General features: G+C 41.2%; 1 protein-coding gene across 1 annotated transcript; it reads left to right on the forward strand.

Annotated features, from left to right (window-relative positions):
• The first annotated feature begins 37,445 nt into the window (after window positions 1-37,445).
• On the forward strand, window positions 37,446-38,526 carry LOC110126438 (RNA-binding protein with serine-rich domain 1-B-like). The gene is made up of 2 exons (XM_020876096.2): window positions 37,446-38,257; window positions 38,334-38,526. The coding sequence occupies exons 1-2, from the start codon at window positions 37,446-37,448 to the stop codon at window positions 38,524-38,526; spliced, it is 1,005 nt and encodes a 334-aa protein (XP_020731755.2).
• Window positions 38,527-69,293: the final 30,767 nt, after the last annotated feature.

Raw genomic sequence — 69,293 nt, forward strand, 5'->3', positions numbered from 1 at the left:
GTAATTTGGTCAGTCTCACAGATCACTGTGATTTTTCCTTCGTTTGTGAAGTCAGCATAGCGAGCCATCTTATCAATGAGTCCCCATGTGGGCCCTATCACTTATATGTGAAATCTAAAAATGGGTGTAAGTCAACTTATTTACAAAATAGAAGTAGAGTCTTGAATGCAGAAGACAAATTAATGGATACCAGTGGCTAAGAAGGGAAGAATAAATTGGGAGATCGGGATTGACATAAACCCACTATTATTTATAAAATTGATAACAAATAAGGGCTTACTGTATATCACAGGGATTTCATATCTATACTGCAAAAGAATCTAAAACAAAAAAAAAGAGTGCATATATGTATATGCATAACTGATTTACTTTGTTGTACACCTAAAACTAACACAGCATTGTAAATCAACTGTACTCCAAAAAAATTTTAAAACAATGAAAATTCGGGAAACCATGCCCCAGTGTCACAGAGGAAACAAAGAGACCGAGAAACAGGCCAGGCAGAAATTTGACTGAAACTCTAGACACTTTGTAAGGCTAACCAGCAGCATATTGCAGAACTGAGCTACAAGAACAATCTCCCAGCCTGACGACGAGTTCAGAGGCAACTAGAGGAAGAGGCCTTGGAGGAGCCCCAGCAAGTCTGCGGGAAAAACAGGGACTCCAGGCTGCAGCCCTGAAGGAGAAATTGCATGTCTTTTGAATGCCATAAATAAAAGCAATCCCACCAAGTAGTTCAGGCAAATTCCTCGGTCTGGGAGAGGGCAGGGGTGCGTATACCAGCCCTAACCCACCCTAGGCAATGTGCATACTGGGCAGAGATAAGCCCAGGAATGGGCCTGGCTCCCTCACAGTCCTCCTGCAGGAAACAGGTAACTTCTGGAGACAGCACCAGAGAGGAGCTGATTGTGAAGAAACCAGGGGAGGGGCTGCCTCTTCCGTGAGAACATGTGGAATGGCCAACAAGGCAGAGAGCATGAGGAACCAAGAAAGATCGCTGAAAACACAGTGACAAAGGCAACATTCATGCTGAGGAAAAGGAGGGGTGCAGACCTTGAGAAATTCATGTTGTGACCTGACATTCACTAGCACCCACTTAGGAGAAGGCGATGCACTCCACTCCAGTACTCTTGCCTGGAGAATCCCATGGATGGAGGAGCCTGGTAGGCTCCGGTCCATGGGGTCGCTAAGAGTTGGACACAATTGAGTGATTTCACTTTCACTTTTCACTTTCACGCATTGGAGAAGGAAATGGCAACCCACTCCAGTGTTCTTGCCTGGAGAATCCCAGGGATGGGGGAGCCTGGTGGGCTGATGTCTGTGGGGTCGCATAGAGTCAGACACAACTGAAATGACTTAGCAGCAGCACCTACTTGCAATATCCATCATAATCTTCACATTTGTTGTAAACCTCGGTTTATATTATCCATGATCAGTCTTCACTTTTATATTGAAATCAATAAGATAATTGAGGCTGCTGGTTAACTTGTTCATTTGAATTTACATTTCTTGCTCCAGTCAATCAGTTGGTCCAGTCAGTCAGTCAATTCAGTCACTCAGTCATGTCTGACTCTTTTCGACCCCATGGACTGCAGCACACCAGGCTTCCCCGTCTATCACCAACACCCACAGCTTGTTCAAACCCATGTCCTTTAAGTCGGTGATTCCATGCAACCATCTCACCCTCTGTCCTCCCCTTCTTCTCCTGCCTTCAGTCTTTCCCAGCATCAGGGTCTTTTCCAAGGAGTTAGTTCTTCACAAGAGGTGGCCGAAATATTGGAGATTCAGCTTCAGCATCAGTCCCTCCAATGAATATTCAGGACTGATTTCCTTTAAGATAAACTGGTTGGATCTCCTTGCAGTCCAAGGGACTCTCAAGAGTCTTCTCCAACACCACAGTTCAAAAGCATCAATTCTTCAGCGCTCAGCTTTCTTTATGGCCCAACTCTCACATCCATACATGACCACTGGAAAAACCATAGCTTTGATTAGATGGACTTTTGTTGGCAAAGCAATGTCTCTGATTTTTAACATGCAGTCTAGGTTGGTCATAACTTTTCTCCCAAGGAGCAAGTGTCTTTTAATTTCTTGGCTGCAGTCACCATCCACAGTGATTTTGGAGTCCCCCAAAATAAACTTTCTCACTGTTCCCCCATCTATTTGTCAGAAGTGATGGGACTGGATGCCATGATCTTAGTTTTCTGTATGTTGAGCTTTAAGCCAACTTTTTCACTCTCCTCTTTCACTTTCATCAAGAGGCTCTTTAGTTCTTCTTCACTTTCTGCCATAAGGGTGGTGTCATCTGCATATCTGAGGTTATTGATATTTCTCCCAGCAATCTTGACTCCAGCTTGTGCTTCAACCAGCCCAGCATTTCTCATGATGTAATCTGCATATAAGTTAAATAAGTAGGGTGACAATATACAGCCTTGACATACTCCTTTCCTGGTTTGGAACCAGACTGTTGTCCCATATCCAGTTCTAACTGTTGCTTCTTGACCTGCATACAGATTTCTCAAGAGGCAAGTCAGGTGGTCTGGTATTTCCATCTCTTTAAGAATTTTCCACAGTTTGTGGTGATCCACACGGTCAAGGGCTTTGGCATAATCAATAAAACAGAAATATATGCTTTTCTGGAACTCTCTTGCTTTTTTGATGATCCAGCAGATGTTGGCAATTTGATCTCTGGTTCCTCTGCCTTTTCTAAAACCAACTTGGACATCTGGAAGTTCATGCTTCATGTATTGTTTAAGCCTGGCTTGGAGAATTTTGAGCATCACTTTACTAGCATGTGAGATGAGTGCAATTGTGTGGTAGTTTGAGCATTCTTTGGCATTGCCCTTCTTTGAGATTGGAATGAAAACTGACCTTTTCCAGTCCTGTGGCCACTGCTGAGTTTTCCAAGTTTGCTGGCATATTGAGTGCAGTACTTTCACAGAATCATCTTTTAGGATTTGAAGTAGTTCAACTGGAATTCCATCACCTCCACTAGCTTTGTTCATAGCGATGCTTCCTAAGGCCCACTTGACTTTGCATTCCAGGATGTCTGGCTCTAGGTGAGTGATCACACCATCATGGTTATCTGGGTAATGAAGATCTTTTTTTGTATAGTTCTGTGTATTCTTGCCACCTCTTCTTAATATCTTCTGCTTCTGTTAGGTTCATGCCATTTTGTCATGACCAACCTAGATGGCATATTGAAAAGCAGAGACATTACTTTGTCAACAAAGGTCCGTCTAGTCAAGGCTATTGTTTTTCCAGTGGTCATGTATGGATGTGAGAATTGGACTATAAAGAAAGCTGAGTGCTGAAGAATTGATGTTTTTGAACTGTGGTGTTGGAGAAGACTCTTGAGAGTCCCTTGGACTGCAAGGAGATCCAACCAGTCCATCGTAAAGGAGATCAGTCCTGGGTGTTCATTGGTAGGCCTGATGTTGAAGCTGAAACTCCAGTACTTTGGCCACAGTCAGTGAAGAGCCCAGGTTGGATGCATGAGACAAGTGCTCGGGCCTGGTGCACTGGGAAGACCCAGAGGGATCTGGTGGAGAGGGAGGTGGGAGGGGGGAATCGGGATGGGGAACATATGTAAATCCATGGCTGATTTATGTCAATGTATGACAAAAACCATTACAATATTGTAAAGTAATTAGCCTCCAACTAATAAAAATAAATGGAAAAAAAAAAGACCCTGATGCTGGGAAAGGTTGAGGGCAGGAGGAGAAGGGGATGACAGAGGATGAGGTGGTTGGATGGCATCACCAACTCAATGGACATGGGTTTGGGTGGACTCCAGGAGTTGGTGATGGACAGAGAGACCTGGCGTGCTGCGGTTCATGGGGTTGCAGGGAGTCGGACACAACTGAGCGACTGAACTGAACTGTATTGATATGAGAATTGTATCATGAAGAAGGTTGAGCCTCTTGGACAGCTCCAACAGATGTCTAACCAGTCAGTCCTAAAGGAAATAAGCCCTGAATATTTATGTGCAGGACTGATGCTGAAGTTCCAATACTTTGGTCACCTGATGTGAAGAGATGAATCACTGGAAAAGACCATGAGTTTGGGAAAGATTGAAGGGAAAAGAGAAGGGAGCAGCAGAGGATGAGATGGTTGACTCAATGAACATGAATTTGAGCCATCTCTGGGAGATCGTGGACGACAGAGGAGCCTGGCACGCTGTAGTCCATGGGGTAGCAAAGAGGTGGACACAAATTGGTGACTGAATAAAAATAACAAATATTTATTGGATTTGCTTCTAATTTTCACATAAGATCCATCGATCTTTCCCTTGTCACATCTTAATTCATATATAGGAAATTTTTACATAAGAAATTGGCTTCTTTAGTATTTGACATGGTTTTCATGTCAAGTAAGTGGGAAAATTATAATTTAAAATAATGGGGAAAATATATTACAAGATTGAAAATTGGTTAAATCTTCATTGAGAAATACATCTTTTATTTTTTATTTAATTTTAAATTAGTATATTACATTAATTTAGAATTTTGAAACTCTAAAAGTGTTGCAATAGCACATGGGCAAATCATGTGTAAGTTGAATATTTTATCTAAATGTGACTCTTACCCTAACTGACCACTGAAGAACCAAAACAGAAAGGTACAGTAAAAGTATTCTGAATACCATTTAGTTATCTGAGAACAGTCACAGGATGGAGAGCAGTTGAAGGAATAAAGATGTGCTTACTGTACATAGAGGAAATGGCTAGATTAATACCAAAAGCTTTGGGAAAGTCATTAACCTGAGATAGAACATCTATCTGTGAGCATGAGGACTGAGGGAAGCTGTATAGACTCTTAAGAGATGGAGCAGAATCCTTGATACATAGGCTTGAAATAGTTTTTGATGGCTTCTAACATTTGAATGAATAAACAGAATATTATTTCTCTGAGTCGTTCTTTGCTCAAGGCCAAAATTGTGATTGAGACTTATCAGATAAAACATCAATGTCTATCTCCCTTAGAATCTCTTTTGTTACTCAAAACTTTCAAAGTGTTCTTCTCGGGTCGCAGGAAGATAATGTAGCACTCGGGGGCAAAGCTGCAGCCTGGGAGCCCGGCACTGGAGGCCAGCGTGGAGCGGATCTCTGCGGCCACCACGACCTTGCCCTTGATGCTGTGGCAGACAGGGAGGACAGTGACCCAGACGCTGCAGAACCCCAGCATGAAGGTCAAGAACTCGGCTTCACTGAAGGTGTCAGGCAGGTTCCCGGCCAGGAGAGCCAGGGAAAATGTTCCCAGGACTAAGGAGCCCAGGTATCCCAGGACAGAGTAGAAGGCAGTGACTTAGCCCTTGTTGTATGCGATAATAGCTCCTTGGGCTCAGAATGAGTGTCCATCTCAAGGAAAGGGGGCGAGGTTCCCAGCCAGACTCCACAGAGAGTCACTTGGATCAGGGAGCACAAGGGAGTGAATGACTTAGTTAGAAACTCCTGGCCTTGAATGCCAGGATCACAGTCAGGGTTTTGGTCAAAACAGGGGCAACAGCCACAGTGCACACAGCTCCAAGTGTGATTTGTCGGAGGATGCAGGTGGCTGTGCTGGGACGACCAATGAAGAGTGAGGAGCAGAGGAAACACAGGAGGAGGAGATGAGCAGGACATGGCTGAGAGCCCGGTTATTTGCCTTGACTATGGGGGTGTCTCAGTGCTTCACAAAGACCCGCAAAACCACGGCTGTTATGGCAGATAAACAGAGAGCCGTGCAAGCCAAAGACATTGCCAGAGAATCCTCAAATGCCAGGTAAGTCACAATTTGGGGATGGCAATGATTTCTCTCCCAGTTTGATACTCGGTCTGGGCACTGGACACACAGCTCTGCATCTGGGGAGAAATAAGACTCAGCATTTCTTTGTTTGTACCACATTTCAATATGTGGCAAACAGAGACATTTCCTGTCATTGTACATGCTAATCCCTTCTGATATACTATTTAGAAGTGTTGGACAGGATGTAAAGTTCGAAACCTTTGTATGTTCTTGATAAGAATGAAGAATGGTACAGCTGCTGCAGAAATTTCTCTAAAAATCAAACATAGAATTAGCCTCAGTGAGCAATTTTTATCTAGGTGTATTCTCTTCAAATCTGAAGCAATGATTTGATTAAATAATGTCTCTCCAGCGTTACAATAGGCAAAAAATGGAAACAACCCAAATGTCCGTTGACAGATAATTGGCTAAACAAAATGAGGTGCATATATACAATGCAAGAGTACTCTGCCTTAAAAAGAAAGGAATTTATCTGACACAGGCTACCATGTGCATGAATTTTGGAATCTTATCCTTTTGAAAAAAAATCACACTCCAAAGGACAAATATGGTTTTATTTATGGATGGTCGTAAGGGCTAAGTGATTTCGGTCACATCCGACTCTTTGAGACACTATGAACTATAGTCCTTCAGTTGCCTCAGTCCATAGGATTCTTCAGGTAAGAATACAGGAGTGGGTTACCATTTCCTACTCCAGGGGATCTTCCCATCTCAGGGATCAAACTTGCATGTCTTATATCTCCTACTTTGCCAGGAGGGTTCTTTTCCACTAGCACCACCTGCGAAGCCCTTATTTATAGATGTATTAATGCTTATAATAGGCAAATTCATAGACACAGAAAGTGGAATGAGGTTCACAGGGGAGTTGAGACTAAGAGACAGTAAGTTTCATGTTAAAAGAGATGAAGTTAGGGGTGATCGTTCTGCAGAGAGACAGTGGAGAAGATTGCACAGCAATAGAAATTTGTTAATGTCACTGAATTGTACTCATAAGGAGAAAATGGTAAATTTTATATGGTGTATACTTAACTACAATAAAAGTGGAAAGGTCAAAAAATAAATAAGTACATGAATTGAGCAACGAGTTCCCCACAACCCCTTTCGCATAGCCCTCTGTTTCCTTCTCATCATGAAAGAGGTAAGGGGCAGGATGACCATGCTGTGCTCAGTCAGCCAGCCGTGTCCGACTCCTTGCAGCCCCACGGACTGTGCGTGGCCTGCCAGGCTCCTCGGTCCATGGGATTCTCCAGGCAAGAATACTGGAGTGGGTTGCCATGCCCTCCTCCAGGGGATCTTCCCGACCCAGGGGTGGACCCAGGTGTCCCGCATCACAGGTGGATTCTTTGCCTTCTGAGCCACCAGGGAGACCCAGGAATACCAGAGAGGGTAGCCTACCCCTTCTCCAGAGGATCTTCCCAATCCAGGAATTGAACCATGGCCTCCTGCATTGCAGGTGGATTTTTTACCAGCTGAGCTACCAGGGAAGCCCGGGTAGGGTAACCATGGGTGATTATAGATTTTTATACCTGTGTGGTTGGAAATGTCTCTCTCTGGACACAGAGCACAATAAAGCAGCAAACAGGCCTTCCTTCTTGTGAATTTTCCTGAACCCTGAAATACGTCTCTGGCTACATGCAGATTTTAGTGTCTGAAAGGAAAAATAGACAATCTTTGGTCAAATTTGGTATATGATTAGCTGCTATCAGAGAATATCTATATTTCTCACAGAAGGAAAACATTTCATCTTCTGTTACATCACCAGGTCTCCTCCCCAATCCCAGCCTTGCCATATTCTCTAGAAATCTAAGTATGAGATACTAAATGACATTTTCACATTCTTTACACTGAAATATTTACAAAGACAAACTAAATTTTACAGAAGTATTTCATGGCTTCTATACCATATATTCCTGACAATGAACCTTGTGTTTCTCTTGTTTAACCACATAATCCAAAAATCTTGTCAGTACAAATATCCATAGGGTCGTGATACCGAAGTTTTATCTGCAAAAAATTATTTTACTATGCTCTCATATGTAAAATATGAGAGCATTTAATTTATGTAAAGTATGAGAGCATAGTAAAATGTTCTGTATATATTTTACTATAAGCATATGTCTCATATGCTCTGTATGCAGGCCAAGAAGCAACAGTTAGGAGTGGACATGGAACAACAGACTTGTTTCAAATCAGGAAAGGAGTATGTCAAGGCTGTATATTGCCACCCTGCTTATTTAACTTATATGCAGAATGCATCATGCAAAATGCTGGGCCGGTATACACCATGGAATATTACTCAGCCATTAAAAAGAATTCATTTGAATCAGTTCTAATGAGATGGATGAAACTGGAGCCCATTATACAGAGTGAAGTAAGCCAGAAAGATAAAGAACATTACAGTATACTAACACATATATATGGAATTTAGAAAGACGGTAATGATACCCTATATGCAAAACAGAAAAAGAGACTCAGATGTACAGAACAGACTTTGGGACTCTGTGGGAGAAGGCGAGGTGGGATGTTTCGAGAGAAGAGCATCGAAACATGTATATTATCTAGGGTGAAACAGATCACCAGCCCAGGTTGGATGCATGAGACAAGTGCTCAGGCCTGGTGCACTGGGAAGACCCAGAGGGATCGGGTGGAGAGGGAGGTGGGAGGGGGGATTGGGGAATACATGTAAATCCATGGCTGATTCATGTCAATGTATGACAAAACCCACTACAATATTGTAAAGTGATTAGCCTCCAACTAATAAAAATAAATGAAAAAAAAAAAATGCTGGGCCGGTTAAAGCACAAGCTGGAATCAAGATTGCCAGGAGAAATATCAGATACCCAAACAGGGCCACCCTTATGGCAGAAAGTGAAGAACTAAAGAGCCTCTTAATGAAGACAAAAGAGAGTGAAATGGCTGGCTTAAAATTCAACATTCAGAAAACTAAGATCATGGCATCTGGTCCCATCACTTCATGCAAATAGATGGGGAAACAAAGGAAACAGTGAAAGACTATTTTCCTGGGTTCCAAAATTACTGCAGATAGTGACTGCAGCCATGAAATCAAAAGATACTTGCTCCTTGGAGGAAAAGCTATGACCAACCTAGACAGCATATTAAAAAGCTAAGACATTACTTTGCTGACAAAGGTCTGTCTAGTCAAGGCTATGGTTTTTCCAGTAGTCATGTATGGATGTGAGAGTTGGACCATAAAGAAAGCTGAGCACTGAAGAATTGATGCTTTTGAATTGGTGTTGGAGAAGATTTTTGAGAGTCCCTTGGACTGCAAGGAGATCCAACCAGTCCATCCTTAAGGAAATCAGTCCTAAATATTCATTGGAAGGACTGATGCTGAAGCTGAAACTCCAATACTTTGGCCACCTGATGGGAAGAACTGACTCATTGGACAAGACCCTGATGCTGGGAAAGATTGAAGGCGGGAGGAGAAGGGGACGACAGAGGATGAGATGGTTGGATGGCATCACTGACCCAATGGACATGAGTTTGAGTAAGCTCCGGGAGTTGGTGATAGACAGGGAAGCCTGGTGTGCTGCAGTCCATGGGGTCGTAATGAATCGGACAGGACTGAGCTACTGAACTGACTGACTGACTGATGCTCTCATGTTGGCTGCATAGAGGATGGAGGTTTTAGGTAAAAGAACCTAACAATGTCAAAGCAGACACACTATGAAAAGTGGCTTCATAAACAATTAATGAAGACACAAACCATGATAAAGTGTTATGAAATGCAGATTTTGATTAATGCAATTAATGGCTCCTAAACAGGGTGGCACAGACTTGTAAAACAGTTCAAAATATTTTCATGTGCGAAATGTTAAACAGTTGCACAAAAAATCACCTTAAAATTACCCTGGAGTTTTCAAATTGGGAAATTTTTTGGAAATAGTGGTCAATGCTTTCAGATACTAATTAGAATGAAGTTTGATGATTCAGTAATGTGCATATAACCAAGGGAATGTGTAAATGGAATTTTCTAAGAAATAGTTGACATAATCTATTTGTGTTTATCTAAAGATAAGAAGGAATCTTATCCATATGTAAATAAGGTCAGAGTGTTCAATATATCCATTAACATTATTTTTTGCATTCACTCAACTGTAGCAAAAATAGATACACTCAAACTAAAAATATTCACCTATACAACTACTCCTTCTAGACACTGCCTCAGAAGGTATGTAAGATTCTACAATATGACTGAAGATGTTGAATTCAAAGAGTAAATTTAGTGCTCAGGGAAATGTGTATACTCTTCATTTCATATGAAGAATCAGCTCTAATATCTTTAGTCTATATATCTAATCTTGAAACAATGTCATATCTCTTTGAATCCAATAGGCCATTCTACCATCTCATCATTGATCACCAAGCCTTGATCATATAGACCACTGAAGCCAAACTCTCCCACTTTAACCTGGAGCCAAAGACCAGCTGGAAAACTCACAGCGTTCAGGATATCATACTGCATCACATGGCTTCCTTTCTCATCTAACGATATGTGCTCCCTGGCACTGTTCCTAAACTGGAGCTTTCTTAGGAATGGGTGAAGCTAGGAAAGAAGAAACTTTAAAATAAATAGTGTATTCAAATTAAAGGTGGAAGGCCCATTCTTACAAAGGAAACATCTCTTTCCACCTCCCCAGCTTCAAGTTCTTGTTGGTAGTTGTGTGTGTGTGTTTACCATCTCCAGGACTCTAGTGACTTGGAATTTACCTCTCATTCTGAAAACAAAGAGAGAAGGAATTTAACTCAATGACACATTCAATGAATGTGTCAACACATTCATGACACAATCAAAGGCTGCTTCAGTCATGGGTTTTGGTGCATCCCAATCCCAGACAAATTTTTCTTGGGGTTTCTAGAAAGAAGAGTCTGTACTGTAAATCAGTATAACATGGGATTTTTCCTCTTACCTTTTACCCCACAATATGATTGGTGAAAACAGAGGGGAAACTTTCCCTATGAAAGGAAACTAAAATTTACATCTTGTAGAGTGTTACTGAAACTGGATTTAGCCTTTAATCCTTGAAACCCAGAGCTTTTGACACTGTCTTGTAGGAGGTACTAAATCTATACTGTTTGCTTTAGATTTAGGTAAAATTTGCATAAGGTATAATTCACCATTTTAAGCAGTATAATTCAGTGAGTTTTAGTAAATTCACATATTGTGCAATCATCACCACTGTTTGATGTCAAAACAGTTTCCTCATCTGAAAGGAAATCCCACACGAATTAAGGAATCGCTCATTTCCCCTAAATCAGCATCTTAGAATACATAATTTACTTTTTGTTTATAGATAAACCTATTCTGCACATTTCATGCAAATGGAGTCCTTCACTGTCTGGCTTCTTTCACTTAGCATACTATTTTCTAAGTTTGTAAGTGTATCAGAAACTTATTTCTGTTAATGGGTGAATCTTACTCCACTGCATGCATTAGTCACATTTTGTCATTCATCAGTTGATTGACACTGAGGTTGTCTCCACTTTTGCTATTATGCACACTGATATGAATATTCATTATAAAATTTGAGTTAAATATTTGTGTCCCACTCGGGGGACTACATCTGTCAGAATGTAAGTGCAGTGTCATTAGAAAATACTATGCTAATAAACATAGTTGTTTAATTCGTGCTTTTAAGTTTGAAATAATCCACACAAAATTTATTTTCCTTCATAAATATAACAGCAAATGTCTATTTTATTCCTAGATAGACCTCAAAATACTTATTTCTATAAGTTCTCCAGGTATGCATTTAAATTTTGATGAGGTGGTAAATATAGTCATGTGGAAACACACAAGAAAATGTACAATTAAATTATAAATATTCATTACCACTGATTTTTCCTCAACCATTAAATAGATGTATTCAGTATGACTGCTCAAAAGCTTATGAAGATGTAGGCTCAACAAAGGAGCATCCATAGCAACTCCCAGATAGAATGTTTGAGCAATAATTCCTGAGGAGTGTCTCAGGCACCATTTCCATTAATTTATTTTTCCGATATGACACCTCTCTAATGGAAAAAAGTGAAGAGGAACTAAAGGACCTCTTGATGAAGGTGAAAGAGAGTGAAATAGCTGGCTTAAAACTCAACGTTCAAAAAACTAAGACCATGGCATCTGGTCCCATCACTTCATGTCAAATGGATGAAGAAAAAAATGGAAAAAATGACAGACTTCATTTTCTTGGACTCCAAAATCACTGCAGATGGTGACTACAGCCATAAAATTAAAAGATGTTTATCCTTGGGAGAAAAGTTATGACCAACCTAGACAACATATTAAAAAGCAGAGACATTACTTTGCCAACAAAGGTCCATCTGTTCAAAGCTATGGTTTTTCTAGTAATGTTCAGATGTGAGAGTTGGACCATAAAGAAGGTTGAGTGCCAAAGAATTGATGCTTTCTAATTGTGGTGTTGGAGAAGACTCTTGAGAGTCCCTTGGACAGCAAGGAGATCAAATCAGTCAATCCTAAAGGAAATCAACCCTGGATATTCATTGGAAGGACTGATGCTGAAGCTGAAGCACCAAGACTTTGGCCACCCAACACAAAGAGCTGGCTCTCTGGAAAAGACCCTGATGCTGGGAAAGATTGAAGGCGGGAGGAGAAGATGGTGACAGAGAATGAGATGGTTGGATGGCATCGTGGACTCAATGGACATGAGTTTGAGCAAACTCTGGGAGATAGTGAAGGAAAGGGAAGCCTGGCATGCTGCAATCCATGGGGTTGCAAAGAGTCGGACACAACTGAGTGACCGAACAACAGCAAGTATAAGCCATTCTTCCATGTTTCTTTGTATTTTTGATAAAAACTTGATATTCAGAGTATTTGTCCAAATTCTAATGGAAAAGCTACAGAAATCAGGTTCTCCCCACTACCCAGCAATTATAGTTACTGCTGATTGTGACACTTGTTGTTATTTTGCTTACGGTGTTGTCTGAGCCAATCTTGTATATTCCACATTCTTTTTCATATATAGTCACTGAAGTCTTTGTTCCAGTCGCCTAGTAGCCAGATGACGCATTGACTTATTTTTACATCAAAAACAAAGATAAAATAGAAAACCAAAGAACTATTTCTCTGTCTCTGTAGGTTATGGATCTCTTGTGATTTAGAGCAAACCATGAACATTCTATCTGGCAGTTTACAGCTCTACCTTAACCTTCACTTACACTTGATTGAGACCTGAACGTCAGTCAGAGTGGGGCTCGGGGTGTTCTCAAGAGTTTCTTTCTGATTATGAACCAAGTGTCAGTTATTCGGGAGCTTTTTATTTTTATTTATTTATTTTTTTGTTTTGTTTTGTTTTTCGGGAGCTTTTTAAAGTCTTTGTTATCCAAAGCATCTCTTTCCCCATCCTCCAATGCTATAGAGGTTTTATATAGTGTTTCCCAACCGTAATCTCTGACCCCAGGTAAAGCTAATTCATTTACCTCTATACGTTCAACAAACACACTTCAGGTTACCACCTCAGCCCTAGGAAGTTTCAAAGATACAGGAAATAAAGGAAGTTTTATATTAGGCCATCAGAGAACCACCAGGTAGGTCAAAACAAACAATTACACAATTTTTTTAAGAATAAGTTTCGTAGAACTCCTTCTGGTACCGGTAACCTATATGAAGAAAGTGGGATATTATTTAATAGACCACTTTTGAGCAGGAAACTAACAAATGATACCAGTGTAAATTAAAATATCATAAAGGTTTATACCAAAATTGAGCTGTGTCTTCTTACTCTTTATTAAGAATTCTGCCTGTTGGAAATTGTACTTTGGGTACCAAGATTGTGGCATGTTTCCTTTAAGTATATATTAAAAGCTATTAAAAAGATAGGTACTTTATTGGATCTGATTATTTCATTTTATCAACAACTTGAAAATGTGTATTTGTCTCTTGTGTATGAGGACAGAAATTTCTAAATACATTCTGAAATGGATTTGTAGATTCATAAAAGCCTGCCTTAAAATCCAGTGAATTCACTGCTAAACTATGTAACTTATGTTAAGTTTATACACATCAGTGTTCTCACATTTTAAATTGTTTGCAGCTTTCATAGAAACATCTAGTAATAATGCATTTTCCAGAGTCTGTAGAATATCAGGGAGCCTTCATTTCTCTTTGTCACAACAATCATTTCAAGGAATATTTGAGCCACAGCATATATACCACCATAGATGAAAGTGTTGGATTCTGTTATGATATTTGTGTCAATACTTTGTGAAATTAACTACACTTTAAGGAAATGTATAGAATTTACAAGTTTATGGTTTTCACATGTTTTGTTAAGTCTCCTTTGGATATTTTACTATATTACATCCTAAATAACGAATTTTTTCCAGCATGCATTCTAATACAAATAATTAGGAAGTAAAGACCCCTCCATGGTAGAATTCTTTAAACAGAACTAGTCGCTCAGTAGTGTCAGACTCTTTGTGACCCCATGGACTGTAGCCCACCAGGCTCCTCTGTCCATGGGATTCTCCAGGCAAGAATACTGGAGTGGGTTGCCATTTCCTTCTCCAGAAATTACAGATACACATATAACCAGTGTGAAAAAACTCTGTGTCCAATTTGCTGAATCCTGTGGACTTGAGACAGAAATATGGTCGTGATGTTTCATCTCAATAAAATACAACCAGATATCCTTTGCTTGTCCATTCATGACCTGCTTCTAAAGGACATTTACCTTCCAGGGAAGAAGCATGCATCTCCTGAAGATTCCATTTCTGCTTTCACCAAAAGAATTTCATGGAGGGTTTGGGCCACTACATACACAGCATTTTAGGTTAAATAAGTGTATTGAGACAACCTCGTCATATCAGTAATTTCATGCATAAACTCTAAAGAAGAATTGAGTGGGCAGACTCCAATTTTTTCACAGTAAGTGAACATCCAAAAATTTGATGCCACACACTCCTGAAGTAAAAGTTTTCTGGGTATTGGGAAGGATTAACTGTCTTGAGTAAGTGTTTAAAACCTGGGATTTCCCTCTTCCAGTGTGAAAAGGAGAGCCTTCCATAGAAAAAGTGTAGTACGTGGTAAGCCTCATTCAAAAGAAAATCTCCCCTTGCTACCATAATCCATACCTTGCCCAAGGTTAAATAGTACACTGCTATTCTGTCCACAGAAATGAAGCATCCACATCATCATGTATTATATACACATTTGAAAATGAAATTATGGGTATGATCACTGAATGTAACTTACTTAATACATACAATTCCCTAGTGCTAGGAAGTTTTTTAGTAAAGGCCACATATACACCATTCTTTACCATCTCTGCTTTCAGGTCCAAGACAAACTGCTCCTTTTCCCCATCTTCAGACAAAAATAGTGCCACCCATGTCCAGTCAAAATTCAGCAACAGCCTAATCATTCCATGAACAAGATAGCTGTCCTCCTTGGCAGCCTGATAAAGAGATGGAAGCTGGTCTTTATCACTCAGTGAAGAATCAAAAGGACCATATGCCTCCTGAATAAGGAAAGAAAAACATGATTCTGAGTTTTGTGGGCTTGGGGCTATGTTTCTTGGGCAGAGAGTGAGCTGATTCTCTCTGTGACAGGGAGAAAAGAAAGATCTCGGTGGACATTTCACAGTTTTCATTTCATTCTGGGCATACAGAAGATTATGTTTTCTAGACTCCTCACTTTTAGAAAGGACACATGGTTTCTTTGGACAATTCTTATCACTAGGTTACAAAAAATAAAAGACAATGTTAAGATCCTTATGCACTTTTAATCTCCTTTGATGGTATTTGAAGAAAGCATAATTTTCAGATCGTGTACCCAGAAGACTGCATGTCTCCATCAAACTCGCCCTGTGTGTGAAGAAGAAATTCCTTCTACCTAGCAATCAGTGTTTCATGTAAATGCTGAGAATAAATAAATCTTGTCTCATTAATGTCTTCATGATGGATTCAATGTATTACCACAGCATTACCTGTTATTCTGGTGACTACAATGTCCTATCCTCTCAGATTTTCTTGAAAAAAACATTCCAGAACAGAAATCTCCTATATTATGCTGTTGTGTTCATAAGTAATGTCTCTTGCTTGCCGCTGGTCAGATTGGTCCTTGGAAAGAGATTTGAGATGGAGAGACCCGTGTAGAAAATTTATGGCGGCATCCTCCATATATGCCAGTGGGATGTAGCAAGGCAGAAATGGGGAGAGAAAACTGACCTTCTGAACTGTGGTTCAGAGCAGCTGAACAACAAAACAGTTACAACTGACTGTCAATCCTCTGGAAGCGGGATGATTCTTCAGTATTGTCAAAATTGAGAGGAGGGAACCAGGCTTCATATCACCATGTCTCCAAGACACTGGCTTCTGGCTGTTACCTGTGAGCTTCCTGTCCTTGGGTGAAGGAGTTCCCTGTGTTTGAGGCATGTCCTAGGATGTAAAGAGCTGTGAGCCATCGTCACTCAATGTCCCCTTAACTGTGAGATTCATGCCTTGACCCTGAGCATGAACTTGGGTTTCAAAGTGCTGACTGCTCATGCCTGTCACTTTTTTCCTACTTCCCAACCAAAGGAATAACCTCACAATCTGAGGAAGTCTCTGGAATGTGCTTAAAACTCTGTGCCACGCATACACACAGCTTCCACCTTGTCTTTTGATGGGATGAGAGGGAAAGGCAAACTACCGCACAATTGCACTCATCTCACACACTAGCAAAGTAATGCTTAAAATTCTCCAAGCCAGGCTTCAGCAATACGTGAATCAAGAACTTCCAGATGTTCAAGCTGGTTTTAGAAAAGGCAGAGGAAATTGCCAACATCCACTGGATCATCGTAAAAGCAAGAGAGTTCCAGAAAAACATCTATTTCTGCTTTATTGACTATGCCAAAACCTTTGACTGTGTGGATCACAACAAACTGTGGAAAATTCTGAAAGAGATGGGAATACCAGACCACCTGACTTTCCTCTTGAGAAATCTGTATGCAGGTCAGGAAGCAACAGCTAGAACTGGACATGGGCCAACAGATTGGTTCCAAATAAGAAAAGGAGTATGTCAAGGCTATATATTGTCACCCTGCTTATTTAATTTATATGCAGAGTACACAATGAGAAACGCTGGGCTGGAGGAAGCACAAGCTGAACTCAAGATTGCTGGGAGAAATATCAATAACTTCAGATATGCAGATGACAACACCCTTATGGCAGAAAGTGAAGAAGAACTAAAGAGCCTTTGATGAAAGTGAAAGAGGAGAGTGGAAAAAGTTGGCTTAAAGCTCAACATTCAGAAAAGTAAGATCATGGCATCCGGTCCCATCACTTCATGGCAAATAGATGGGGAAACAGTGGAAACAGTGGCTGACTTTATTTTTCTGGGCTCCAAAATCACTGCAGATGGTGATTGCAGCCATGAAATTAAAAGACACTTACTCCTTGGAAGGAAAGTTATGACCAACCTAGATAGCATATTAAAAGCAGAGACATTACTTTGCTGATGAAGGTCCATCTAGTGAAGGCTATGGTTTTTCCAGTGATCATGTGTGGATGTGAGAGTTGGACTGTGAAAAAAGTTGAGTGCTGAAGGATTGATGCTTTTGAACTGTGATGTTGGAGAAGACTCTTGAGAGTCCCTTGGACTGCAAGGAGATCCAACCTGTCCATCCTAAAGGAGATCAGTCCTGGGTGTTCACTGGAAGGACTGATGTTGAAGCTGAAACTCCAATACTTTGGCCAACTGATGCGAAGAGCTGACTCATTGGAAGAGACCCTGATGCTGGGAAAGATTGAGGGCAGGAGGAGAAGGGGACGACAGAGGATGAGATGGTTGGATGGCATCACCAACTCAATGGACATGGGTTTGGATGGACTCCAGGAGTTGGTGATGGAGAGGGAGGCCTGGCATGCTGAGATTCATGGGGTTGCGAAGAGTCGGACACAACTGACCGACTGAACTGAACTGAGGGAAAGGCATAGGGGAAGAGCACAGTGTCTCTCACCAGAAATCAGACTCTCTCACCTGTGGGATTTTGTCCAGCTCCAGAAGTGGTTCAATCTCTGCTGAAAATGCTGACTTAGTTCCTGTAACTATGGTCAGAGATTTCCTCTGTCTCTGGTAGCTGTAGTTAGGGACAATCTGATTCCCTCCAGAGAGCCAAAGCAAGGCATTTTCCAGACTGCTGTGATCACTTTCAAAGGCATTGTAGAGATTATAGCCCAAGGTCAGGTTGGGGAGGAGGTGAGGGTCCTTGCTGATCTCCTCAATGGCAAAGATAAAAGCCAGAACATACTGATAATTCTTGAGGAAGCACCTAAACAGAGGGGACAGCATCGGAGAGAATGATCATATAATACAGGGCTATATCCTAAGCCATCCAAGGGAAGAGCAGGACTTTAAACTCAGGGTTTATATGCAGAGGCTTTCCTGTCTTGTCATACGGAGATGGTGTGAATAAGTTTCTGAGGGCTCTGAACATGCAAATAATATTATGAATAAATAAGCACAAGACCAGCACCCCAGTAGAAGTATCATTACAGGTAAAGAGTATGACAAGCACTGCTGCTGCCGCTAATCACTTCAGTCGTGTCCGACTCTGTGCGACCCCATAGACAGCAGCCCACCAGGCTCCCCCGTCCCTGGGGTTCTCCAGGCAAGAACAATGGAGTGGGTTGCTATTGAACAAGCACACTCTCTGACAAAACCATCAAAGGTATAAAAATACAGACAACGTTATTTAGACTCTAATTAGCCAAGAAATGCACATTAAAATGAGGGGCAGGTATTTCCTACCTTGAAGTGATGCAAAAAGTACCTCTAGTTCAACAAGAAAAAGGAAACCCTGCCCTCTGCTGGCTTCATTGGGAAATGCTAGTTTCCCAGCTGTGACTGCTGTCTGCACAGAGCAAAGGCTGTCTGAAAGCGCATGTCTTGATCCAACAGTATACAATTACCAAAATCAGAGAAATGTTCCAAGCTTGTTAAGAAAAAATAATTGTCACTTATTTAATGTTACATTAAATTAATGCCAAAGGCTAAATAATATCCCGTATCTATATGAAACGACATTTCTAGACAGCAAATCACAATGTAAATGTATATTTCCTTATGTTAAATTATGTCCATGATAAATTTCTATGTATGGGAAGTGGTTCACAAAAGAAGTTGATAGTATATATACCTACATGGCAACCCACAGAGTTTAAAATAACATTCCTGAATTTAGAAAGATGGTAACGATAACCCTATATGCAAGACAGAAAAAGAGACACAGATGTATAGAACAGACTTTTGGACTCTATGGGAGAAGGTGAGGGTGGGATGATCTGAGAGAACAGCATCGAAACATGTATATTATCAAGTGTGAAACAGATCACCAGTCCAAGTTGGATGCATGAGACAAGTGCTCAGGGCTGGTGCACTGGGAAGACCCAGAGGGATGGGATGGGGAGGGAGGCGGGAGAGGGGATCAGGATGGGGAATACATGTAAATCCATGGTTGATTCATGTCAATGTATGGCAAAACCCACTATAATATTGTAAAGTAATTAGCCTCCAACTAATAAAAATAATTGGGGGGAAAAAATAACATTCCTGAGCTCCTCAGTTAAGTGATGCCTGCTGCTCCTCTGCCTAGAATAGAGATGTCCATATATTTCTCTGGCTGAAGGACAGGAGGGAGGGTACAAAGTTTAGCCTCCAACCTTGGGACATCACTAAAGACTCGCCTCTCTCCTATGCTAGCCACCTAGACAAAACAGGTTCTGTCTTTCCCTACACAGTGCCTGAGACAGAGAGTTTCCTTCATTCCCAATAGTCACTTCCTGCCATCCTAACCCCAATAGAGGTCAAATAATTAGCAGCTTCCAGCAAACTAGAAAATGTACACACCTGAAATAATTTCCACCAAGCATGCCATTTAATATTTTGGTAAAATATGCAGAAGCAAACCATGGGGAGAAAAGACATGAAATGAGAAAGCAGAACAGGACAAAGATTGTCAAAAGTCCTCACACAGAAGAGTAAAAACAAAATTAAAGTTCTCCCCTCAAATTAGCAGCTCTCCAGTAGCATAGCAGCTGCCAACAGAACTAGTGTTTTAAAAAATTCTAAATACAACTAGTAAAAAGACAAGGTGCACACGTTCTAAACACGTCTTCTGCTCTGAGGACATGGGCATGTTGATAAATGTTGCAAAACCGTTAGAAATTCTATGAACCAACAAAGCATGAACAGAACACAGACTGCTTGATGCAAACCCCTAGTTAAGCACTGCTGTGCTAACTCAAAGACATGCATCCCACACAGTTAGGTAAAGTCCACATTTTGGGGCAAAATTCATCACCTTTCCCGGAGAAATTAATAATAAGGATAAAAATGAAGGGTTTCACTGTCTTCTGACATAGTATCTACTTTTCTATCTTTTGCTTCCAGAATATTAGGCTGAACACCCCACATTTGATGGGAGCAAATTAATAATATTAATATTTGGTGGGACTCCTTTTCTTAGGGTGGAGAATACATGTCCCTTAGAGTCTTTCCATGGGGGCGCATTCCAGCACTCTCTTTGTCAGCCATGAACATTCAGGCTGAGCCACTTCGTCCCAAGAGTGGCCTTTGGCCAGGGATCAGCGTCTCAAAGGGACTGTCTTTCTCAGTCAAGGACCTTGGCGGCAGGAGGGGCTGGGGCTCACAGGCTCATTAACTCTAGGATCCTCTGGAACAGAGTTTGTGTATCCTGCTGGTGGATACAACAGGAAAGATGCATGATTCTCTCCTCTGTCTTGGAGGGGGAAAGTAGATATTAGAGAGGCAAAGAAGAGATAGAATATTCAGAATCCATCCATCTAAATGAGATGGATGAAACTGGAGCCTATTATACAGGGGGACGTAAGTCAGAGAGAAAAACACCAATACAGGATATTATTAACGCTTATATTAATGCATATATACGGAGAGTGGATACTATGTCAGCATCTGACCCCTGCTCTGCTCTCAGAGAGGAGAATGTCCCCTCATGTACAGCACGGCATATGCCCACTACCACTCTGCCGCTCCGCCTGTGGAAGCCCTGCAGGGCTTGTTCCAGGCTGGCGTGCCAGACTAGGGCACAGTGAGAACCAGAAGGTTGGTGTGCACGCGAGAGTCACAGTGCTGAGACCTCACTCTCAGTGTCGCTGTGACAGGAGCAGTCTGGCTTCCCCTCCTTCTCACTGTTTCAGATCAGTCCCGTGGGGGACCTCTGGGGAGGCTCTTGTCCTGGGGCTTTGCACCTATTCCCTTCCATCCTGGTGAAAAACAATGAGGAAAAGCATGTTTTTCCCCTTGCCTCTTTGGTTTCACAGTAGTTAGTCAAACTTCAGCACTTGGGGGCAGAAAGCGAAGTGTGGGGGGGACAAGCCTATCATGGCATTGGGAAATCTGTCCCCCGTGTCTGTGACTGACATCCCTGCCCAGAGCTCATGTTGTGTCACCACTGCTCTGATAGACTTGGCAGGTTTCAAATCATCTTAGGACTCTTCAGCATGATGTCAAATGATGCTCTAGCACTTAGGCAAAAAATAAACATCAGTTATTGATAGTGGCATACGTAATCAAGATGTCAGTTTTTTAACTCAAAAAGTTATTTCAAATTTATCTTAGCAAGAACCTAACTTTACATCTTAAAGAATCAGGAAAAGTAGGAAAACTAGGCCTTCCATGTGGTGCTGTGTTAAAATATCTGCCAATGCAGGACACACAAGAATCGTGGGTCAGGAAGACCCCCTGGAGCAGGAAATGGCAACCCCCTCCAGTATTCTTGCTTGGAAAATGCCATGGACAGTGGAGCCTGGTGTGCTACAGTCCATGGGGTCCCCAAGAGTCAGACCCAACTGAGCAACCGAATGCTCACACGCACACAGGGAAAACTAAAATCTATCAAACAGAATGAAACACTAGAGATTAGAGATAAATAATCCAGGAGAGAAAAACAATATTCAAAGCCATAAAAGTTGGTTCTTGGAAAAGATCAACAACATTGACAAAGCTTTAATCACATTGACTGAGAAAGAACAGAGAAGACTCAAACTATTAAAATAATAAATGAGGAAATCCCTGATGGTTCACTGGCCAGGATTCAGTGCTCTCACTGTGGTGACCCAAGTTCAATCCTGGTTCAGAAAGTTAGATCCTGCAAGCTGTGTGGCCTGATCAAAAGATAAAATAAGAAATGAGTGTGTGGACATTACTCCTGAATAGACAGAAATCGAAATAATTGTATAAAAATACTAAGTCCAGCTACACAGGAACAGATTAGATAACCCAGATGGTATGAATAATTCATGGAGATGCTCCCACCAAACTGAATCATGAAGAAATAGAAAATCTGAATAGACTAGTAAGAAGATTGAATCAGCAACCCAAAAAGTCCAACAAAGATCAACCCTGGACCATATGAATTCAATGTTGAATTCTACCAAACATAAAATATTAGTTAAGGATAATCATTTACAAATGCTTCCCAAAAATGAAGAAAAGGTAACACTTTCTAACTCATTCCATGAGAACTGTAGTATATCTTTTTACCAAAGGGAGACAAAGACATTACAAAAAAGAAACCTCAGATGAATATCTTCATGAAGGCCAATAAAAATATCTTCAGCAAAATACTACCAAGTAGAAAGAGTAGGAATACAAGGAAACTTTAATATGATACAGGCCATGAAAAATCCACAGGTGACATCTCACTCAATGAAGTCTGAAAATATTTTCCGTAAGACTGTGAGCAAAAGACATCGGCCTTTGCTGTTTCTAATCAAATAGCACAGGAATTCCTAGCCAGAGCAATTAGGCAAGAAAAAGAAATACCGAGGCATCCATATAGGGAAGGAAGAAATAAAGTTATCTCTGTTCAAACATGACATGAACTTGTACATAGAAATTCCTAAAGATTACACACACAAATTAACATACCCACACAGAATACACAAACATACACACATTCACTTTCAGAGACAATAATCAGTGAATTTGGCAAAGTTGCAAGATACAAATCAGCATAAAAATCACTTGTGTTTCTGTACATCAACAACGAACAATACAAAGAGGAATAAAATTCTTGGGAATAAACATAGCCAATGAGGCAAAAGACTTGCACTCTGAAAATTACTAAAAAAAAATTAAAGGAGACATGATTAATGAAAAGACGTTCCATGTCATGGATTGGAAGACTGATTCTGCTAAATGACAATACTAACTGAAGTGACCTACAGGTTCCATTCAACCCTATCAAAATTCTGATGACCTTATTACAGAAAGCGAAACATTTATTTGACTCTCAAGAGTCAAGATCTCCATCTTGCACTTGATTTTACAAGGTGTTTCCAGAGGATAATGTTCAAACTGCTTGATGGAAATACGTTAGCTCCAATCTTTGGGTGGATTTCGGGGTGCCTGTTTACTGCTCATTTCAATATTTTAACTGGTCAGACTGTGTGCATGCATGTCCACCCACTATCGATCTGGTGGCATCTCCTTCTGCACCCTTCACACTGCTCATCTCGTGCCTCATCTTTCAAAGCTCCCAACAGGAAGCTTTGAAAATTTCACACACGCCCCATGACGACAACACTTCTCAAGTCAGTGGTAAGAACATAGCCACCCTAAGGACTACAAGCTCTGGGTTCAGGCCCATCTGCTCATTTAGGACACACTGGTAACATGAATGAGGGTGTAAACTGGTGATTGTCTGAGATGACAGGCCTCAGGCCTGCCATGTGGAAGACCTGGGTTCAGTCCCTGGGTTGGGACGATCTCCTGGAGCAGGGAATGGCTACCCATTCCAGTATTCTGGCCTGGAGAATTCCATGGACTGTATAGTCCACGGGGTTGCAAAGAGTCAGACATGATTGAGCAACTTTCACTTTCACGTTCATGGACCTCAGAACCACATGTGTCCAGAAGTCCAGAAGTCAACACTGGCAGGAAAAGACAATGTAAAATTCCTGGGAATAATCCTACCAAAGGAGGGGGGAAACCTGTAGTCAAAAAAGTATGACAATGATAAAAGAATTGAAGAAGACACAAAGAGATGGGAAGATATTTTGTGTTCATGGATTTGAAGAATTGATATAGTTAATTAAATTGTTAAGTATGTTAAAATGAACATCCTACTGAAGGCAATCTACAGATTCAAGGCAATCCCCATCAAAATACCATGGCTCTGTTTTCATAGAGTCACAGATGTAGACAATTAACTTATAAATACCAAGTGGATAAAGAGGAGAGGGACACACTGGGAGATGGATTGACACAAATTACTATCTATAAAACAGATAACTAATAAAAACACTACAGCATAGGGGACTCATTACTCTTTAATGACCTACACAGGAGATGCATCTAAAAAACAGTGTGCATATGTATATGAATAACCGATTTGCATACAGCTGAAACTAAAAGTACATTGTAAATTAATAATACTCTGTAAAAGAATGAGTTTTAAAAAGAACGTACGAAGACAAAATTATTCATTAAAAAACCAATGGCACTTCTCACAGAACTAGGACTAATAATTTTGAAATATTAAAAAAAAAAAGACACTAAATAGTCAAAACAGCCTTGAGATACAAGAAAAGAGCTGGGGCAATCACTGTCCGTGCATGACAGTTAATCTTACTTGTCAACTCGCCTGGGCCAACGCTTGCCAGATGGGTGGCTAAGCACTGTTTCTGGGTGTACTCTTGAGGGTGCTTCAGGCAGAGACTAGCATTTGGTTCCGGTAGATGGAGTAGAGAATGCCCCCTCACCCATGTAAGCATGTGTTTCCCATTCTCCTAAAGGCTGGAATCGAACCCAAAGTGAAGGAAGGTCAATCCACCCTCACTCTCTGAGCTGGGATATCCATCTCTTCCTACCCCTGGGACATCAGAACACCTGGTTCTCAGGACTTCAGACTTGGACTCAATTATGCCACCAGCTTTTCTGCTTCTCCTGCTTGGAGATGGCCATCTCTGGGACTCCTCTATCTTATAACCCTGCGAGTCAATTCCTATAATAAATTTTTAGATCTGTGTGAAAAGTTATGGTGAAATGATCGTGTTTATGTCTGAAGTGGATCCGTGTGACTAGAATCGCAAATGAATTTTATCAAGAAAGGACTTAGACCCCTAAGCTGCAGTTGCTGGTTTATTGCTGTGTATCACTCAGAAGATGACATCTTGCGTAAGTGTAGTTAGTGGGTGGATTTTAACTCTTTCAGGAGGTAAAGGTTTAGTATTTGAAAAATGTATTACATAAATTGGTCTGGATTTGGCACTGGATAATGACCTTCACCTTTCTGCCCTTGTAGACTACAATTTGAGAGACATTTTTCAAGGGACAGAGCAGGACAGAACATTCGAATTAGTTGAGACCTTCCCCATGTATGGTAGTCTTCTGCCTCTATTTTATTCAAATTTCACATTTTAATTTCACAAAGAAAGCTCAAAAGCGATGCCCAACTTCACAGAGGAAACAGTGAGAACATGAAACAGGCCAAGCAGAAAACCAGCATAAGCTCTAGACTCCCTGTGAGACAGACCAGCTGCCTCTTCCAGAGGCCAGTGACTTGAACAGACCTCGGGCCGAGAGCGAGTTCAGGGCAGCCAGTGGGAGGAGACCTTGGAGAACAGGAGCCTGCAGGGACTCCAGGTGAAGGAGAACTGGTGCGTCCTTTGGATTCTACGAACGCCTTAACAACAATTGCACCCGTGGCTCAGGTGGATCCCTGGAGCAGCCTAAGGGTGGGTGAGGGTCTGCATACCAGCCCTCATAAAGCCCAAGCAGTGTCCATACCCGTCATGGATGAGCACAGGAATGGGCCTCGGTCTCTCACAGCCCCTCTGCAGGAAACAGGTTACTTTTGGAGATATCAAGAATCAGACGCAGGTTGTGAAGAAAGCAGAGGAGAATCTGACTCTGGTCTTGATGGCAGGTGGGATTGTCATGGAGGCAGAGAGAAAGAGGAACCAAGAAAGACCAAAAGACCCTGAAAAAAGAGTGGACAGGCTACACTGGTGCTGAAGGAAAGGAGAGTAGGGTGGTCCTTGAGAAATGTGCATCTGACCGATTTCACCTTCACCAGCCTCTCCTTGCAATGTCCATCTGATCTTCAAGCCTCATGGGAAACCTGTTTGTATTTCCCATGATTGGTCTTCATTTTTATACTAAGATCTATAGGCTAATTGAAACTGAGGGTCTACTTAATATTTAAAGTTACATTTGTTTCTTCTTGTAGATACACTCAAGGAAGAGATGATACCTATTCAAATGAGAATATAAAATCTGATCCCATAAAGTATTATTTTATTAAGATTGGCTTTGTATCTGATTTTAACAAAATCCAGCAATACTTTTCTTCTCTGTCACTCAATTCAGACATAGATAATTCTTTATACTAAGTTAAGTCCTTTAGTAATTCACAAGTTGCCATTTCTAGTATGTTGGAAATTTATGATTTAAGAGGATGAGGAAAATACATAACAAATATTAAAAAGTTGGCTAAACCATCATTTAGAAGTAATTTACAACTTTTTCATCTAATTTGAATTAGTATTTTAAATGTGCATTGTAAAAGTTAAGGAGTTACAAAGACAAGTGGGAAAACCATGTATAACTTTGATATTTTGTCCAAATATAAACCTTTACACTAAGTGTCAGTTGGTCAGACCAAACAGACAAGGTACAATAAAGTGTGGCGAGAAGCCTGAGTTCTAAACTGACCTTTGTGGACTAGAGGAGTGGCCGAATAATAAAGATGTGCTTTGCTTTGTGGTTGTTTAGTCGCTAAATCATGTCCAACTCTTTAAGACCTCAAGGACTGTAGTCTGCCATGCTCTTCTGTTATTGGGATTTCCCAGACAAGAATATTGGAGGGAGTTGCCACTCCCTTCTCCAGAGAATCTTTCTGACCGAGGGATCAAACTTGGGTTTGATCTTCTGCTTGACAGGCAGATTCTTTATCCCTGAGCCACCTGGGAAGCCTCAAGGATGTGCGTACTGTGTACTTAATTGTGGAGGAAATGGCTAGATTTTTATCAACCATTTGTCCTCTGTAGTGCATTTCAAACAGATGCAGTAGCTGTTTTTCCAGAGCAGCGCATTTATGGGTTTGCTGATCTAAAATAAAGTCAACAGTATTATTAATGGAAATCAAATGAATGCTCCCCTTCTGTCAAGGATGTGCAAACACATTACATGTATCTCATCTAATCCTAACACCTTCTAAACATTAAGCTCACTTTCTAGAAGCAAACAATGAAACTCCAAAAAGTTAAGTCTTTACATAAGGTCACACAACTACCCTTTGGTAGAGGCGGACACAGAGTTTTATTACCATTATCATTTTTGTCAGTGAATGACTCATTTTTAAAGGTGTGGTTTATTTGTCAGCTTGTGGATGTTCTACCAGGAGAGGAAAGCAGAGAATAACCACCTGAAATGACACTGTATGAGGTCCTTGAGCTTTTCCTTCCAGAATATTTCCTGGGCACAGACATCCTATATCCTATGAGAAGTTACCGTATGAGACTAGAGGTCTCTTCAAAAACACTAGAGATACCAAGGGAATATGTCATGCAAAGATGGGCACAATAAAGGACAGAAATGATATGGACCTAACAGAAGCAGAAGATATTAAGAAGAGGTGGTAATAATACACAGAACTATACAAAAAAGATCTTAATGACCCAGATAACCACAATGATGTGGTCACTCACCTAGACCCAGACATCCTGGAATGTGAAGTCAAGTGGGCCTTAGGAAGCATCACTACAAACAAAGCTAGTGGAGGTGATGGAATTCCAGTTGAGCTATTTCAAATCCTAAAAGATGATGTTGTGGAAATGCTGCACTCAGTATGCCAGCAAATCTGGAAAACTCAGCAGTGGCCACAGGACTTGAAAAGGTCAGTTTTCATTCCAATCCCAAAGAAAGGAAATGCCAAAGATTGCTCAAACTACTGCACAATTGCACTCATCTCAAACGCTAGCAAAGTAATGCTCAAAATTCTCCAAGCTAGTTTTCAACAGTACATGAACCGAGAACTTCCAGATGTTCAAGCTGAATTTAGAAAAGGCAGAGGAACCAGAGATCAAATTGCCAACATCCACTGGATCATAGAAAAAGCAAGAGAATTCCAGAAAACCATCTACTTCTGCTTTATTGTCTATGCCAAAGCCTTTGACTGTGTGGATCATGATAAACTGTGGAAAGTTCTTCAAGAAATGGGAATACCAGACCACCTTACCTGCCTCCTGTGAAACCTGTATGCAGGTCAAGAAGCAACAGTTAGAAACGGATATCGAACAACAGACTGGTTCAAAATTGGGTAAGGAGTACGTCAAGGCTGTATATTGTCACCCTGCTTATTTAACTTCTATGCAGAGTACATCATGTAAAATGCCTGGCTGGATGAAGCACAAGCTGGCATCAAGATTGATAGGAGAAATATCAATAATCTCAGATATGCGGATGACGCCAATCTAATGGCAGAAAGGGAAGAGGAACTAAAGAACCTCTTGATGAAGGTGAAAGAGGAGATTGAAAAAGCTGGTTTAAAACTCAACAAGGTATCTAGGGTGAAACAGATCACCAGCCCAGGTTGGGTGCATGAGACAAGTGCTCGGGCCTGGTGCACTGGGAAGACCCAGAGGGATCGGGTGGAGAGGGAGGTGGGAGGGGGGACTGGGATGGGGAATACATGTAAATCCATGGCTAATTCATTTCAATGTATGACAAAAACTACTGTAATGATGTAAAGTAATTAGCCTCCAACTAATAAAAATAAATGGAAAAAAAAATAAAACTCAACAAGGAAGCTGTGGTACATATATACCATGGAATATTACTCAGCCATCAAAAAGAATTCATTTGAACCAGTTCTAATGAGATGGATGAAACTGGAGCCCATTATACAGAGTGAAGTAAGCCAGAAAGATAAAGACCATTACAGTATACTAATACATATATATGGGATTTAGAAAGATGTTAATGATAACCCTATAGGCAAAACAGAAAAAGAGACACAGATGTACAGAACAGACTTTTGGACTCTGTGGGAGAAGGCGAGGGTGGGATGTTCCGAGAGAACAGCATCAAAACATGTATATTATCTAGGGTGAAACAGATCAGTAGCCCAGGTTGGATGCATGAGACAAGTGCTCGGGCCCGGTGCACTGGGAAGCCCCAGAGGGTAGAGAGGGAGGTGGGAGCGGGGATCGGGATGGGGAATGCATGTAAATCCATGGCAGATTCATGTCAATGTATGACAAAAGCCACTACAATACTGTAAAGTAATTAGCCTCCAACTAATAAAAATAAATGAAAAAAAAAACCCTCAACATTCGGAAAAACTAAGTTCGTGGCATCTGGTCCCATCACTTCATGGCAAATAGATGGGGAAACAGTGGAAACAGTGAGAGACTTTTTTGAGGCTCCAAAATCACTGCAGATGGTGACTGCCTCCGTGAAATTAAAAGAGGCTTATTCCTTGGCAGAAAAGCTATGACCAACCTAGACAGCATATTAAAAAGCAGAGACATTACTTTGCCAACAATGGTCTGTCTAGTGAAAACTATGGTTTTTCCAGTAGTCATGTATGGATGTAAGAGTTGGACCATAAAAAAGCGTGAGCATTGAAAAACTGATGCTTTTGAACTGTGTTGGAGAATACTCTTGAGAGTCTCTTGGTCTTCAAGGAGATCAAATCAGTCAGTCCTAAAGGAAATCAGTTCTGTATATTCACTGGAAGGGCTGATGCTGAAGGTGAAACTCCAATCCTTTGGCCATCTGATGCAAAGAGCTGACTCATTAGAAAAGACACTAATGCTGGGAAAGATTGAAGACAGGAGGAGAAGGGGATGACAGAGGACAAGATGGTTAGATGGCATCACTGACTCAGTGGATGTGAGTTTGAGCAAGCTCCAGGTGATAGTGAAGAACAGGGAATCCTGGTTTGCCTCAGTCCATGGTGTTGCAAAGAGTCAGACACAAGTAGTGACTGAGCAACGACAAGTAGTGAGCCTAATTATCACAGCATCAGCGTCTTCCATCTAGAAACTATTCTTTTCTTTCTAACCAAGTATGAAAGGATGATAGAAATGTCATCAGACATACAAGTTCTCAAAGTCATAACTACATAGAAATGCATGTGAAAGATTTTGGATAAAGTACATAATAAAGTAGAGAGATTTTCATTGATTTATGAAATGAAACTGATTAGATATCTTGGTGATATTTGGTGAGCATTTTAAAAAGAGGAAAGTTAACCATCTCTCTCTCTCTTTAGTTGCTAAGTCATGTCCGACTCTTGCAACCCCATGGACTGTATGTAGCCTGCCAGGCTCATCTGTCCATGGGATTCTTCAGGCAAAAATACTGGAGTGGGTTGCCATTTCCTTCTCCAGGGGATCTTCCCAACCCAGGATCAAACCCAGGTCTCCTGCCCTGCAGGCAGTTTCTTTACCGACTGAGCTACAAGGGAAGCCCAAGTTAACCATCAGTTCAGTTCAGTTCAGTCGCTCAGTCGTGTCTGACTCTTTGTGACCCCATGAATCGCAGCATGCCAGGCCTCCCTGTCCATCACCAACTCCGGGAGTTTACTAAAAACTCATGCCCATCGAGTCAGTGGTGCCATCCAGCCATCTCATCCTCTGTCATCCCCTTCTCCTCCTGCCCCCAGTCCCTCCCAGCATCAGGGTCTTTTCCAATGAGTCAACTCTTCACATGAGACATGATTAATTATATGTCTACATTGTATCAAGAGTGGAGGGTGGGGGTACACAGTGATGACCTTCTATCAAAATTCTCACTTACAAGGCCAGAAATACAGACATCCTCTTAAAGCTGCTCGTTTTCTGCAAAATTATAACCATAATTCTCTCTTCCCTTCAGATCCCTTAATCAGTGTGCAGCCAGACCTGTGTTCCAGGATTCGGGAAAATTCCAGAAGAAGGAAAGCCCATCTGCTGCTTTATTTGTGTTTCATGCACAGGGAGAGAAATTTCCAATCAGACAGGTAGAAAATAAGCTTGCACTTTATGGCAACTTCCCCCCCCACCCCCCTGCCCGCGTGAATACTCTCAATAATAAGAAAAGCAAGGGGCTTGGCATCAGGGCCAATATGCACCATTGCTCTCAATATGCTTCCACTCATTCGTTCAACATCTTCATATTTTAATCACTATTGTTTCCCAATTATGTGTAATCTCAGGTCGGCCTGTGGTCTTCCTATTAGGCTTCACTGCAACACTGTTTCCAGGGGGAAATCTCATTCTGAAGTCTCATCAGGGACCATGCTAAAGCCTGCCATAAAATATAACATATATGATCATCAAGGCAGCCTGTGGGTGCCTTGAAAGCTTGAGACTTAATACTTTTCACACCCAGATGATAAGCACAGAGCAGGTACATATAAATTAATACAGAAATATTTTATTACCTTATGTACCAAGACCTGAATACTGCACAACTTATCAAGTGTGCATAACTAACACCAGGGCTCTACCATTTGGAATATTATAATATAGAAAAGAATCACATAAAAAAGAAACAGACATCAGTCTAATTTAAATCACAACCTACAGACCCTAAATGTAGCTGTTGCTTGAAATAGAGATTTATTTTTTTTTCCATTTATTTTTATTAGTTGGAGGCTAATTACTTTACATCATTACAGTAGTTTTTGTCATACATTGAAATGAATTAGCCATGGATTTACATGTATTCCCCATCCCAGTCCCCCCTCCAAACTTAAATACTGAAAGAAAACACATTACTATAAAATATTAAATGGAGAAGGGTTACAGTGCTTCAATTTTCTAAAATATTAAGTCTATTGTAATGATCTGAGTTCTTTCATCAATACTGGGTAATTCCACTCACCTTAAGAGTAGAATTCATTGCATTTTGATCACTTGTCAAATAAATATTCTCAGGTATGAACAAGATATATATAAAAATAACTCTCTTGTTCATGGACTTACTGAAGGAATTGTAACATCAAATAAGTGTTTAAAACAAGAGACATATAGAGGAACACAGGACTAGAGGTCTAGAATAAACAGACACGATTTAGTGGGTGCCACACATGTCTCCAAAAGGACAGAGAGAGAGGCCAGGAGAGGTGTCAGCTCTGTGAAGCGAGACTGGGTAGCTGGGGAAAAGAGATGTGAATGAGAATTACCTTGCTTGTGTTAGGACTTTGTACTGTTGCATGAGAGTCAGCCATAAAAAACAATAGGAACTTTTGGGGAGGAGTAGGCAGACTATTGCCTATTTGAATAAATACAATTGAAACAGAGCCAAGTTCATTAATTTACATATTTATGACTGATCTTGTTTCACAACAGCAGAGGGGAATAAATGCCACAAAGACCACATAGCCTGCAACACTGAAGTTACTTACTACCTGCTATTTTACAAAGAAAAAAAAATTAAGCCTGATTTAGGGAGGTGTAAATTTTTTTTAAATTCATCAATAATTAAGATATCACCTTCACAAATATATAAGACAATAGAAATCCACTCAGACACCAAGTTACTTCTACTCAATCAAATTATTTTCAAATTTTATATAAAAGAATTGTACAAGACTGGTCATAGAAAAATGAAAAAGTAGAATGTGGAGACATTTGTTCTACCAGATATCAAGTTATATACAAAAAGCAGCCCATAGGAATCAGGGTAAACAAAAGAGGATGACCTGGGAGGGCTGGGTACACTTTCCTTCTTAGTATATGTATGAATAAGGAATCTTTGACTTTGACTTCACCAGGAAAATTGCAGAAACCGTGGCAGGACACATCTTAGGATGAAGAAGACACTGGGACAGTAGAGACAAAATTGGGGGGAAATCCATATCCTTGTCGGGATCGCTGAGCCAGCATTGACCCACAGTGTGCTGAAGATCCAGACTGCCTTACCTTACCAGATCTGTCTTACCTGTAACTGAAAGTATTCTTCCCAGGTTATGAATGGAGACTCTTAATCTTGTACCTGAGTGTGACATCAGGGGCAGTTTGTATGCACAATGAGAGGAAAGGTGACCACGTTTTAAAAAATTAAAAAACAGGCCAAATATGGAGAATTTCTGAAAATGAAATGCTGAGTCTTTGCTTTTTCCCCAGATGCAGAGAACTGTATCCAGTGCCCAGCTCAAGAGCATCCAAATAGTGAGAGAAATTGCTGCCTCCCTAGGGACTTGACCTTTCTGGGCTTTGATGACCCTCTGAGGGTGTCTCTGGCCTGCACGGCTCTCTGTTTATCTGCCATCACAGCCGTGGTTTTGTGGGTCTTTGTGAAGCACTGAGACACCCCCATAGTCAAGGCAAATAACCAGGCTCTCAGCCATGTCCTGTTCATCTCCTCCTCCTGTGTTTCCTCTGCTCCTTACTCTTCACTGGTCGTCCCAGCACAGCCACCTGCATCCTCCGACAAATCACACTTGGAGCTGTGTTCACTGTGGCTGTTGCCCCCGTTTTGGCCAAAACCCTGACTGTGATCCTGGCATTCAAGGCCAGGAAACCGGGAAGAACTGTGCAGCAATTGCTGGTAACAGGAGTTTCTAACTAAGTCATTCACTCCCTTGTGCTCCCTGATCCAAGTGACTCTCTGTGGAGTCTGGCTGGGAACCTCGCCCCCTTTCCTTGAGATGGACACTCATTCTGAGCCCAAGGAGCTATTATTGCGTACAACAAGGGCTCAGTCACTGCCTTCTACTCTGTCCTGGGATACCTGGGCTCCTTAGCCCTGGGAACACTTTCCCTGGCTCTCCTGGCTGGGAACCTGCCTGACACCTTCAGTGAAGCCGAGTTCCTGACCTTCATGCTGGGGTTCTGCAGCGTCTGGGTCACCGTCCTCCCTGTCTGCCACAGCATCAAGGGCAAGGTCGTGGTGGCCGCAGAGATCCGCTCCACGCTGGCCTCCAGTGCCGGGCTCCTAGGCTGCAGCTTTGCCCCCGAGTGCTACATTATCCTCCTGCGACCCGAGAACTCTCTGAAAGTTGTAAAGAATTTAAGTTCCCAGGGAAATAGACATTAGGTTTTACCTCATGAGTCTCTATCTCATTTTTAGGATTTTGAAAAATAGAATATTTAAATACTATATATGATTTGTAACATCTGAGTGCATTATGTCAAATTTACTATTACATCATATGTTCATTCAGATATTTAAAAACAACCAAAATTGCTTTACCTCTGTTTACGGGTAACCTACCCTCTCTTTTTAAAAGTATCAGTATATAACTACACTCAGTCCTCAAGACTCACTCATAGGCTTTCTGTTTTAGGCTAATGACACACCTCAAAGCTTTTGCTATTGAATCCAACCATTTCTTCCATCATTAAATATGCAGTAAGCACAGAGTCTATGTTTTCAGCCTCTCCTCCATCTTAGTAACCATATTTTATACCTAAGAACTTCTCAAAGCACTCTTAGTTGTATCTCCCCTGGGTATTTTGCTTGTTTGTTTGTTTGAGTCAACTGACAGTGTAAAAATTCATACTGAGTTAAATATATAGGTCATACGTAGCGTCTTTGTGCTTTCTTCTGACTCTTTTAGTGCTTTAAATTTTCAATTTTATTTTTAGAATAAATTTTGAATTAATGTAGATTAAATCTATAGTGTATTTTCCTTAAGTCATTGATTTTTCTAACTTATTTAAATGCTAATTGCATCACATAGTAAGCTCCCTTGTATACAAGGAAGTGTTTCTGCACCCTCTGTATCAGTCATTCTGTTGGTTTGTTTTTTAAAATTCTCTTTCCTTCAATAACAAAATTTACATAATGTCGCTGCATATCACCTTTTTCATATTTCCTACCATGGTTCTTTTTTTTTTAAAAAGTTCTTATTTCTCCCTTAAAAATGTCTATTTCATGTGAATTTGACAATCAACCTTCCCATTTTTTAAAAAATATATTATAGTTCTAACTTTACTGAACTGAATCAAATAGTTTGGGTAAAAGTTACAATATGGTGATCACTGATAAATTTGACATTTCCCTATCTAATCAAAGATCTTATTTCATATTGCTTTATCATTTTTATTTTTTCTATGTATTTGTTTAAACTCCATGATTTTTCTTTTGTTTTTCCTTCCCTCTGCTTACTTTGAGTTTATTTTGCTCTTCTAATTTCTTTAAAGTGAGCTCTCATATAAAGAATAAACTTAGATCACAGTCTTTTAGTGACTTCACCAAGTTCTATTTTTTAATTGGTAATTTATTTATATTTGTTTAATGTTTAGTTTTATAGAGACATAATTTTTTTAATTGCACACTTTTAGTATATGCAGCTTGATTAGATTAGACATATAATACACCCATGATATTACCTATACAACCAAGGTGCTACATATAACCATCACCATCAAAATTTTCTCTATGTTCTGTGTGTGTATGTTTTTGGTAATAACACTTAACATGAGATCTATCCTCTTAATGTATTTGAAGTGCACAGTACAGTATTGTTAACTACACAAGAGACCTCTAAAAGATATTCATCCATTCTAGGTAGATACCACATTCTCTTTACCTATTCATCTCTTTTCCTTATCCTTGACCAAAACACTTTAGTTTACATCTTTTGTAATATGATGTCCATAATTTCTTGAGATTCTCACCTGACTCCCAGTTGCAAACAGTCAGATCTACATTCTCAGTCTTTATCATCAGGAAAGCTACCTAATTCTTCACCCAACCACTGGGAAGGATCTCGCTATATGTGGAAAGTGACCCAGCATAGGAGCTGAGTCATGCCAAAAGTGTCAGGGAATCCAGAGCCACATGGTTGCACTGAGAAACTCAGCCTAGATCACCTAGGATCTGGTCAGGTGGGAAAAGTGCCTGTAGTGGGTAGTGGGGGCTCATATACATGAAGCACTCCATCCTCCAGCTGCCTCCAACACGGGTAAAAGCGTCAGCTTCATCTAGGCCAACAGGCAAGACCCCAGGGCTCACCTCTGTCTCACCTTACTTCCCCTGGCACCCTACTCAGTGAGGTGAGTGGCACCACCCACACACCTACCCCAGGGTAGCAAACAGAGGAGGCCAGTTGTCTTCTGATGGACATTGGTGTTGTCTGCACATGTTGGCTGCTGTGAATATAGCCTGTTTGAAAGACCAGTTTTCCCAGCTTCAGTGAAACCTTAGAAGCAGTTGTGGTGAAAGTCAGTAATACAACTCACTGCTATTTCCTTTCAAGGAAAGAACACAGTGCCCCAAATTCTTTTCCTGTAGCTTTTATGAAATATATGTGTGTGTTAGTAACTCAGTCATGTCTGACTCTGACTCTTTGCGACCCCACAGACTCTAGTCAACCAGGCTCCTCTGTCCATGGGATTCTCCAGGCAAGAATACTGGAGTGGGTTCCCATTTCCTTCTCCAGGGGATCTTCCCAACCCTGGGATCAAACCCGGGTCTCCTGCATTGCAGGTGGGTTCTTTATCACTGAGCCACCAGGGAAGCTCTCATGAAATATATATATATATATATATATATAGCTCTCATAAATAAATATATATATAGTGGAACAAATCCTTCCATAAAAACCAAAAGGGAAAGGAAGATACATTGTTTCCTTCTTTGAAAGTTAGACTGTTTGCAACTTCAAAGTAGCTTTAGAAGGACCAAGGCTACAGGTGTGTTTTACAAGTCACTAGATGCCTTAGCAACTTCATATATCTTTCTTTTCCTGAAAGAATGTAACCAGAAAGCAAGTTTGGGTGCCTCACACACTGTGAAATATCACAGCATCAGAGTTTGGAACAGAGAGAGTTTATTGCAGGGCCATGCGAGGAGGTGGGTGGCTCATGAGTTTAAAACTCCTATGTCTGTGTTTGTGGATACAGATTCAGGAACCTCTCCAATGCCTTTGATCTGACAGAGGGTGTGTCCTCTGGATTGGGTTGTCCCCTGATTGGATTGTCCAGTCTCTTCCCCTATAAAAGGAGAATCAGAGGCAGAAGTCAGTAGACTTTTCAGCAAGTCACAAGCTGCCTGCATCTCAGGAGTGGTCAGAGGACAGCTCTTGGAACTGGGGGAACCTGCATAGACCAAATTTCCAAGCCAGACTCTTCTGGTGAGTGTGGAAACCACATGGATGGCAAGAGAGTGTTCATTTATATGCTTTTTACTTCTGTGCAGTCTCTTAAATATAGCAAGTAGTGGCCCTTATAATAAGAAATTTCCTTATTAAAAATTATTTCTTTGATGTTAGTATTAAGAAATATTCCACATTTTGTACAGTTCTGTGTATGAACCTTTCTTGGGATAATAAGCCAGTTTGTTTTTTTTTTTTTTTTTTTTTAATAAAATCACTCCAAGGTAGAAGCAGTATTTGCTCAGGCTGTTTGAATAGTTCTCTCTGGAAAATGTTTTACTCACAAAGTGCTTGGTTTATTTGTTTGCTTTTCTTTCTTTTTAAAAATTCAGTTCTCTGCTCCATATGTCATCAGTTTGGCCTTCCCCAATGTCTTCATCAGTTGTTATTAACGTTTTTCTTTCCCCTTTCTTCTCTTCCTTCATATCTCCCTCTTTCTCTCTTCTGTCTCTGTGATGGCCTTATTGATTATTATAGTGCTTTATTGTACCAAACACTAGAAAGCATTTTTCACTCCATCAACTCTTTCTCTCTAGATACTAAGGAGCACGACAGAGAGAAGATGGCACCTTCTCCCAGCGGACGCAAAGAGAGCTCTGATGAGCTGTCCAAGGATGGCTCTAGAGATAAAGCCGGCCCCAAAGAGTCACGAGAGAAGGACCGTGGCAGAGCTAGAACTCGAAAGTGGAGCAGCGCTTCCAGTGGTAGGAGCAGCTCCAGATCTCGGTCCAGCTGTAGCACCGGCTCGGGCGCCAGCAGCGGCTCCAGCTCGTCTTCAGCATCCAGCCGCTCCGGACGTTCCAGCTCCAGCTCCAGCTCCAGCTCCAGCTCCAGCAGCTCCCCTGGCTCTTTGAGGCCTTCTCGGCATAGAAGAGGCAAGAGACAGCGTTCTCACTCCAAACAACCCGAAAGAGACGGAAAGGAAAGGAGAAGGCACAGCCTTTCCCCTAAACCCACCAAGGTGCACATCGCAAGACTCACCAGGAACGTGACCAAGGACCACATCAGGGAGATATTCTCCACCTTCGGGAAAGTCAGAGTGATTGACATGCCTACAGAGAGGATGCACCCCGGTCTGTCTGATGCTTACGTGGAGTTCGAGACTCCAGACGAGGCTGAGATGGCGATGAGGCACATGGACGGAGGACAAATCGACGGCCAGGAGATCCGGGCCACCGCCGTGGCGCCGCCCCGGCACCTCGGCCCTCGCAGGAGAATGCGGTCACCGGCCGCCAGGTGGCGCAGGCCACCCTCATGGAGGAGGCGAGGGTCGCCTTCCGCTCGGCTCAGGCTCCGGTCCCGGGAGCGCCGGCCACCCCGCTTCCCCCGCCGCCCCCTCCCCCGGAGCCGCTCCAGCTCCAGCTCCTCCGGAAGGTGAGGGCAGCAACTGAGGCCTGTCCCAGGGCAGCGGAGTCCCCGCCGCGGTGGTGTGGGGTCGTGCCCTCCACAGTTCTGGCTGGAAAACTCTGGTTCTAGTTCCTGAGAATCTGTTTAACGACAAAGCCAGCAGCGAGGAGCAGAGCGGCAAGGCGGTGCAACAGCCCCAGCCCGGGAAGACGTTTTCCCGTTTCACAGATGACCTGAGGCCCAGGCCTGTCGCCTGGTCCTGCCCCAACCTGTCCGCCTGCAGAGTCCAGCAGTGATGCCACTCCTGTTAGCCTGGCCCTGCTCTCCTGCTAGGGGTCCTTCTCTGACCTCTAGAGTCAAATACCTCCTGTGATCGGCCCAAAATGGTTCTTTCCACATGTGTACATACATACACACACACACACACAGCTCCCTTTCTCTCTGAAACTGGTAAGTTGAAAGCCAGCTCCACAAGGTCCCTATAGAACCACCCCTACCCTGTGGATTATGCGGATACTCATGGTGGGCCTGCAGGTTACCTTGGCAACATGGCCTTGCTTTTTCGGCTTTTTTTGTATAATCTGTACTATAAAATTTCTGTTTTGTAGCTTTGTAGTATTTTAGATACTGTTGTGTCTATACTTTGTTGTGTACAGTAAAAATAACTGTGTTGAAGAAATCTAGGATTAAAGTGGAAAAAAACACCTTTTCTCTCATCAACATTCAAATAAACTGGGGCAATGAGTTTGTTCAATGAATTTCTGAATCATAGATTTTAGTCCACACCTTGGCATGTAATAAGTGCTCTGTAAATGGGAGGATCAATTGATTTTCCTTCAAAACCAGGAAATAATGAGTGTTGAAAGGGGTAGTGTTAATAACTACGGCAGGACAACAGGAATAAAATGATAGTTTTAGTTTTTCACTCAAAAACATCTCTGAAGACAGCAATGATTGATTTAAAACAAAGAGCGTACTGATTAGGTTTACATTTGAAGTAGATTATTGTGATTAGAGTGTTAAATGAATTAAGAGAGAAAGTATGTGAAATCATAGTGACTGACAATTGATTGCAGTCTACTGCCAAACAGGTGGTATCATTGTGTAATTCGAGTGACTTTCTGAGAAAACTTTAGAAAATATTTTTGGAGTTTGAATGTTTTCTTTTTTTTTTTCCATTTATTTTTATTAGTTGGAGGCTAATTACTTTACATCATTGCAGTGGTTTTTGTCATACATTGAAATGAATTAGCCATGGATTTACATGCATTCCTCATCCCAGTCCCCCCTCCCACCTCCCTCTCCACCCGATCCCTCTGGGTCTTCCCAGTGCACCAGGCCCGAGCACTTGTCTCATGCACCCAACCTGGGCTGGTGAGCTGTTTCACCCTAGATAATATACATGTTTCAATGCTGTTCTCTTGAAACATCCCACCCTCGCCTTCTCCCAGAGTCCACAAGTCTGTTCTATACATCTGAGTCTCTTTTTCTGTTTTGCATATGGGGTTATCATTACCATCTTTCTAAATTCCATATATATGTGTTAGTATACTGTAATGTTCTTTATCTTTCTGGCTTACTTCGCTCTGTATAATGGGCTCCAGTTTCATCCATCTCATTAGAACTGATTCAAATGAATTCTTTTTAATGGCTGAGTAATATTCCATGGTGTATATGTACCACAGCTTCCTCATCCATTCGTCTGCTGATGGGCATCTAGGTTGCTTCCATGTCCTGGCTATTATAAACAGTGCTGCGATGAACATTGGGGTGCACGTGTCTCTTTCAGATCTGGTTTCCTCGGTGTGTATGCCCAGAAGTGGGATTGCTGGGTCATATGGCAGTTCTATTTCCAGCTTTTTAAGAAATCTCCACACTGTTTTCCATAGCGGCTGTACTAATTTGCATTCTCACCAACAGTGTAAGAGGGTTCCCTTTTCTCCACACCCTCTCCAGCATTTATTGCTTGTAGACTTTTGGATAGCAGCTGAATGTTTTCTTTCAACAAAATATCTGAGCTCTTTAGAAGGGCAAAGTGAGTAAGTGAGTCTGTCAATGTAAACCATTAAAACTCACATTACCCTTCTCTTCATAGGGTATTCAACTTAGTGAGAAAATCAATAAAAAATGAAGAGATGTTAATACACATACAATTCAAAATTAGAAAACTAATAGAGAAAATGCAATATTTATTTTGATGACTGGGTCTGGAATGGTCATCCTGTTCAAACGATGTTTTGCAGGAAGACAGAAAGGTGCCCAGGACTGGTTCAATGGTGGCAGGCGCTCCGAGGCCATAGCAGCAATGCTGGGTCCCCCTGGAGGTGTTCCTAGAAGTGTTTTCAGGAGCAGCACATGCTCTCACCACAGAGCCAGGACAGGTTCAGTCTGCATCCATCCCTGAAATCTCTCTCATCTCCCTCAGCTCCGGGGAATCGGGCTGAAGTAACCAAGTCCATGATGGAGAAAACTTGAGAACCCAAACGAGTTTATAAACTCTTTATTGTGGCTTGACCTTCGAAATCACAGGAGAAAACCTGAGGAACTACTCCCTCAGTGGGGAGAACTTACCAGACTTAGCACAGAGTTAAATCCAGAGGCTGCTGACAGAAGGAACAGCTGCCCACCCACTCACCCTCTGTCCTGTTTCTCGGTCACTCTTTGTCCCTCTGGAGTCAGCCTTCTCTCTCCACTACTGATAAAACCATTTCATCAAAACTGTACAAAGAGTTCCAGAAAATGTCATTCTTTTCCTTCCTGATACTGTCCCCTGGGGACTTCTGTAGCATGACACCTTTATTCCATGCTCTGTGTGTTCAGTGAAAACAATTATGATGTTTACTAAATGGAGTGTTTATAAGTAAAATGAATTGTTTATTTAATAAGCAATGATGTGTTTCTTGAATAATGACTGTGATGGGCCCAACACTGAGGTAGACAAGTTTCAGTGACTCAGACCTATTTTTGGTCAGGGCAACAAGCTTGCTGGCAAGTCATTTTCAGCAGAAATTGTTTCCAAAAAACAGGTTCCTTCTTAAGAATCAAAATTCAAATCTAATTTTTAAGAATATCCATGTAGGGCTTCCCTGGTGGTTCAGTGGTTAAAAGTATGCCTGTCAATGCAGGGCACGAGGGTTTGATCCCTGATTTCACATGCCCTGGAGTAACTAAGTCCATGTGATAGAAACCGTGAAACCAAGCACCTAGAGCCCGCGCTCTGCAACAAGGGAGGGCACCACAGGAGACGCCTGGGCACGACCGCCAGAGACTAGCCCGGCCCTCCACAGCTAGAGAAAGCCGCTGGCAGCAACGGAAGACTCGGTGCAGCCAAAACTGAAATAAACAAACAACAGTTTACAAAATGACATTCTTCAGAAACAATACCCACTTAATTTTTAGGTACCAGATAAAGACACAACATATAGCGTAAGTGTTAATTGACTCACAGTAAAATGTCTTCTGTCTGATTTAGTGTTTGGCACAAGAATGATAAAAAAAAAGAAAAAGGAGGCAACTTGTGTTAAAAATGCAAGCTTAACAAAAATAAGCTTAAAAGCAAGCTTAACAAAATAAGATTTTATAGCATTCACTAAATATTAAAATAATCTCTGTAGAATAGATTGTTTCTTGTTTAAGTGTAAGTAATGTAAGAAAATATTATAACTAAGAACCTAAACAATTCCCCAGGCTAGATTACCTTTGTAGAATTCAATATAGAAATTCTGGCAAGCAGAAAATGAGGTGTACAAAGATATACAAAAATCTTTTCTCTTGTCATATGAAGTCCAATCTCTTATCCACAAAAAACATTTATGCCTTTGTTTTTGCCTACTAAGCATTTAATAGAGTACAAAGTTAATACAACAAAGAATCTTAGTTCAGAAACAGGGTTGACAGTGAAAGAGGCCAGTGGAACAGAGGACTGTCCCCACCCCCACTCCCTGTGAACCACTTCCCAGGGACCACTTGGTTTCTACAGGACAGTCTCCTATTTTTCCTCTAGGTCTCAAGAACGTTCTTTCTGGCTCCTGACTCTCTCTGCGTCCTTGGCAAGCCTGTCTGCCCTCAAGGTCATAGCCAATCCCTCCCTTGCTGTCTTCACTATCTGAGACCATCAGCAAACATCTGCATCTGTTTCTGGCCATCTGCAGAGGGCCTAGGAGGAAAAGCCCCAGTCCTGGTCCATCTCCGCTTCATCTGAAAACTAAGAGTGAGGGGCTCAGGGCTGGTGTGCAGAGATCTGGAACCAGCACGACCCAGGAACTCACCTGCAGCAAGCACCAGGGCAATAACCCCTGAAACATTTGTGCTTTGCAAGGTCCTGAAAGGCTCTCCTTCAGGGCTGTAGGCCTGGAGCTCCTGCAGCCTCCTGAATGCACAGACTTGCTGCAGCTTCTCCCAGGATCCCCTCCTATCAGCAGTGCCTGACCACATCGCCAGGATGGGAGGTTATCTTTGTGACTGGCTTCTGGAAAGTGCATCTGGTCAGCCTCAGAGGAAGTACAGATCTGTCATGATGTCTCTGCTTGGCCTTGGCGAAAAGCTCTTGTCTTCTCCAGTTTTTTGGGCATTATATTTCTTTTGAGCCTCCCCTTTGAAAACAAAATGAAATGTAAAATGTGAACAAAATGGGGGATGAAACCACTGCCAGTCATGGAGAATGTTCTCAGCACATTTGGATAACCACACTCCACTCTCCCTAGTGAGATGAATCTCAAATTGCTCTGTGCATCACATTTATTCAAAGGATTGACAGAACTCAGACTTCGGGCTCTCAATGCCAGTAGTCTTAGAGACAAGAGATTGCATTTCCAAGCATTCCCACTGGATGGTGACACCGCTAACACAGGCACCACACATTGAGAACTGAATCCTGGGGCATCAAGCAGATGTTAGTCAAAAAAGAAAGCTCCAGGTCATTGCCCAGAAGCAATTCCAGGCTTTCCCCTACATCATTCTACCTTGAGGATATCTTCCCATCCCTGTCACTGTCAACAATACACATGCTGGTCCCCTGCATCCAACATCACCTGGACAAAGAAGTCACACAATTCTTTGAATACCAAGACATTAATATCTTTTTGATATCTCCTTTTTTACTTTCCTTTAAAACATACAATCACCTAGTTTTCACCATCCTGTAGTACCTCATCTCCAGTGTGATCATGTACCTCTCAACCCTCAGATACTTTGCTTTCAAACCCAAGTCCCATCTTCCCTCAAATATTCTCCTGCTTATGCCATAACTTGGAAAAGCCATGTTCCCTTCATAAAGTTCCTTTTTTCCACTGTAAACAGCTATTTTTCTCCCTTCTTCCCCTCCTCCTATCCCTCTCTCTCTTATCTCACTTAAAGATTGATGCTTCTTATTTCAGTCATGCTTTCACATTTATTCAACACATTCTTCCAGGCAATGCCATCTGTTTCCCTGGCTTCAGATATTCTTAATGAGTAGATGTGGGACAACAGACTGGTTCCAAATTGGGAAAGGAATACATCAAGGTTGTATATTGTCAACTTGTTTATATGAAGAGTACATCATGCAAAATTCTGGGGTGGATGAAGCACAAGCTGGAATCAAGATTGCTGAAAGAAATATCAATAACCTCAGATACACAGATGACACCACACTTAAGCAGAAGCGAAGAAGAACTAAAGAGCCTCTTGATGAAAGTGAAAGAGGAGAGAGAAAAAGTTGGCTTAAACCTAAGCATTCAAAAAACTAAGATCATGGCATCCAGTCCCATCAGTTCATGGCAAATAGATGGAAACAGCGGAAATAATGGAAACAGTGACAGACTTTATTTTCTTGGGCTCCAAAGTCACTGTGGATGGTGATTGCAACCATGAAACTAAAAGATGCTTGCTCCTTGAAAGAAAAGATATGACCAACCTAGACAGCTTATTAAAAAGCAGAGACATTACTGTGCCAACACAGGTCCATCAGTCAAAGCTATGGTTTTCCAGTAGTCATGTATGGATGTGAGAGTTGGACTATAAAGAAAGCTGAGCACTGAAGAACTGAGGCTTTTGAACTGTGGTGTTGGAGAAGACTCTCAAGAGTCCCTTGGAGATCAAATCAGTCAATTCTAAAGGAAATCAGTCCTGAATATTCACTGGAAGGACTGATGTTGAAGCTGAAACTCCAATCCTTTGGCCACTTGATGCAAAGAACTGACTCATTGGAACAGACCCTGATGCTAGGAAAGACTGAAGGCAGGAGAAGGGGACAACAGAGGATGAGATTGTCGGATGGCATCACCAACTCAGTGGACATGAGTTTGAGTAAACTCCAGGAGTTGGTGATGGACAAGGGTGCATGGCGTGCTGAAGTCTATGAGGTCGCAGAATCGGACATGACTGACCAACTCAACAGAACTGAATATACTGTATTGGTGTTTCTCTTTCTGACTTACTTCACTCTGTATAATAGGCTCCAGTTTCATCTGCCACATTAGAACTGACTCAAATGCATTCTTTTTTACAGTTGAGTAATAGTCCATTGTGTATATGTGTACCACAACTTCCTTATCCACTCCTTTTTACTGCTTCAGATCAGTCCCGTGGAGGACTTTTCCTGAGGCTCTGCACCTCCCTCCCTCCATCCTGGTGAAAAACAATGAGGAAAAACATGCTTTTTCCCTTGCCTCTGTGATTTCATCATAGTCTGTCCTCAGGGCTTGGGGCAGAGAGTGAGATGTGGGACATCTCCCATCCTGACACTAAGAGCTCTGCCATCCTGTGTCCATCACTGATGTCCCTGCCAGGAGCTCATGGTTGTTGTGCCACCACCACTCTGAGCGACATGGCAGGGTTAGGATAAGCTTCTTTCAAATCAACTTAGGGCTTCTTAGAGTAATTTCAACTTATGCTTCAGCACGTAGGTTAACGTAAACATCATTTATTGACAATGGCGTATGTTACCAAGAAGCCAGTTTACTTAACTCAAAGAAAAAAATTGTTTCAAATCTACCTTATAAAAAACTGAACTTTACATCTTGAAGAACTGGGAAAACTAAACTGAAATCTATCAAACACATTGAAACACTGGAGATTAGAATAAACAATTAAAGAGACAAAAATCTATATACATATCAACAATTGTTGGCTCTAGGAAAACATCAACAACACTGACAAAGGTTTAATTATGTTGACTAAGAAAAAAGGAGAAGACTCAACTATTAAAATAAGAAATGAGACTGTTCATGGTGTTAAAGTGGATAGAACTCAGTGCTTCCACTGTGGTGACCTAGGTTCAATCCCTGATCCAGGAAATAAGATGCTGAAAGCTGCATGACCTGGAAAAAATAGCATGTGAAATCAGCACAATTGTACTATAGTATGAACTTTATTTGGGATTGGAATGAAAACTGACCTTTTCCAGTCCTGTGGCCACTGCTGAGTTTTCCGAATTTGGTAACATGCTGAGTGCAGCACTTTAACAGCATCATCTTTGGGGAATAGGAACAGTTCAGCTGGAATTCCGTCACTTCCTCTAGCTTTGTTGATAGTAATACTTCCTAAGGCCCACTTGACTTCACACTTCAGGATGTCTGACTCATGTGAGTGACCACACCATCATGGTTATCCGGGTCATCAAGACCTTTTTTGTATGGATTTTCTGTGCATTCTTGCCATGTCTTCTTAATCTCTTCTGCTTCTGTTAGGTCCTTACATTTCTGTGCTTCATCATGAACATCCTTGCATGAAATGTTCCCTTGATATCTCCAATTTCCTTGATGAGATCTCTAGTCTTTCCCATTCTACTGTTTTCTCTATTTCTTTGCATTGTTCATTGAAGAAGGCCTTCTTATCTCTCCTTGCTGTTCTCTGGAACTCTGCATTCAGTTGGGTCTATCTTTCCCTTTCTCAATTGCCTCTGTGATTAGCTTCCCTTTTTTTCTCAGCTACTTGTAGGCCTCCTCAGACAACCACCTTGCATTCTTACATTGCTTTCTCTTTGGGATGGTTTTGGTCACTGCCTCCTACACAGTGTTATGAACCTCCATCCATAGTTCTTCAGGCACTCTTTCAGTCAGATCTAATCCATGGAACCTACTCATCACCTCCACTGTATAACAATAAGGAATTTGATTTAGACCACACCTCAGTGGCCCAGGGGCTTTCCCTACTCTGCTCAATTTAAGCCTGAATTTTGCAATAAAAAGCTCACGATCTGAGCTACAGTCAGCTCCAGGTCTTGTGTTTGCTGACTGCATAGGGTTTCTCCATCTTCAGCTGCAAAAAATGTAATCAATCTGATTTTGGTACTGACTATCTCATGATGTCCATGTGTAGTCCTTTGCTGTATTGTTGGAACAGGGTGTTTGCTATGACCAGTGCATTCTCTTGGCAAAACTCTGTTAGCATTTGCCCTACTCCATTCTGTACTCCAAGGCCCAACTTGCCTGTTACTCCAGGTATCACTTGACTTCCTACTTTTGCATTCCAGTCCCATATGATGAAAAGGAGTTCATTCTAGAAGGTCTTGTAGGTCTTCATAGAACCATTCAACTTCAGCTTCTTCGGCATTAGTGCTTAGAAAATCATTTCAGTTCAGTTCAGTCACTCAGTAGTGTTCGACTCTTTGCAGCCTCATGGACTGCAGCACGCCAGGCTTCCCTGTCCAGCACCGACTCCCAGAGCTTGCTCAAACTCATGTCCATTGAGTCGGTGATGCCATCCAACCATCTCATCCTCTGTCATCCCTTTCTCCTCCCGCCTTCAGTCTTTCCCAGCATCAGGGCATGTTTAAGTCTTAAACCACAAAACTCCAAGAAGAAAACATAGGGGAAACATTCTCTGATATAAATCATACCAATGTTTTCTTAGGTCAGTCTCCTAAGGCAATAGAAACAAAAACAAAAATAAACCAATGGGACATAATCAAGCTCACAAACTTTTGTTTAGCAATGGATACCATTTTTAATAAAAGAAGACAGCCTACTGAATGGGTGAAAATATTTGCAAATGATACAACTGACAAGGGCTTCAAACTCCCAACAAAGAAAGGCCCCGGACCAGACAGCTTCACTGGTAAATTCTATCAAACATTTAGTTTCCTTCAGAAGCTATTAAAAAAATTGCACAGGAATAAGAAATACTACCAAGCTCGTTGTATGAGGCCACCATCCTTCTGATACCAAAATGAAAGATATCACAAAAAAGAAAATTACAAGCTAATATCACTGATGAACATAGATGCAAAAAAAATTAAAAAACCTCAACAAAATATTAGCAAGCCAAATCCAAAAATACATTAAAGGGTCACACACCATGATCAAGTGGGATTTATCCCAGGGATATGAGAAATTTTTTCAATATCCACGTATGTGATACACCACATTAAAAACTGAAGAATAAAAAACATATGATACAATAAAAAACATTGAGCTCATGCAGCTCAATAACTAAACAACCCCAATCCAAAAATGAGTAGAAGACCTAAACAAAATTTCTCCAAAGAAAACATTCACATGGCCAGTAGACACATGAAAAGATGCTCAGCATCACTAATTTTTAGAAAGATGCAAATCAAATCTACAGTGAGGTACCACCTCACACCAGTCAGAAGGGCCATCATTAAAATGTTACAAGGACTTCCCTGGTGGCCAAAGGTCCAGACTCCCAATGCAGGGGGACCAGGTTTGATCCCTGATCAGGGAACTAGATCCCACATGCCACAATTAAGAGCTCACATGCCACAACTAAGACCCAGCACAGTCAAATAAATAACTATTTAAATCTACAAACAACAAATGCTGGAGAGGATGTGGAGAAAAAGGAACACGCCTACACTGTTGGTGGGAATGTAAGTTGGTATAGCCACTATGGAAAAAAATATGGAGGGTCCTCAGAAAACTAAAAATAGAAATACTGTATAACCCAGTGATCACACTCCTAGGCATATACCTGGGCAAAACTATAATGCAAAAAAATGCATACACCCCTATATTTATAGCAGCACTACTCACAATAGGCAAAACGTGGAAACAATCTAAATGTTTATCAACAGATAAATGGATAAGAGGTAGTATTCCATACTACTCAGTCATAAAAAAAAAAAGACTGAAATAGTGCCATTTGAAGTAACATGGATAGACCTAGAGATGATCATACTAAGAGAAGTAAGTCAGAAAGAGAAAGACAAATACCATGTGATGTCACTTATATGTGGAATTGAAAATATGACAAATGAACCTATCTACAAAACAGACACAGGCTCACAGACATAGAGAACAGATTTATGGTTGCCAAGGGGTGGCGGCGAGGAATGGACTGGGAGCTGGGGGTTAGCAGAAGCAAACTATTACATTTAGAATGGATAAACAAGATGCTACATACAGCACAGGAAACTATATCCAGTCTCCTGGGATAAACCATAATGGAAAAGACTATTTTAAAAAAAGAAATAGAAAGGTACATTCACATACATTTAACATGCATTTATAATTTTTAAAAACCCTTATTATCCTATAACTGTGGGTTTCAGTTCAGCTCAGTTCAGTGGCTCAGTCATGTCTGACTCTTTGCGACACCATGAACTGCAGCACACCAGGCTTCCCTGTCCATCACCAGCTCCCAGAACTTGCTCTAACTCATGTCCATCGAGTCAGTGATGCCATCCAACAACCTCATCTTGGCATCCCCTTCTCCTCCTGCCTTCAATCTTTCCCAGAAAGAGGGTCTTTTCAAATGAGTCAGCTCTTTGTATTAAGTGGCCAACGTATTGGAGTTTCAGCTTCAGCATCACTCCTTCCAATGAACATTCAGGACTGATTTCCTTTAGGATTGACTGGTTTGATCTCCTTGCAGTCCAAAGGACTCTCAAGAGTCTTCTCCAACACCACAGTTCAAAGGCATCAATTCTTCAGTGCTCAGCCTTCTTTATGGTCCAACTCTCACATCCATACATAACTACTGGGAAAACCATAGCCTTAACTAGAAGGACCTTTGTTGGCAAAGTAATGTCTCTGCTTTTTAATATGCTGCCTAGATTTGTCATAGGTTTTCTTCCAAGGAGCAAGCGTCTTTTAATTTCATGGCTGCAGTCACAATCTGCAGTGATTTTGGAGCCCCCCCAAAATAAAGGTTCTCATTGTTTCCATTGTTTCCCCATCTACTTGCCATGATCTGTCATCTGCATATCTAAGGTTATTGATATTTCTCCCAGCAATCTTGATTTCAGCTTGCACTTCATCCAGCCTGGCACTTCAAATGATGTACTCTGCATATAAGTTAAATAAGCAGGGTGGCAATATACAGCCTTGACGTACTCCTTTACCTATCTGGAACTAGTCTGTTGTTCCATGTCCAGCTCTAACTGTTTCTTCTTGACCTGCATACAGATTTCTCAGGAAGCAGGTAAGATGGTCTTATATTTCCATCTCTTGAAGAATTTTCCACAGTTTGTTGTGATCCACACAGTCAAAGACTTTGGTGTAGTCAATAAAGCAGAAGTAGATATCTTTCTACTAGATGATGCTTTTGAACTATGGTGTTGGAGAAGACTCTTGAGAGTCCCTCGGACTGCAAGGAGATCAAACCTGTCAAACCTAAAAGAAATCAGTCCTGAATATACATTGGAAGGACTGATGCTTGGCCACCTGATGCGAAGAACTGACTCATTGGAAAAGACTGGGGAAGATTGAAAGTGGGAGGTGAAGGGGATGACAGAGGATGAGATGGTTGGATAGCATCACTGACTCTATGGAGTTGAGTTTGAGTAAGATTCAGGAGTTGGTGATGGACAGGGAAGCCTGGTGTGCTGCAGTCCATGGGGTCACAAAGAGTCGGGCATGACTGAGTGACTAAACTGAACTGAACTGTCTTTCTGGAACTCTCTTGCTTTTTTGATGATCCAATGGATGTTGACAATTTCATCTCTTGTTCCTCTGCCTTTTGTAAATCCAGCTTGAACATCTGAAAGTTCATGGTTCATGTACTGCTGAAGCCTGCCTCAGAGAGTTTTGAGCATTACTTTGCTAGTGTGTGAGATGAGATGAGTCAATTGTGCAGTAGTTTGAACTTTCTTTGGCATTGCCTTTCTTTGGGATTGGAATGAAAACTGATCTTTTCCAGTCCTGTGGTCACTGCGTTTTCCCAATTTGCTGGCATATTGAGTGCAGCACTTTCACAGCATCATCTTTTAAGATTTGAAATAGCTCAACTGGAGTTCCATCACCTCCACCAGCTTTGTTCGTAGTGATGCTCCCTAAGGCCACTTGACTTCTCATTCCAGGATGTCTGGCTCTAGGTGACTGATCCCACCATCAAGGTTACCTGGGTCATGAAGATCTTTTTTGTATAGTTCTGTGTATTCTTGCCACCTCTTCTTAATATCTTCTGCTTCTGTTAGGTCCATACCATTTCTATCCTTTATTGACCCCATCTTTGCATGAAATGTTCCCTTGGTATCTCTAATTATCTTGAAGAGATCTCTAGTCTTTCCCATTCTATTGTTTTTCTCTATTTCTTTGCATTGATCACTGAGGAAAGCTTTCTTAGCTCTCCTTGCTCTTTCATCCAAGGCAGCAAATATAAATATAGAATTTAAAATAAATTATGAAATGCAATATAATTCTCTTACAAATCAGACATTTAAGAAGTGTGCTGGAGTTTCCCAGGTGGCACTAGTGGTTAAAAAAAAAAAATACACTTTCCAATGGAAGAGATGCAAAAGATGTGGGTTCAGTCCCTGGGTTGGAAAGATCCTCAGGAGAAGGAAGTGGCAACGCACTCCAGTGTTCTTGCCTCAAAAGTTCCATGGACAAAGGAGCCTGGTGGGCTACAGCCCGTGGTACCACAAAGAGTCAGACACAACTGAGCACAAGAAGTCCGTCAACCATCATGATACCTTTTAATGTATTTTAGTTCCCAATATACGTGGTAAAGAGTAAAAACAACGGAAAGAATAAACATTCCAAAAAAATGAAAACATGATTGTCATTATTCACCAATAATAGATGTTCTATACTGAAAATAACTTTAAAACTCTATAGGAAAGTATTATAACAGGTAACAGTTCACTATTTTTAAGTTATTTCCTTTGACAATGTAATTTTAGAAAACATAGGATGTACAATAACACATACTATGAGATAATCTTAAATTTTTGCAAGAATATTTTGGATAAAATATTACAGAACAAGTGAAATTGAAAGGTGTTAAGGAAGACATAAATAGGTAGAGCCAGAATGTTCAATATCATAAAGGGCCAATTCTCATCAATATTTATGTAATTTACACAAAATCTAAACCCCTTTGTTACATTGAAAATGACAAGTTTTTTCCAAATTTTTATTTGTTAGATAAGGGGAGTGAGAAAGATCAGGAAATAGGAAATCAAGGCAGCATATGGAGAAAATATTTTAAATAAATGAGAAAATAAGTCAAAGAGGCAAAAGAAAAATAAATGAGAAAGGGAATTAAAATCAGGAGATGACATTGAATCAAAGTAGAAAGTAAAGAGAATGACAACAAATAAGAAGGCACAAGTGAAACTGGAAATGGAACAGGAGGATGAACGCAGTTCCATCCAAGCCAGATAATCAGCTGAACAGAATGAGGTCGGGGAAGGGAAACATACAAATGGCAGGCAGGAAGATAAAGAAATTGTGCAAATTTAAAATGCACAGAAAGGATTATGGGAAAATGAGAAATAACCAAAAAATAGAAAAAATATTATGATGTATTTAAATGGACTCAAAATGGATTAAAGATCTAAATGTAAGACCAGAAACTATAAAACTCCTAGAGGGGAACATAGGCAAAACACCCTCCAACATAAATCACAGCAGGATTCTCTATGACTCACCTCCCAGAATGTTGGAAATAAAAGCAAAAATAAACAAATGGGACCTAATGAAACTTAAAAGCTTTGCACAACAAGGGAAACTATAAGCAAGGTGGAAAGACAGCCCTCAGATTGGGAGAAAATAATAGCAAATGAAGCAACAGACAAAGGATTAATCTCAAAAATACACAAGCAACTGCTGCAGCTCAACTCCAGAAAAATAAATGACCCAATCAAAAAATGGGCCAAGGAACTAAACAGACATTTCTCCAAAGAAGATATACAGATGGCTAACAAACACATGAAAAGATGCTCAACATCACTCATTATCAGAGAAATGCAAATCAAAACCACAATGAGGTACCATTATACGCCAGTCAGGATGGCTGCTATCCAAAAGTCTACAAGCAATAAATGCTGGAGAGGGTGTGGAGAAAAGGGAACCCTCTTACACTGTTGGTGGGAATGCAAATTAGTACAGCCACTATGGAGACCAGTGTGGAGATTTCTTAAAAAACTGGAAATAGAACTGTCATATGACCCAGCAATCCCACTTCTGGGCATACACACCTAGGAATCCAGATCTGAAAGAGACACGTGCACCCCAATGTTCATCGCAGCACTGTTTATAATAGCCAGGACATGGAAGAAACCTAGATGCCCATCAGCAGATGAATGGATAAGGAAGCTGTGGTACATATACACCATGGAATATTACTCAGCCATTAAAAAGAATTCATTTGAATCAGTTCTAATGAGATGGATGAAACTGGAGCCCATTATACAGAGTGAAGTAAGCCAGAAAGATAAAGACCAATACAGTATACTAGCGCATATATATGGAATTTAGAAAGATGGTAACGATAACCCTATATGCAAAACAGAAAAAGAGACACAGATGTACAGAACAGACTTTTGGACTCTGTGGGAAAAGGCGAGGGTGGGATGTTTAGAGAGAACAGCATCAAAACATGTATATTATCTAGGGTGAAACAGCTCACCAGCCCAGGTTGGATGCATGAGACAAGTGCTCAGGCCTGGTGCACTGGGAAGACCCAGAGGGATTGGGTGGAGAGGGAGGTGGGAGGGGGGATCGAGATGGGGAATACTTGCAAATCCATGGCTGATTCATGTTAATGTATGACAAAAACCACTACAATATTGTAAAGTAATTAGCCTCCAACTAATAAAAATAAATGGGAAAAAAAGAAAGAAATGGAGCAGAATGCTATGGCCATGTCCTCTGCCTGCCTTTTGCGTGTGGAGAAATTTTAGCGAAGGATGTGTTTAATCAGGGGCTTCCCCGGTAGTGCAAGTGGTAAAGAATCCGCCAGCTAACCCAGGAGATGTAAGAGATGTGGGTTTGATTCCTGGGTCAGGAAGATCCCTGGGAGGAGGGCATGGCAAACCACCCCAGTATTCTTGCCTGGAGAATCCACGGCCAGAGGAGTCTGCCGGGCTACAGTCCATAGGGTCGCAGCGTCAGACACAACTGAAGCGACTTAGCATGCAAGTTTAATCAGAGAGATGAGAAGACACAGAAACAAAGGAAAACAGTCAAAGGAGACTGAATAATAATGATGTAGTCATAAGCATAGTCCACGGCCTTTAGTTCCTTCTCAAGGACTATAGATAATACTCTGAGCCACATCCTGTGAGCTGTCTTGTAGGTTCTGCAAGCCCCACCAGGTGGAAAAGTTAGCTATTAATCCAGGATGACAAGACTGTAGCCATGACATAAGCTGCCACAATTCCAAGAATTGGCCTCAAAGAAAGAGAAACAAACTGACCCTGGAACTGAAGTTTAACTGTACTTAAAGCAATCAAGATCAGACTACTGACGATCGAATTCAAGACGACTGTCAGGGCTGACTGTACTGTTTCTGAAGGTAGCCCCCTCTCTATGTCTGTAAAAGCTCTTACCCACTGCTTGTCAGGGGCTGGGAGTCGGCCTTTGGACAGATGTCCTCCCTGCCTGCTAGTTTCCAGCATCTGAAATAAAACAAACTTCCCTTCCCACCAACCTGGCCTGCTGATTGGCTTTTGAGCAGTGAGCAGGAGGACCCCCAGTTTTCGGTAACAATATTACTTTCAGAATAAATCTGAGTGCAGAAATTAGGAGTTTCTAGGAAGGTAAGAAAAAAGAAGCACTTGTTTTCTTTGTAAGAAATTTCTGTGTGAACATGTAGATAAGATTGAAGGAATTCTCTTGGAACCTCAGAATTAATGCGAAGATTATTTGGAAATAAAAACACCTGAGATTCAAAAGATGCAGAAAGAAGCCTTCTTGGAGCCCCCCTATCTCACTAAATGCAGAAATTTATGGAAATGAAACTGTCATAAATTCTCATCTCTAGGGGAGTTTTATGGCCCAGAAACTATGGAAAATATCACTTGTATCTGCACAAACAATGATTATCAAAAGTTTTCTTATCTCCAACTTGGTCAACTAGAAATCCATTTGTTCTTCCCATGCAAATTTCTTGTCCCCTTCTCCCTTTCCTTTCTGAAGTTAGCTAGATAAGCCTCTAATTTTAGCCATTTACCAACTACTCATTTTGTGAATTTCCATGTGCACGTGAATTAATTTTGGTTTACTTTTTCTATGTTAACCTATCTTTTGTCAGTTCAACTTGCAGGCCCCCATACAAAAAATGTAAGAGGGTAGAAAATAAAACTTTCTTCCCCAACAAGCTCAATAAGAAATCTTAAAGCTCAGAAGAACATAGATTTCGAGAACTTAGATACCAGAGAGCACTTACAAGTGAGAAGAATAGGTTATTAAAGCAGTGGAAAAGAGAGAACAGTAATGAAAGTAAAAGGAGAGGGAGTTATCACAGTATAATGAAACAAATTGAGAATGAATTAAGAACTAAATCAACAAAAATAGAGCGAGAATAGAGAAAAGAAGAGAACTAGGCATGATAGAAATAGAAAACAAGAAAGCAAGAACACCAACAACAGAAACAACAGAAGGGGACATGCGGGGCGGTGAGATGATTGAGAGAGTAACATGGAAATTTACATCATCTCATGTAAAACAGAGAGCCAATGGGATTCACTGTACGTCTCAGGGAACTCAAACAGGGGCTCTGTGTCAGCCTAGAGGGGTGGGATGGGGAGGAAGGTGGAATGGAGCTTCAAGAGGAAGGGGACATATGTACACCTATGGCTGAGTCATGTCGATGTTTGACAAAAAACAACAGAATTCTACAAAGCAATTATCTTTCAATTAAGAAGTAAATTTAAAAAAGAAACAAAATAAGGGAAGAGATACTGAAATAATGAGAGAAAAAAGAGAAGAATATACTTAGATGCTATTATAAGAGAAATTTTTCAAAATAATTTTAGACTAAAAAACTCGATAGATGAGTTAAGACAACAGTATATTTGGAACATACTATTCCCTGATGGCTCAGACAGTTAAAAAAAAAAATCTGACTGCAATGCAGGAGACCGAGGTTCAATCCCTGGGCCGGGGATATCCCTTGGAGGAGGGACTAGCAACCCACTCTAATGTTCTTGCCTGAAAAGTCCCATGGACAGAGGAGCCTGGTGGGCTACAGTTCTTGGGGTTGCAAAGAGTCAGACACAACTGAGTGACTAACATTTTCACTTTCATATTTGGAAAGAGGGACAAAAGTATCTAAATACTGGAGGGTGTCAAAAGGAAAAAGTAAACAGTTGGTGAAGAAATTGGAGAAGAAATAATATAAGGCAGTGAAATGTTAAGATGTTAGAGGAGACAAAAACACTCTTTAGGGATAAGTAGAAGAAACATGACTTCACAATCTATTTGTGATGCAGACCATTCAGTATGAAAGGTATGAAGTCTTAGGAAAAGCTACAGAAGAAAACAATGATGGAGTGAGTCACATCACATTAATAATCTGACTAAGACGAGCAGTAGGAAACTAACAATGATTAACACCAAAAATAAGAAATAGAACAAAAGTAAAATTTTCACAGGCTTAAGTAGGAGCTTACACTTAAGAGAAAAATCTGAATAGGGCAAGAAAAGGATGACATGAAAGGAAACAAACATAGGGACTTCCCTGGTGGTCCAGTGGCTAAGTCCTCCCATTGCAGGGGGCCCCTGGATTCAATCCGTGGTCAGGGAACTAGACCCCACAAGCTGCAACGAAGATCAAAGATACCATGTACCACAACTAAGAACCCGTGCAGCCAAACAAATAAAATAAGGATAAACATTTTGTAAAGTGAAACTGTTAGTTGCTCAGTTACGTCTGACTCTTTGCCACCCCATGGACTACTGTAGCCCACCAGGCTCCTCTGTCTATGGAATTCTCCAGGCAAGAATAAATGGAGTGATAGCCATTCCCTTCTCCAGGAGATCGTCCCGATCCAACGATCAAACCTGGGTCTCCCATATTGCAGGCAGATTCCTTACTGTCTGAACCACCAGGGGAGCCCTTAAAAATATTTTATAAAAACCAACAGAAGTGTATTTTTAAAAAGGAAAAAAGTATATAAAACAACAAGAGAAACAACATTATCCACTGGTAAAGCAGAGCTCTCTAGGTTGAGTTATCAGTCATCAGCCACGTCTTTGGGTCTCCAAGCTTTCCTGCTTGCTCCCAGAACTTCTGGAACTGTCTGGACTCCATTCCTCTTCAGTCCCAGCACCCACCCTGGGACTGCATCCACAGCCCTCTGGGGTGGGGGCTGTTGACTGTCTCTCACTACTTCACAAGTTAAGTCTTCTAGCTGGGAAAGCTTTCTCCTGGCTCCTCTTGTTCATTTCCAGATCAGTTTCCTCCTCCCTAAAGTGATGTCCTGAGTCCACTTCAGATCTTCATGCTTTCTTGTGATGCTTTAAAAGACCTCTCACAGCTATGAAATTGACATAAATGCTTTATTATTATTTTATACAGCTGCAAAAAATAATAATTCTGATGTGGTGTGATTATTGATTTACTACATGAAATATTTTCATGCTTCCATAATTCAACCTCACAGAGTATGAAGTTAATATTTTACATCATTTCTTACATTTGTTGAATATACACTTCAATTCCATATCTCCAATCATAGATTGTCCTGATGTGATATATTGTATATTGGAAAATCACTGCTGATCACTCTGTTTTGCTAGAGATAAATAGATGATATATAGATAGATAAGGCAAAATAGAATCTATGTGTGTGTGTTTGTGTAATTTTTATTTGATTACAACACAGAATTCAACTGTTGCTTCTGAAATGACTTAACATTGTTTGTGGCACACACCTGAGAAATATCCTAAATCTATACAAATCTGTATAATTAAGAATCATACAAATAAAATTGAATTAGAAATGCATGTCTGAGAAAAGCAGCAGTTTACTTTTTAAAATTAATTTATGAATCTGAATTTGAGACTACTACATTTAATCAAAAAAATAAAGAGACTATATGTGAACTTAGGAAAGAGCTGAAATTTGTACAGCAAATTTCCTTGATTTTTAAATAATTTCTAAACTATGTACCACACAATATTTTTCCATAGAGTTGTTTGTAACAGCTTGTTAATTTGACCTCATAAAAATAGGTTTGGAAGAATTACATAAAAATAAATACACACAGGAAAGAATCAGAATAGAAATAAAATTGCTAAAATTTTTGAATTCAAAAAATCAGACCCTATATAAGAGTAAACAACACATATGAGTGACAGGAAAAGATGTTTAGTAATATGAGAAAGGTCACTATAGAGGACTGAAGAAACAGAAAACTATGTTAAAGAATGCAAAAGCATGACAGAAAGAAAAATATATACAATTAAGAAAACAAAATGAAGGCATAGAAGACAGAGGGCATATTATAACTGGCAGATAAGAGGAAAAGCAGGAAAGAATCCAAGAGGAATTTAAGGTCACAAAGGAATAAATAAATTAACAGCAGAAATGAGAATGAATTAAAACATTCAAAGAAGGTGGAAGATTAAAAAGGATATAAACACTTATTAAAAAGTTGATAAATTACAAGTAGCTCATACAGTTCAACACCAGAAAAACAAACAACCCAATCAAAAAGTGGACAGAAAAAAAAATGTGGGCAGAAGACCTAAACACACATATCACCAAAGAAGACATATAGATGGCTAATAAATACATGAAAAGATGCTCAACATCACTCATTATTAGAAAAATGCAATGAGGTATCATCTCACATCAGTCAAAATGGCCATCATCAAAAAGTCTACAAACAATAAATGCTGGAGAAGGTGTGGAGAAATGATAACCCTCTTACAGTGTTGGTGGGAATGCAAATTGATCCCGCCACTATAGAGAACAGTATGGAGTTTCCTTTAAAAACTAGGAATAAAACCACCACACAACCCAGCAATCCCACTACTGGGCATATACCCTGAGGAAACCAGAACTGAAAAAAGACACATGCACCCCAATGCTCATTGCAGCACTATTTACAATGGCTAGGACATGGAAGCAACCTAGATGTCCATCGACAGATAAATGGGTAAAGAAGCTGTGGTACATATACACAATGGAATATTACTCAGCAACAAACAGAAATGCATTTGAGTCAGTTCTATTGCGGAGAAGGCAATGGCACCGCACTCCAGTACTCTTGCCTGGAAAACTCCATGGACGGAAGAGCCTGGTGGGCTGCAGTCCATGGGGTCGCTAAGAGTCAGACACGACTGAGCGACTTCACGTTCACTTTTCACCTGCATGCATTGGAGAAGGAAATGGCAACCCACTCCAGTGTTCTTGCCTGGAGAATCCCAGGGACGGCAGAGCCTGGTGGGCTGCCGTCTATGGGGTCGCACAGAGTTGGACACGACTTACATGACTTAGCAGCAGCAGCAGTTCTATTGAGGTGAATGAACCTAGAGCCTCACATAGAGGGAAGTCAGAGAAAGACAAATATCAAATATTAACACATATATATATAATCTAGAAAGACAGTACTAACGATCATGGGCAACAAAGGAGACACAGTCATAAGGAACAGACTTTTGGACACAGTAGGGGAAGGAGAGGGTGGGATGATTTGAGAGAATAGCATTGAAACATATAGATTACGTATGTAAAATAGATAGTCAGTAGGAGTTCAATGTATGATGCTGGGAAGCCAGTGCTCTGTGACAACGTGAAGGGGTAAGCAGGGGACGGAGGTGGGAAGAGGTTTCAAGAGGGAAGAGATATATGTATACCTAATGTTAATTCATGTTGTTGTATGTCAAAAACCATCATAATATTGTAAAGTAGTTATTCTCTAATTAAGAAAATTTTTAAGATTGATAAATTAAAAATAAATATCAATATAAGAAGAGAGTTTGAAGACTATAAAGTGGAAAAAATATTTATTTATCAGAGCAATGAGAACTACAGATGAAGAGAAATGAAAGGGAGAAAACAGCAGAATTAAAGGAATAGCAGAAAACAGAGATGAGAGAAATGGAATAGAAAACAAATGACAAGGAAAAAAGCACAGAGGTATATGGGTGTAGGAAGACAGAGGAGGCTTATAGTAAAGCAAAGGCAAAGTATTAAGCATAAGAAAAGTTTCAATTGGCAGGTGAATGGATAAGAGAGGTGTGGTACATATACACAACAAAATATTAGTCAACTATAAAAAAAAAAGGATGCATCTGAGTCAGTTCTAATGAGGTGGATGAAACTGCGGCCTATTGTACAGTGAAGTAAGCCAGAAAGAAAAACACCAATACAGTATACTCATGCATATATGTGGAATTTAGAAAGATGGTAACAATGATCCTGTATGCAAGACAGCAAAAGAGACACAGATGTAAAGAACAGACTTTTGGACTCCATGGGTGAAGGCAAGGGTGGGGTGATTTGAGAGAACAGCATTGAAACGTGTATACTACCATATGTGAAACAGATGACCAGTCCAAGTCTGATGCATGAGGCAGGGCATTCACAGCTGGTGCACTGAGACAACCCAGAGGGATGGGGTGGGGAGAGAGGTGGGAGGGGGTTCAGGATGGGGGACACGCGTACACTCTTGGCTGCTTCATGTCAGTGTATGGCAAAAACCACCACAATACTGTTAATTAGCCTCCAATTAAAATGAGTAGCTTTTTAATAGTTTAAAGAAATAAAAAGAAAAATTTCAAAGCCAGAAGGATCGAGGAAAGTCAGAAAGAAAAATTTCAAAGCCAGAAGGATCGAGGAAAGTCAGTTCTTGTAAAGAATGGCCAGTTCTCTCCCTTCATACAACAGCTGCAGACAGGGAGGGGACTTATTGAGTCTGAGCTGTCAGTGTTCAAAGGATTCCTCTGAGGAACTGCAGCTAGATACAGGTGTGTGCAGCTAGATGCAGGTGGGTCCAGGATTACAGTAGGCACAGCGTACTTTATCCCCATGGACTATAAAACGTTTTGTGCACAGTGAACTTTCTGATTTGTCCAGAGGAATAGCAAATTACTGTCTGAGTTGCAGAGGGTTCTTTTGATAAATGTGGAGGTGTTTTTATTGAGTAGTATTTGTGTATTTTATTTAGTAGTATTTAGTATTTGTGACCCGAGGTCACAGCACATTCATAATAGTACCCATTACAGGAGAGATGCTACCTTACAAAGGATTCAGAAATGTATAATGGGTCCTAGAAAAGACCCAGTGCTGGGAAAGACTGAAGGCAGGAGGAGAAGGGGACAGTAGAGGATGAGCTGGTAGGATGGCATCACAGACTCAATGGACATGAGTTTGAGCAAGCTCCGGGAGACGGTGAAGGACAAGGAAGCTGGGCATGCTGCAGTCATGTATGCAGACCTCTTTGCATGGGGTTGCAAAGAGTTGGACATGACTGAGTAACAGAACAACAACCACCACCACCTACGGAGGGCCATCCACTGAGTCACTCACAGTCATCTGATTTGTGCAAAAAAAGTAACCCAAAGACTGAGGGACTGAACAAGACCCCAGTTAGCCAAAGATACTCTTATCAGACAGGACTTTCCAAGGACTTAGAGATTCCCTCCTAGGAGCCAAATGAGGCCAGACCTGTCTTGGAGTGTGCAGGTTCTGAACATCCCAGATCTGCTGAGTCAACCCTTAGCTGCACAAGTTTTTATTGTTTGGGGATAGAAACCCCAGGGGTTGAGCCTTTGACTGTGTGGATCACAATAAACTGTGGAAAATTCTTCAGGAGATGGGCATACCAGACCACCTTACCTGCCTCCTGAGAAACCTGTATGCAGGTCAAGAAGCAACAGTTAGAACTGAACATGGAACAACAGACTAGTACAAATTTGGGAAATGAGTATGTCAAGACTGTGTATTGTCACTCTGCTTATTTAACTTATGTGCAGAGTACATCATGAGAAACGCTGGGGTGGATGAAGCACAAGCTGGAATCAAAATTGCCAGGAGAAGTATCAATAACCTCAGAATCGCAGATGCCACCACCCTTATGGCAGAAAGTGAAGAGGAACTAAAGAGCCTCTTGATGAATGTGAAAGAGGAGAGTGAAAATGCTGACTTAAAACTCAACATTCAAAAAATGAAGATCATGGCATCTGGTCCCATCACTTCATGGTAAATAGATGGGGAAACAGTGACAGACTGTTTTCTCGGGCTCCAGTATCACTGCAGATGGTGACTGCAGCCATGAAATGAAAAGATGCTTGCTCTTGGAAGAAAAGCTATGACAAACCTAAAGTGTATTAAAAAGCAGAGACATCGCTTTGCTGACAAAGGTCCATGTAATCAAAGCTATGGTTTTTCCAGTAGTCATGTACAGACATGAGAGTTGGAGCATACAGAAGGCTGAGCCCCAAAGAATTGATGCTTTCAAACTGTGGTGTTGGAGAAGACTCTTGAGAATCCCTTGGACTGCAAGGAGATCCAACCAGTCAATCCTAAAGGAAATCAACCTTCATTGGAAGGACAAATTCTGATGCAGAAGCTCCAATATTTTGGCCACCTGATGCGAAGAGCCGACTCATTGCAAAAGACCCTGATGCTGGAAAGATTGAGGGCAGGAGGAGAAGGGGAAGACAGAAGATGAGATGGCTGGATGGTGTCATTGACTATCGATGAATCTGAGCAAACTCCACAAAATAGTGAAGGACGGGGAAGCCTGGTGTGCTGCAGTCCATGGGGTCGCAAAGAGTAGGACACGACTGAACAACAACAGCATATTTTAAATTTATTTATCTTTGGCTGTGCTGGGTCTTCATTGCTGCTTGGGCTTCTCTCCAGTTGTGGAGAGTGGGGTTCACGCTCTAACTGCAGTGCACCGGCTGCTTTTTTTGGTGGCTTCTCTTGTTGCAGAACGCAGTCTCTGGTGCATGCGGGCTTTAGTAATCGTGGCTCCTTGTCTAGAGCATGGACCCAGTAATTGTGGCACACAGACTTAGTTGCTCTACAGCGTGTGGGATCTTCATGTATCAGGGGTCAAATCTGTGTCTCCTGAGTTGGCAGGTAGACTCTTCACCTATTTGGGAGTGTGAAAGTTCTGAATATCCCAGACCTTTACCACTGAGCCACCCAGGAAGCCCTGAATGCACTTTAAAAGACTTAAGCAAATGGAAAGATATCACGAGTTCACGCTTTGGAACACATAATATTGCTAAGATGACAGTACTATCCAACGTAATACACAGATTCAATGCCATTCTATCAAAATCACAGTGTTTTTTCTTTGTTGTTGTTGTTAGAAAATACCCAACATAAAATATAGAATTTTAAGGGAGCCCAAAGAACCAAAACAGCCTGGAACAAGAAGCAGAATTAGAGGACTCACATTTCCAGATTTTAAAACTTAACTTCTAGGCTACAGTAATCAGAACAGCGTGCTACTGACATAAAGATAGACACACAGACAAGTGGATAGAATATGGGGACCAGAAATAAAACCTCAGGTATACGATCAATTAATTTTCAACATGGATATCAAGACTATTCAGTGAGACTATTCATTCTTGTCTACAAATTATGGTGGGCAAACTGGACATCCACATGAAAAAATACAATTAACTCATAAAGGAACAAGACTTAAATGTAAGCGCTAAAACTATAAAAATCTTGGGAAAAACATAGAGGGAAAATCTTCTTGATATTGGATTTGACAATGATAAATTAGACATCATGAAAATTTAAAACTTTTATGCCTCCCTTATGTCATTTAAAAGGGATTAATATCTAACATATACCAAGACTCATAACTCAACAACAAGAAGACAGAAATATCTAATTTCAAAATAGGCAAATAGTTTATTTATTGAAGTATTTAATCTCCCCAATGAAAAAATCATTTGCCTTTCTGTGTGTTGCCTTTTCACTCTCTTGACAGTGTCCTTTGATGCATAAAAGCTTTAAGTTTTTATGATGTCTAATTTATCTATTTTTTTTATTTCATTATGCCTGTGCTTTTGGTCTTTTTTTTTTTTGCAAATTTTATTTTTATTTATGTTATTTTGTTTACTTTTTTGCTTTCTACTTTTCTTTTTTTTAAATTAATTAATTATTTTTTTGGAGGCTAATTACTTTACAATATTGTATTGGTTTTGCCATACATTGACATGAATCCGCCACGGGTGTACATGTGTTCCCCATCCTGAACCCCCCTCCCCCCTCCCTCCCCATCCCATCCTTCTGGGTCATCCCAGTGCACCAGCCCCGAGCACCCTGTATCATGCATCAAACCTGGACTGGTGATCCATTTCACATACGATAATATGCATGTTTCAATGCCATTCTCCCAAACCATCCCACCCTCGTCCTCTCCCACAGAGTCCAAAAGTCTGTTCTGTACATCTGTGTCTCTTTTGCTGTCTTGCATACAGGGTTATCATTACCATCTTTCTAAATTCCACATATATGTGTTAGTATACTGTATTGGTGTTTTTCTTTCTGGCTTACTTCACTCTGTATAATAGGCTCCAATTTCATCCACCTCATTAGAAATGATTCAAATGTATTCTTTTTAATGACTGAGTAATATTCCATTGTGTATATGTACCACAGCTTTCTTATCCATTCGTCTGCCGATGGACATCTAGGTTGCTTCTATGTCCTGGCTATTATAAACAGTGCTGTAATGAATACTGGGGTACACGTATCTCTTTCAGTTCTGGTTTCCTCGGTGTGTATGCCCAGCAGTGGGATTGCTGGGTCATATGGCAGTTCTATTCCCAGTTTTTAAAGGAATCTCCACACTGTTCTCCATAGTGGCTGTACTAGTTTGCATTCCCACCAACAGGTTAAGAGGGTTCCCTTTTCTCCACACCCTCTCCAGCATTTATTGCTTGTAGACTTTTGGATAGCAGCCATTCTGATTGGCATGAAATGGTACCTCATTGTGGTTTTGATTTGCATTTCTCTGATAATCAGTGATGTTGAGCGTCTTTTCATGTGTTTGTTAGACATCTGTATGTCTTCTTTAGAGAAATGTCTGTTTAGTTCTTTGGCACATTTTTTGATTGGGTCGTTTATTTTTCTGGAATTGAGCTGCAGGAGTTGCTTGCATATTTTTGAGATTAATTCTTTGTCAGTTGCTTTGTTTGCTATTATTTTCTCCCAATCTGAGGGCTGTCTTTTCACCTTGCTTATAGTTTCCTTTGTTGTGCAAAAGCTTTTAAGTTTCGTTAGGTCCCATTTGTTTATTTTTGCTTTTATTTCCAATATTCTGGGAGGTGGGTCATAGAGGATCCTGCTGTGATTTATGTCGGAGAGTGTTTTGCCTATGTTCTCCTCTAGGAGTTTTATAGTTTCTGGTCTTTCGTTTAGATCTTTAATCCATTTTGAGTTTATTTTTGTGTATGGTGTTAGAAAGTTAGAAAGGAGAACAGCTTGGTATTTTCCCATTCTCCCAGAAGTCAGCCCACAGCCACCTCTTTGTTCCAGCAAAGAAAGGATATGGTGAGGGACACACACAGTGGTGGGCTGCCTTGGGGGAAACGTCTCGGCTTCCTGAAGCATGTCACAAGTAGCTGCTACAACTAGAAGCCAAAGTGGCCATCCCTTAACGGCCTGGTCCAGTTGTTTTCAGGAGTAGGCAACATGTCGGGGGATGTTTCCCAAAGTTTGCATGAACACTCCTAGGCTTCTGCCTTGTCTCTCGTGAACATACAATTCTAAAGGTTTCTCTAAGTCTGGGAGTACTAAAGCAGGAGCTGAAACTAACTCTGTCTTTATGGTTTCAAAGGCTGTTTGGCATCTGCTAGTCCAAGTAAGGGGCTCAAAATCATATCCCTTTAAAGCCTCATAGAGGGGCTTTACTATGAGCTCATAGTTGGAGATCCAGATCCAACAGAAGCCTGCTATTCCCAAAAACCCTCTCAGTTATCTACAAGTCTTGGGTGTTGTCAAGCCTCCAACTGCCCATTTTCTGTCAGGTAGAAGACCCCACTGTCCTTTGGAAATGGCAAAACCTAGATACTTGACTTGTTGCTTATGTACGTGGGCCTTTTTCTGGGAAACCTTATATCCACAACTGGCCAAATAGTTCAGGGTTCTGATGGTATTGAGTAGACACTTTTCATAAATAGGGCTTACTATGAGCAAGTTATCCCCATATTGGAGTATGAGTCCTTCAGCCTATATTAAGTTTCTAAGATCCATTGTCAGCATTTCCCCAAACAAGGTAGGAGAATTCTTAAATCCTTGAGGCAGGACTGTCCAACAATACTGTTAGATTACTTGTGTTTCTGGATCCTGCCATTCAAAAGCAAAATGTTGCTGTGATTCTTCTGCAATAGGAATGCAGAAAAAGGCATTTTTCAAGTCCAAAACAGAACCAGCTGTATTCTCCCAAAATAGTTGTAAGCAGAGTACATGGATTAGGTAGCACTAGGTGCCAATCTTGGACTATTTCATTAATAGTTCTCAAGTCTTGGACAAAGTGATACTCTGTTAAGTTCGGCTTTTTGACAAGGATGATAGGGGTGTTATATGAGGACCTGAAAGGTTTAATCAGTCCTATTTTCAAAAACACCCCTATGAGCTTAGTAACTCAGTCGTGTCTGACTCTCTGCTGAGGGAGGAAAGGAACAGGCCGAGCTGACTCCATCCTGAAAGAGAAGGAAACTCCATCTTGCACTTTCAGTGAGCTTTGGACCATGTGCTTGGTAGCCATGGGGATAACATACCTATGGACGAACTGGTCTCCCGGACTGATAAACACCAGATTCCACACCAAGATTTCCCGTCGCCAAAAGGAATGTAATGATCCCCTATGTAGCCAGTCACCTTTGTAATCTTGATGGCACCCATTGGTGTAGGCCACAGTGTATAACCAGCTGACCCTTCTGATTATGAATCATGTCTGTAACCTGATTGCATCTACCTTTAACACTTTCCAGGCTGGGTTTAAGGAATTTGGGGATCTGGGCTTGAGCAGTACATTTAAGGTATATAAGGTTTTCACCAAAGTTGCGTCAGGGTCCTTGGCTAAGAGGAGACTCTGCCTTGGGCCCTCTGGTGTAATAAACTGCACTCCACTATCTGCACTCTCCTTCTGAGTGAGTTTATTTCCCCGAATGCATGGATATAACATTGTGACCCCATGGACTGTAGCCCACCAGGCCCTTCTGTCCAGGGGGATTCTCCAGGCAAGAATCCTGGAGTGGGTTGTCATGCCCTCCTTCAGGGGATCTTCCCAACCCAGGGATCAAACCCGCATTGCAGGCAGATTCTTTACCATCTGAGCTACCAGGGAAGCCCACAAGGGGACATGCAAGGTTTAATCAGTCCTATTTTCAGAAACTCCTTCAGAATTGGCTGTATTCCCTTTCGGCCCTCTTGTCTCAGGATGTATTGCTTTAAAGTAGGTGTCCCAGCATTTTTTTTTTTTTATGGAATTTGTATTGGCCATGCATTCTTGGCCTTCCCAGAGGTGCCATTAACCCACACTTCTGGCCTTGCCTTTTCATAGATCTCAGTGGGAAAAGGCTCTGTCTCCTCTTCAGGGGCATCCATGAGTGACATCTGTAGGCTTACAGCATACTCTGGAGGGATTCTGTTGTCAAACTGCCCTAGAGAAAAAGTTATTTGAGAATTTAACTTACAAAGAAGATCTCTACCCTAAAGAGGGACTGGACATGCTAGGATAGGTAAAAAAAATAATTGTGTTTCAGGGTTGGCATTCTAGAGGTTATAAGAAGGAACGATTTTGTACTTCCCTAGAGGTTGCAAGAAGGACCAATTTTGTACACACTGGAATATATATTTTAAAAAACTGTGTTTCAGGGTGAAGTCCCCTAATTGGCACTCTAGAGGTTGTACGGAGGACTGACTTTGTCCTTCCCCAGACACTCCCATGCCTGGGATGGATGGAGATATTTTCTGTGCCACCTTGTTCCATCACGGAGTAGGTTGCACCTATATCTATTAGAAAGTCAGTTAACTCGTTCCCCACCGTCACAGTTACTCAGGGCTCCTGTGGGGAAACTTGAATCAAACATCTCAAGTCCAGGGAGCTCCCAGGTCCCTCCATTCATCATCAGAGTGTCTTTCTCTTTCTACCATGTGAGACGCTCCCACCTTTCTTTTATTGTTATCTTTTTTATTCCTTAACTAAGGGCAGTTTTTCTCCCAGTGGCCTTCCTCCTTACAGGAAGCACATTGTTCCTTCCCCAGTGGTGGCTTACCTCTCTTCCAGTTACTTGCCTTCTGCCAATCACGCAGGGCTCCACCTTGCATCCTCTTGGCTTCTGTTGTTGCTCCCTGTTACTGAACACCTTAAAAGCAACACTCACTAACAGAGAAGGTTTCATTCCCAGTGTCCCATCTAACTTTGCAATTTTCTTCTTATATCTGCGGTGCTTTGCCCAGTGAAAGTCATATTCACCATTCTCATATTTTCAGGAGCCTTAGGGTCAGCATAAGTGTACCACCTATAAGCTTGATAAATTCTTCCTAAAAGTTTTTATGGGTCTTTATTGGGTTTTTGGTGTATCCCCTGAATTTTGTTTAAACTCTTTTGCCTACGTACTGTCTTTCAAAGGCCCGCTAAGATACACTTCCTGTAAGGCTTGAGGAGTGGCATACTTGCATTGTTGGGATCCCAGGCAGGTTCAGCAATAGGAACTGCCAGGTTTGCTTCTGGAGTTCATCTGGATCAGCTAGATAAAACTGGTGTGGTTCCTCTCTAGCCCTGTCAATGACTGTCCTTCTTTCATCCCCTGTGAGCATCAAATTCATAAGACATTGAATATCTATCCAAGAGGGATGGTGAAGGGCAAAGATGGAAGTGAAAAGTTCCATCATGCGGAGGGGGTCCTGTCAATAATGTAGGGTTATTGTTTTTTCCAATTAAACAAATCTGAAGTTGAGACTGGCTTGTGTATTCATAGAAACCCCACTGGTTGACTATCTGCATTAAGGCCTCCTAAGTGATATCATAAAAGAATTGATGCTTTTGAGCTGCAGTGTTGGAAAAGACTCTTGAGAGTCCCTTGGACTGCAAGGAGATCAAACCAGTCAATCCTAAAGGAAATCAGTCCTGAAGATTCATTGGAAGGACTGATGCTGAAGCTGAAACTCCAATACTTTGGCCAGCTGATGTGAAGAACTGACTCATTAGAAAAGACCCTGATGCTGGGAGAGATTGAAGGCAGGAGGAAAAGGGGATGAAACAGGATGAGATGGTTGGATGACATACTGACTCAATGGACATGAGTTTGAGCAAGCTCTGGGAGTTGGTGATGGACAGGGAAGCCTGGCGTGCTGCAGTCCATGGGGTCGCAAAGAGTCGGACAGGACTGAGCGACTGAACTGAACTGAAGTGATACCAGCACAAGGGAAGTTGCCCTGCTCCAGAAGTGGCTCCCAGTCCAAATTGGGTTCCCTATTGCATCTTGGATGGTGATGCCAAGCAAGGCTCCTGTGCCCTGGGTGTTAACATAGAAACCTCTAATGCATCCCCAACAGGAGGGGAAACAGGAGGTGATGGATATGCCCGTGGCGTGGGGGCAGCTGGAGCAACTGCCAGTGCAGTTTGCTTGGCCAGTGGAGGAGCCGTGGCTGGTCGGAGGGATGGTTAGGTTCTGAAACAGCAAACCCTCACTCTCACTCTTGTAGAATAGGTTTCTCCTTGACTTTCCTTTAATATTGCTGCACCATAAGGTGGCAGCCATCTGACTTCTTTTCTTCCTGACGTAATAGCCTAAATGCCTCTACATACGGAATCTCATCACTTTTACCTGCCCTTTCACAAAAAAATTTTCATTGTGAGATTGTATAACAATTAAGTGAGCCATTTAAGGGCCATCGCTCCCCTGATTCTAGCTTATATTGGGACCACACACCACTACAATAGACTATCATCTCCTC

Source organism: Odocoileus virginianus, chromosome 3 (assembly GCF_023699985.2).
Source record: "Odocoileus virginianus isolate 20LAN1187 ecotype Illinois chromosome 3, Ovbor_1.2, whole genome shotgun sequence".
Classification (NCBI taxonomy): domain Eukaryota; kingdom Metazoa; phylum Chordata; class Mammalia; order Artiodactyla; family Cervidae; genus Odocoileus; species Odocoileus virginianus.

What these genes read in the sequence shown, in the direction of transcription:
- LOC110126438 (XM_020876096.2), top strand. Translation starts at nt 37,446, where the DNA reads ATGGCACCTTCTCCCAGCGGACGCAAAGAGAGCTCTGATGAGCTGTCC. An exon ending in AGCTCCAGCTCCTCCGGAAG is followed by an intron (nt 38,258 to 38,333) that starts GTGAGGGCAGCA and finishes TGCCCTCCACAG; the next exon opens with TTCTGGCTGGAAAACTCTGG.